Source organism: Chiloscyllium punctatum, chromosome 21 (assembly GCF_047496795.1).
Source record: "Chiloscyllium punctatum isolate Juve2018m chromosome 21, sChiPun1.3, whole genome shotgun sequence".
Classification (NCBI taxonomy): Eukaryota; Metazoa; Chordata; class Chondrichthyes; order Orectolobiformes; family Hemiscylliidae; genus Chiloscyllium; species Chiloscyllium punctatum.
Genome location: NC_092759.1, coordinates 2546123 through 2617874, shown reverse-complemented (window position 1 = coordinate 2617874; position 71752 = coordinate 2546123). Strand labels below are relative to the sequence as shown.

At 52.0% G+C, this 71752-nt stretch overlaps 3 protein-coding genes across 4 annotated transcripts in view; 1 reads left to right on the top strand and 2 right to left on the bottom strand.

Moving 5' to 3' along the window:
• The window catches only part of LOC140492424 (C-reactive protein-like), a 5461-nt gene extending 4833 nt beyond the window's left edge, over positions 1-628 (bottom strand). The window contains exon 1 of the mRNA XM_072591317.1: positions 541-628. Within this exon, the coding sequence (XP_072447418.1) occupies positions 541-628 (88 nt within the window). The remainder of the gene's footprint in view (positions 1-540) is intronic.
• An 11867-nt stretch (positions 629-12495) lies between these two features.
• Positions 12496-27959, top strand: LOC140492514 (2-acylglycerol O-acyltransferase 1-like). 2 transcript variants are annotated; one of them, XM_072591434.1, is made up of 6 exons: positions 12496-12711; positions 16883-17061; positions 19177-19381; positions 24993-25167; positions 25901-26100; positions 27702-27959. In XM_072591434.1, exons 1-6 carry the CDS (start codon positions 12525-12527, stop codon positions 27854-27856), a joined length of 1101 nt encoding a protein of 366 aa, XP_072447535.1. In that variant the 5' UTR covers positions 12496-12524; the 3' UTR covers positions 27857-27959. The 2 variants fall into 2 exon arrangements, with proteins under 2 accessions (XP_072447535.1, XP_072447534.1); XM_072591433.1 differs by lacking the exon at positions 12496-12711 and adding an exon at positions 13077-13403.
• A 481-nt stretch (positions 27960-28440) lies between these two features.
• Positions 28441-43157, bottom strand: LOC140492362 (diacylglycerol O-acyltransferase 2-like). Its single transcript, XM_072591282.1, has 7 exons — positions 43084-43157; positions 40222-40329; positions 39974-40044; positions 33880-34084; positions 32132-32306; positions 30371-30573; positions 28441-28817 (listed from the first exon to the last, which is right to left on the bottom strand). Exons 1-7 carry the CDS (start codon positions 43148-43150, stop codon positions 28663-28665), a joined length of 984 nt encoding a protein of 327 aa, XP_072447383.1. The 5' UTR covers positions 43151-43157; the 3' UTR covers positions 28441-28662.
• Positions 43158-71752: the final 28595 nt, after the last annotated feature.

The window sequence follows — 71752 nt, the reverse complement described above, 5'->3', positions numbered from 1 at the left end:
CACCCCCACCTTCTCAAGAGGGCAACTAGGGACAGGCCCAGCCAACGCCACCCACATCCCAGTGAAAGAAAGACGACATCTGGGAAGGGAATCAGGGATTGATGGGAAGAGGGGAGGGAAAAGGAATGGCAGTGGAGCAGGTGCAAGGGATAGGGAATGAGAGTGAGATGGGTACAGGGGCAGGCAACCAATGGGTAGCACCCAAATATTAATGGGTGTACGTACCCTCTGCCCATATTTTGCATGTTTGATGGGGACAGCCAGTGTCTTTGATAGATGTGGGAACAAACTGAGAGGGATGATACATTTCAAACAGCCCTTGACCCAACTATTAAAATTTTCCAGTGCGTCTCCATCTCTTCCTGACTTTGCAATCCCAGTCAGAGCAGGGAGTGGCATTAGAGAGGTGCCACCAGTGACTCAGAACTCCCTCTCCCGGTCTCTCGAAATTGAGACCCCGGTTCAGAGGAAGATTCCAGCCTCTCGCCCTCCACCCCACTCCCAACGTCGCACTCGAACCCAGACACAGACCCACCTAACCGGCCTCCAGTGCTGGAGGTAAGTACTCATTGCTCATCGCCGCAGGGACAGTCATTGTCAGCAGCGCTACAGTGATAACGGCCGCCATGTTTGTGTATCTACAATGGAGAGCACAATGCATTCAGGACGGCAGAAGAGAACCTACACTCGACAGACGGGTTGCTGGAACTTTCCGATCGACCCCAGCCACCCAACAGACCACACGTCCCACCCATCCATTGTTTCAGTGGGTAGACTGTATATACTGTCAAGTGTCATCGTGGCGGATGACACCAGGGGGGCTATCCCATTTCTCAGGAGCACAAGGGAGAGCAGCAGGCTGTTCGGCCCATTGTATGTCATGTATGTCAATGATTTAGATGAGAATATAGGAGGCATAGTTCATGAATTTGCAGATGGACACCAAAACTGGAGGTGCAATGGACAGTGAAGAAGGTTACCTCAGATGACAATGGGATCTTGATCGATTGGGTCAATGGGCTTAAGGAGTGACAGATGGGGTTTAATTTGGATAAGCGGGAGGTATTGCATTTTGGTAAAACAGACAAGAGCAGGACTTCTACAATTAAAAGTAAGGCCCTGGGTAGTGTTGTAGAACAGAGGGGCCGAAGGGTTCGGGTACATAATTCTTTGAAATTTGCGTCACATATACACAGGGGGGTTAAGAAGGCGTTTAGTAAGTTTGCTGTCATTGCTCAGACCTTTGAGTATAGATTTTTTTATTCATTTGTGGGACTGGCTGGGCCCAGCATTTGATGCCCACCCCTAGTTGCCTCCTTGAGAGGGTGGGGGTGAGCTGCCTTCTTGAATCACTGCAGTCCCCCAGCTGTGGACCCATAGTTCCCTTAGGGAGGGAATTCCATGATTTCCTGCATCTCCACAGTCCCATACCCCGCCTCCTCGCATCCACCCATCCCTGCCTCCCCCCTCACCCACTTCCCCCATTACCCCGCTTCTCCCCTCTCCCTTCTTCCCCGTGTCCCCCCATTCCTCCCCCTTCTCCCCCCACCTGCCCCTCCCCCTCACCTTCTCCGCACACCTCCCCCCTCCCTCCCCTCCTCTCCCCCTCCTCTCTCTTCCCGCCTCCCCCTCTCCCTCCCCTCCTCTCCCTCCTCTACCTCTCTCTCTCCCCACCTCCCCTCTCCCTCCCCCCTTTCCTCTCCCCCCTCCTCGCTCTCCCCTCTCCCTCCCCTCCTCTCCCCCTTCCTCTCTCTCCCCGCCTCCCTCTCTCCCTCTCTCTCCATGCCTCCCCCTCTCCCTCCCCTCCCTCTGTCTCCACACCTCCTCCTCTCCCTCCCCTCCTCTCCACCCTCTCCCTCTCTCTCCATACCTCCCCTCCCCTCCTCTGCCACCTCATCCTCTCTCTCCCTGCCTCCCACTCCCCCCAGCCTCTCTCCACACCTCCCCCTCTCCCTCCCCTCCTCTCCCCCTCCCTCTCCCTCTCTCTCTCCCTGCCTGCCCCTCCCCCTCCCTCTCTCTCCCTGCCTCCCCCCTCCCCTCCCTGCCTCCCCCCTCCCTCCCCTCCTCTCCCCCCTCTCCCTCTCTCTCTCCGCCTCCCCCTCTCTCTCCTTCTCTTCCTGCCTCCCCCTTTGTTCTCCCCACCTCTCCCTCTCTTCCCACCTCCCTCTCCTACGTCCCTCTCTCCCCACCTCCCCCTCGTCCTTCCTCCCCCTCTCCTTCCCTCCTCTCTCCCCACCCACCCCATCTCTTCCTGCCTCCCCCCCTCTCTCCTCACCTCCCCCCTCTCTTCCTGACTCCCCCTCCTCTCTCCTCACCTCCCCCCTCTCTTCCTGACTCCCCCCTCTCTTTTCCCTTCTCTCTCCCCACCTTCCCCCCTCTCCCCATCTCCGTCCCCTTCCTCTCCCCTCTTCTCCCGTCCCCTCTTCTCTCTCCCCACCTCTCGTTAGGGTGAGAGGGGAAAGGTTTAAAAGGGACCAAAGGGACAAACTTTTCACATGGAATGAGCTGCCAGAGGAAGTGGTGGAGGCTGGTACAACTACAGCATTTAAAAGGCATCTGGATGGGTATATGAAAAGGAAGGGTTTAGAGGGATATGGGCCAAGTGCTGGCAAATGGGACTCGATTAGGTTAGGATATCTGGGCAGCATGGACAATTTGGGCCGACCTGTCTGTTTCCGTGCTGTACATCTCTATGACTCTGTGATCTTTTGAGTATAGTGTTGCAGAACAGAGGGACCTAAGGGTTCAGGTACATAATTGTTTGAAATTGCATCACATATCAACAAGGTGGTTAAAAAGGCATTTAACACACTTGTCTTCATTACTTAGACCTTTGAGTATAGGAGTTGAGGCTGTACAGGACATTGGTGAGGCATCTTCTGGAATGCTATGTCCAGTTCTGGTCTCCCTGCTACAGGAAGGATGTTTTTAAACTGGAGAGGGTTCAGAAGTGATTTACGAGGATGTTGCCAAGTATGGACAGTTGGAGTTATAAGGAGAGGTTGGATAGGCTGGGACTTCTTTCCAGTGTCAGGGGCTGAGGGGTGACCCTTATAGAGGTTTATAAAATCCTGAGGGGCATGAAAGGCAGGTGTCTTTTCATTATGATGGGGGACTTCAAGACAAAGGGGGCATATTTTTAAGGTGAGGGGAGAAAGATTTTAAAAAGGGGCAACTTTGCTTTACACAGAGAGTGGCTCGTGTGTGGAAGGAACTTCCAGAGGAAGTGGGGGATGCTGGTACAGTTACAGCATTTAAAAGACACTTGGATAAGCACATGATTGGAAAGGTTTGGAGGGATATGGGCCAGGAGCAGGCTGGTTTAGTTTGGGATTACGGTCGGCACGGATTGGTTGGGCCGAAGGGTCTGACTCCGTGCTGTAGGACTCTATGATCCTGCTCCACCATTTTGTGCAATCATAGCAAGCCAAGTATTCACGGCAATCCCTGAGAGGGAATGGAGTCACGGAGGAAGCAGTTCAGGGAAGGTCCACTTGGGTTAACTCCAGAGGTGAGGGATTCTCCCCCTTGATGGGGAGAGATTGAGCAGTTTAGGGTGATACTCTCTGTGGATTTGTGAAGAATGAGATGGAGTCTATAAGATTAGATTCCCTACAGTAGGGAAACAGGCCCTTTAGCCCAAACCAACCCTCCAAAGGCAGACCCATTCCCTGACTAATGCACCTAACACTGTTGGCAATTTAGCACAGCCAATTCACCCGACCAGTACATCTTTAGACTGGGGGGAAGGAAACCCACCCAGACACAGGGAGAATGTGCAAATGCCACACAGATAGACACCCAAGGCAGGAATCGAACCCAGGTCACTGGCACTGTGAGGCAGCAGTGCTAACCACCGAGCCACCTCCATGAATGCTGATGGGCATTAACAAGGTAGACAGAGAGAGGGTATTTCCCCATGTTGGGCAATCTGGAACGAGAGATCACGGTTTTAGGACAGGGGCCCGGCAGCTTTAAAACAGAGATGGGGAGGAATGGTTCACTCGCCCAGAGGGTCGTGGGGACTGGGACACGACTGAAGGAGAAGACGTTGTCAATTCGTAACGGGTTTGGTGGAGGAAAGCGGAGTTGAATGCGAGATGGGAATCGGCCACGATAGCTTTGAACAGCAGGGAAATCTCAGGTGGCTGAATGGCCTCCAGCTGCTCCTGGCCCTTCAGTTCCTGAGCCCAAAACGAAAATCCAGCGATCCTCTGACGGGAAGGTTCACTACCTTTCCAAGTTGGGGGGGGGGGGGGGGGGGGAGCAGTTCTCAAAACCTCAATCCTTTATCCTGAAAACCAGCAATTCCCATCCTCTTTTTCAAGTCCCATTCCACTCCCTATCCCAATAGCGGGAACGACCCCTCAGCATCTACCCCATCCAACCCCTCGCCCATTTGACAGAAACCCGCGTCCCGTTCATTTCTGACGGGGTGTGGGGGTGGGGGGTCCTGAGAATCAATTCGGAAGGGTCAGTGGGATTTGGTGAGTCGATAAAGTTGCTACTCACCTGCCCTCCGTCTTGCTGTCAATGTGCCCTAATCGAAGCACAGCAGTTTCTTTTATTCACTGTACCCTCCTCCGCTGTACCCACATCTCAGAGGTGGGGCTGACCCCAAACAATCTTTACCTAGCTTTGTGCAATATTTGAGCACCAATGTTTTGCTGTTGTCCAGGATTAACAGAGTGGAACCGTGGATCCCCTGCTCCCCTATCTCCTGCACGTTGAGTCTTGCGAGTTACACTGGCACTGGGCAAGAGGACAGCACAGAGTGTTACACTCTCTCTCTCTCTCTCTCTCTCTCGAAAGGTTAAATATTTACGGTTCCACTCTCTCATTAAAGACAGCGAGAGAGAGAGAGAGAGAAAGAGAGAGTGTGTCTGGAGCCTGGGGATGCTGAGGAGGGCGGAGATAAACACATACACAAGGTGTGCCTCGGAGAAAGTGAGGACTGCAGATGCTGGAGATCAGAGTCGAGAGCGTGTGGGGCTGGAAAAGCACAGCCGGGTCAGGCAGCATCCGAGGAGCAGGAGAATCGACGTTTCGGGCAGGAGCCCTGTTACACCTTCTGCAATGGGAGGGGAAGGTGGCGGAGGGGGTGGGCGTGTGGAGGGGGTGGGCGTTGCTGGGAGTGGACCAAGGTGTCCCGGAAGGAACAGTCCCTTCGGAAGGCTGAGAAGGGAGGGGAGAGGGGTCGTGAGTCTCAGAGATGGAGGAAACGGTGGCCCATGATCCTTTGGAGATTGGGGGAGTGGGAGGAATTGACAAACCTACCAGTCTCCAGTTCTCTCTTGCGGATGGGAAGTTTTAGATTCTTCAACGTACTCTCCCACATGATTATTGTCCAACCTTAATCGATCTTTGAAGGCAGTTTAAGGGGCTTACCACAATGCTTTTGGGGCTGGAGGTCCATCCTAATGTAATCCATATTGCAACGTCAATGATAACCTGTCATGGGAATGTTGTCTCTCACTCTCACTGTCACATATAATTCATAGAATCCCTACAGTGTGGAAACAGGCCCTCCGGCCCAACAAGTCCACACCAATCCTCCAAAGTGTAACCCACCCAGACCCATTCCCCTACCTTATTACTCTACATTTACTCCTGACTAATGCACATAACCTACACATCTCTGGGCACTATGGGACAATTTATCACGGCCAATCCACCCTAACCTGCACATCCCTGGGCACTATGAGACAATTTAGCACGGCCAATCCACCCTAACCTGCACATCCCTGGGCACTTTGGGACAGTTTAACACGGCCAATCCACCCTAACCTGCACATCCCTGGGCACTACGGGACAATTTAGCACGGCCAATCCACCCTAACCTGCACATCCCTGGGCACTATAGGACAATTTAGCACGGCCAATCCACCCTAACCTGCACATCCCTGAGCACTACGGGACAATTTAGCACGGCCAATCCACCCTAACCTGCACATCCCTGGACTGTGGCAAGAAACCGGAGCACCCGGAGGAAACCCACGCAGACACGGGGAGAATGTGCAAACTCCACACAGACAGTCGCCTGAGGGTGGAATCGAAACCGGGTCCCTGGCACTGTGAGGCAGCAGTGCTAGCCACTGAGCCACCGTGCTGCCCATCCTACTCTTAACTCCATAAATCTGCCAGACTCACCACCACCTTCTCAAGGGGCAACTAGGGACGGACAACAAATACTGGCCCCAGCCAGCGATGCCCCAAAGTCCTACCCATGAATATCAGAAAAAAACACTCACTGAGTTTCTTCAGTGTTTCTATTGTTACTGAAGAGAGTTCAGGACCTGTGACACTGGATTGAAGCTTCTCTCATTAGAACTGTGTTTGTGCTTCCCAAGCATTGACTCCCGTAGCAACTCACCTTAGGCTGCCCCTTCATATCAGGGGTCATACCCTTCCACTATGGCCGACGGTTGGGTTTGCATGAGGTCTCAGTGTTTGGCCTGTGGGTTCCTGGATGTTCGATTTCTCTTTCTCTCTCTCTCTCTCCCCCAGTTTATATCGCAAGTAGACAGGGTGGTTAAGAAGGTGTTTAGCAAGCTTGCTTTCATTGCTCAGACCTTTGAGTAGAGAACAGCATGGTGGCTTAGTGGTTAGCATTGCTGTGTCACGACAGTAGTGTCCCCCAGGTTCGATTCCAGCCTTGGGTGACTGTCAGTGTGGAGTTTACACATTCTCTGTGTGGGTGTGCTCCAGTTTCCTCCCACAGTCCAAAGATGTGCAGGTTAGGTGAATTGGCCATGCTTAAATTGCCCATAGTGTTAGGTGCATCATTCAGAGGGAAATGGGTCTGGGTGGTTTACTCTTCGGAGAGTCGGTGTGGACTTGTTGGGAATCTAATAAGTCTTAAAAAAAGAATACGTTGGGACCTCACGTTGAGATTTTACGGGCCATCGGTGAGCACTCTTCTGGAACACTGCCTCCAGTTCTGGTCACACTGTTACAGGAAGGATATTATTAAGCTGGAGAGGGTTCAGAAAATGTTCATGCGGACTGCAAGATAATGGGGATTGAGTGGCATGCACTTCAGAAGGCCAGTGCAGACTCGATGGGCTGAATGGCCTCTGAGCTGCATTGGAGGGATTCTCTAAGCAGGTTTGTGGATGACTCAAAGATCTTCCAAGGGAGGAGGAAGGTATTAGGTTACAGGAGGATATAAATGGGTTGGTCAGATGGTCAGATTAGTGGGGGATGGAGTTGAACCCTGGTAAATGTGAGGAGGTGCACTTTGGAAGAAGGAACAAGACAAGGGAGTACTCAATGAATATCAGAACACAAGGAAGGTCGGAGGGAATCCTGCAGGGGGAGGGGGTGTGTCCACAGATCCCTGAAGGTGGCAGAGCAGGTGATGCTTAAGGAGGTGGACTGGTCACCAGCCTTTATTAGTCAGGACACAAATTGTAAGAGCCGGAAGGTCACGTTGGAGCTAGACAGGGCTTTTGTAAGACCACAGCCAGGGTACTGTGCACAGTTCTGTCCACCCCCACACTATGGGAAGGAGGCGATCACACTGTGGAGAGGGTGCAGAGGAGAGTCACCAGGATGTTGCCCTGGGATTGGGGCGTTTCAGTGACAGAGAGAGGCTGGATTAGACTCGAGTTGGTTTCCAAGGAGCAGGGGAGGTTGGCGGGGAGCCTGAACGAGGTGTATTAGATTCTGAGGGACATGGACAGGATGGATAGGAAGGAAATGTTCCCTTTCATCAAAGGGTCTCTAACCAGGGGGCAAAAGTGTAAGGCAGAAGGGGGGGGGTGTGGGATTTAAGAGAAAAACAATCAGGGTGGGGGGATAGGAATGTACTGTCTAAGAGGATAGTTAAAGCAAGTATTTGGGCAAGATTTGAGAAGTGTCAGAACTCTTCAGGGCTGTGGGCTGAGTGCGGGAAAGTGGGACTAGATTAGCAAATGGTATATTTTCTTTGTTCTGGCCTAGATGTGGATGTGCATGTGTTGGACTGGGGTGGACAAAGTTAAAAACCACACAGCTCCAGGTTATAGTACAACAGGTTTGTTTGGAAGCACTAGCTTTCAGAGCACTGCTCCTTCCTCAGGTGATTGTGGAGTGTAAGATCATAAGTCACAGAATTTATCGCAAAAGATTGCAGTATCATGTAACTGAAATGATACATGGAACAAACCTAGATTGCTGATCAGTCTTTCATCATCCAGAATGGGTTGCCGGTTTCAGTTCACTAATATGTAAATCCCAGAACTACTTTTAAGTCACTTTCTCGAGATAACTTAAGGCTTTCTAACAAAAGGTGACATCTCAGCTCAGACAATGCCTTAAAGGTGTAAGGTTAGAGTCTGTCTGTATTCCAGTCTTGAGTCAGACTGATTTGGAGATGCCAGTGTTAGACTGGGGTGAACAAAGTTAAAAATCACACAACACTAGGTTATAGTCCAACAGGTTTAATTGGAAGCACACTAGCTTTCGGAGCGCTGCTCCTTCATCAGGTGATGGGGCTGCTCACTATCTGTAGCACAGGCTAGACCAGCACCTCCAGCCCCATTTTCTGGACTGCTATACATCATGAGCAATCCTATCCTGCCTCTCTCATCAGAGAGAGCCCGAACCTTCCCCTTTGGTGCACAGCCAGAGCAGGGGGACAGACCGAGAGCTATCTCAGGGCAGACGGGTGGTGAACAGGATTTGCCACTCCCATACCTGGTGGCCTCGATGGCCTATATGTTTTAGCTCTGGAGAAGCATTTCCATCACCGTGGAGCTGCAAGAGGCTGGCAGCTGAGTTGGCAGATTCTGAAAACTCTCAGCCTGTACTCCAGGACGAGAGCCACAACATCAGAACCAATCTGACTCAAGGCTGGGATACAGACAGACTCTAACCTCACACCGTCAAGGCATTGTCTGAGCTGAGATGTCACCTTTTTTTAATAAAACCTTAATTTATCTCAAGAATGTGACTTAAAAGAAGTTCTGGGATTTACATATTAATGAACTGAAACCTGCAACCCACTCTGAACGATGAAAGACTTAACAGCAATCTAAGTTTGTTCAATATATCATTTCAGTTGCATGACACTGTAATCTTTTGCTATAAATTCTGTGACTTATGATCTTATACTCCACAACCACCTGATGAAGAAGCAGCGCTCTGAAAGCTAGTGCTTCCAAACAAACCTGTTAGACTATAACCTGGTGTTGTGTGATTTTTAAATTTGTCCACCCCAGTCCAACACCGGCCCCTCCACATCTAGGCCAGAACAAGGAAAGTATACCATTTCCTAATCTAGTCCCACTTTCCTGCATTCGGCCCACAGCCCTGAATGTTCTGACGCTCCTCAAATCTCATCCAAATACTTGGCAAAAGTTGTGAGGCATCCTGCTTTAACTACCCTCTCAGACAGTGTATTCATGTCCCACCCACCCTCACTCTCTGGGTGAGAAGCCTCTTTCTCAGACCTCTTGCCCACTCACTTGACCTGCCTTTGTGGTGTGCTCCCCACTTGCCTCCCCACCGAGGAAAGGTCCCAGTCTCTTCCTTTGGGTCACAGGGCAATCTGTATGCCTCAATGTTTTTGCAATTCAGTTCCGTGGTTCCATTTATCCATTTCCCCACCTTCCTATATCCAGGGAACTGAGGTGATCTTCCGGATTTTTAACACCACGAGTCAACTGATAACAACGGGGAATAACAGATGTTCTTGAATCTGTTGGTACAGGTGTTTAAGCTTTTAGATAGATAGATTGGTTGGTAGATAGATAGATCGATAGATAAATAGAATAGACAGATAGACAGACAGATAGATAGACAGATAAACAGACAGATAGATAGGTAGAAAAATAGACAGACAGATAGATAGATAGATAGACAGACAGACAAACAGACAGACAGACAGATAGATGGATAGACAGATAGATAGATACATAGATAGATAGATAGTCATATAACACAGAACCAGACCCTTCGATCCAACCAGTCCGTGCTGACCATAATCCCAAACTCACCTAGTCCCACCTGCCTGCTCCTGGCCCATATCCCTCCAAACCTTTCCTGTTCATGTATCTCTTCAAGCGTCTTTCAAAAGCTGTAACTGTAATCTCGTCCATCGCTTCCTCTGGAAGTTCATTCCACGCACGAACCACCCTCTCTGTAAAACATTTGCCTCTTACGTCGTTTTTAAATCTCTCCCCTCTCACCTGAAAAATGTGCCCTTCCATTCCGCCAAGTCTTGAAATTCCACACGTTCGGGAAAAGACAACGACCATCAACTCTATCTGTACCCCTCATTATTTTATAATCTTCTATCAGGTCATGTCTCAACCCCCTACAGTCCAGTGAAACAAATTCCAGCCTATCCAGCCTCTCTTTATAACTCAAACCTTCCATACCTGGCAACATCCTGGGAAATCTCTTCTGAACCCTCTTCAGTTTAATAATATCCTTCCAAAACAGGCTGACCAGAACTGGACACAATACTCCAGAAGAGGTCTCACCAATGTCCTGTACAACCTCAACATAACATCCCAACTCCCATTCTCAAAGGACTGAGCAATGAGGGTAAGTGTGCTAAATGCCTTTGTACTTTCAGTCAGATGGAAGCGGTTGGAAAAGATTATAATCGAGGTGGGAGGGGTCTTTGATGATGTTGGCTGCCTTCCTGAGGCAGTGGGAGGTGGAGATGGAGTCAGTGGATGGAAGGGGGACTGTATTTGTAACAAATACATAGAGTCATAGAGTTGAACAGCCTGGAAACAGACCCTTTAGTCCAAATCGCCGACCAGATATCCTCAATTAATCTAAACCCATTTGCCAGCACCCGGCCCATATCTCTCTAAACCCTTCCTATTCATATACCCATCCAGATGCCTTTTGAATGCTGTCATTGTATCAGCCTCCATCACTTCCTCTGGCAGCTCATTCCATAGACGTACCATCCTCTGCGTAAAAACGTTGCCCTTTAGGTCCCTTTTATACCTTTCCTTTCTCACCCTAAGTCTATGCCCTCTAGGTCTGGACTCCCCCACCCCAGAGAAAAGACACAGAACATAGAACATTATAGCACATTACAGGCCCTGTTGCCATTGATATTATGCTGACCAGTGAAACCAATCTGGACTATTTTATTTTCGTCCAAATGTTTGTCGACCTTGTCAAGATTTTATAGACCTCTATCAGGTCAACACTCCTGAAGAAGGGCTCATGCCTGAAACATCGATTCTCCTGCTCCTTGGATGCTGCCTGACCTGCTGCACTTTTCCAGCAACACATTTTCAGCTCTTCCACATTAAACACAGATACTCGTTTAGTATCTGCCCCATCTCTTGCAGCTCCACACATAGGCCAACTTGCTGATCTTTGAGGGGCCCTATTCTCTCCCTAGTTACCCTTTTGTCCTTAATGTATTTATAAAAAAACCTTGGATTCTCCTTAACACTATTTGCCAAAGGTATCTCATGCCCCCTTTTTGCCCTCCTGATTTCCCTCTTAAGTATACTCCTACTTCCTTTATACTCTTCTAAGGATTCACTCAATCTATCCTTAGTCTATACCTTACATATGCTTCCTTCTTTTTCTTCACCAAACCCTCAATTTCTCTAGTCATCCAGCATTCCCTACACCCACCAGCCTTCCCTTTAACCCTGAAAGGAATATACTTTCTCTGGATTCTCATTATCTCATTTCGGAAGGCTTCCCATTTTCCAGCTGTCCCTTTATCTGCGAACATCTGCCCCCCCAGTCAGCTTTTGAAAGTTCTTGCCTAATACCGTCAAAATTGGCCTTCATCCAATTTAGAACTTCAACTTTTACATCTGGTCTATCCTTTTCCATCACGATTTTAAAACGAATAGAATGATGGTCATGTGACAGTAACTCATTCAACCAATTTAAAAAAAATCTCTCCCACAAGTGAATTGAAAAAAAAAACAGGTGTAGCAACAGCAAAATTGGACCAGAGTTATTGCAGATTGGTGAGGAAAGGTGTTTTTTCAGACTAGAGAGAGCAGTGAGCAAGTTTTGGGGAGTCAAAAGATGAGTTACTTGCTGTAGGAATCCCAGACTCTGACCTGCTCCTGTAGCCACTGTGTTTATGTGGTGGGTCCAACTGAGTTTCTGGTCAATGGTAATCCTTCCCACAGGATGATGATAGTTATTTGGTGATGGTAACACCATTGGATGTCAAGTTGGTGATGGTTAGATTCTCTCTCGATGGCAACGGTCATTGTTTGGCATTTGGGGGGAACGAAGAATCTGTGGGTTGGGATCAAAATGGGATTTTGGGAAGTGGCGTGGAATGGAGCCACGGGGAGACTGGAATGAAAAATTGCTTCAGAATGGGATTCACATCAGAAATGGGATTGAATCCCAAAGTGGGATTGAGTCCAGAAACAGTGAGGGGAGGGTCGGGGGTGAAATTGGTGCCAGTGGTGGATTTGGGATCTGGAATGATACAGAAGTGGATTTGGGGCAGCAGCAGTATCCGAATCGGAGCCGTGAATGAGATTAGTCCAGTGGCGGATCTGGGAGTCAGATTGAATCTCGGAGCGGGAATGGTGTACATGCAGGGACGGAGTGGATTTGGAATTGGCACTCTGAACTGGCAACAGGGGGTGGCATTGGGATTCGAACCAAGAGCTGGATCAGACCAGGAGTGGATGTGGGATAGGAATAGGAATGGATCTGGGATCGGACCAGGAGTGGAGCTGGATCTGGTTCTGACAAGAATGTGGATTCAGAGTGAGTCCAGGAGAGTTGGGCTAAGGGATCAGGAGAGGATTTCCGGATCAGGACCAGGGTGTGGGATTGCTCCAGGATCGGGGTTTGGGTCCGGGATTGCCCCGAGATCAGGAGCAGGGTCGGGATTGTTCCAGGATCAGGAGCAGGATCCGGGATTGCTCCGGGATCGGGATTTGGGTCCGGGATTGCTCCGGGATCGGGAGCAGGGTTTACCCCGGGATCAGGAGCAGGATGTGGGGTTGCTCCAGGATCGGGATCTGGGTCCGGGATTGCTCCGGGATCGGGAGCAGGATGCGGGATTGCTCCCGGCATGGGATCTGGATCTGAGATTGCTCCGGGATTGGGATTGCCCCGGGATCGGGAGCAGGGTCCGGGCATGCCCCGGGATCGGGAGCAGGATCCGGGATTGCTCCGGGATCGGGATCCTGGCTTTCTAGCGGATCGGAAGGAGGGTCTGGGATCGGGGTGCGGGAATTGCTCCGGGATCTGGGATTGCTCCGGGTTTGCGCTGGGACCGGTGACTGGGTCGGGCTCCGGGGAAAGGGGCCGAACTGAGTCACTTTATAACCGGCCCCCAGAGCCGGGGTCGGGCAGCGCAATGACAATCCGTTTTGCCCCCCTCCGTATCCCCTTGGAGCGCAGGCTTCAGACCCTGGGGGTTCTCCAATGGATCTTCTCCTTCCTGGCTCTCGGTAAGGACCACCCGCCCCCTCCCGTCCCATTTACCCCAAATATCCCGCTGTCCCCTCTCCCCAAACACTGCCTGCTCCATCCACCTCAAACGCCCCCTGGCCCCCCTCTCCAAATACCCCTAAACACCCCCTGTCCCTCCCACCCTAATGTCCTTAAACACCCCCGTCCCACTCTCCCAAAATACCCCTAAACACCCCCATCCCTCCCAACCCAAATACCCCTAAACACCCCTTATCCCTCCCACCCCAAATACCCCTAAACACCCCCTGTCCCTCCCACCCCAAATATCCCTAAACACTCCCTGTCTCATCCAACCCAAATACCACCTGTGCCTCACCCCAAATGCTCCTGTCCCACTCCCCAAATGCCCTTAAACACCCCCTGTCTAACCCTTCCCAAATACCCCTGAATACCCCCTCTCCCAGCCTGCCCTCTCCCCAAAACCCTGCTTCCCTTCCCAAACAGCTCCTCTCCCAGCCTGCCCTCTCCCCACAATCTGCCTCCCCTCCCCTCAATCCTTCCCCCCCCAACCCCCAGCCCTTACCCCTCTCCTCTCGGTGCCTGGTTGGCCTGTGGGTCTGCAGCTTTTGCCCCCTCCCCACTCCCCAGCGCAGACTGCCCCTGGACTGGGGTAACTGAGGGAGGAGGGTATTGACCGGTAGGGTGGTGTCGAAATGGGACTGAACTTGTTCCTTGCAAAAGTGTGTTTGTGTCAACAACTATCTCTGTCAGTCTTTCACCTGTTGCACAACTGTGTGTGTCAGGGGGGTGGGGGGCGGAGGGAGGTCAGGGCCCTTCTGGGAATGGCTGAATATCCCCAGGCGGGGTGTCAGTGGGAGGAGGGCAGACAGGGCAAAGCAACATGAGTCACTGCCAACAGGGTGCACCGGAGCTGGAGGGTTGGAGGCAATAGCCCAGACCACTGGGGTGGCAGGCAATTTTATTTTCTTGCCCCCCCCCCCCCCTTCATCTCCCCCAATTCATACGTGGGACTTGGGCATCACTGGTCATGCTAAGCGTGTCCTAATTGCTCCCCCAAGGAAGGTGGGGGGGTTGAGCTGCTTTCTTGAACTGCTGCAGTCCACCCACGCAGCACCCATTAGGGAGGGAGCACCAGGATTCTGACCCAGCGACACTGAGGGAGCGGCCAATTATATTCCCAAGTTGGGATGGGGAAGGACTCGGAGGGGAACATGCGGGGGGGTGGTGTTCCCATGTATCTGCTGCCCCAGTCCTTCCAGATGGAAGTGGTCGGGGGTTTGGAAGGTGCTGCCTGAGGATCTTTGGTGAATTCCTGTAGGTGGTACACACTGCTGCTAGTGAGCGTCTGTGGGGGAGGGAGGGGATGTTTGTGGATATGGTGCAAATCAAGCGGGGGCTGCTTTGTCCCTCGATGGTGTCCAGCTTCTTGAGTGTTGTCGGAGTTGCCCCTATCCAGGGCAAGTGGAGAGTATTCCCTCACTCTCCTGAGTTGTGCCTTGTGGACAATGGGAGAGGCTTTGGGGAGTCAGGAGGGGAGTTACTCACTGTGGGATTTGGGGATCCACTTAGAGAAAATGGGGGAGAAGGCTTAGAGAAGGCAATAGTTACATACATTGTTAGGAAGATGTCTAGTGAAGGTGCAGTGCTTTGAAAGCTAGTGCTTCCAAATAAACCTGTTGGACTATAACCTGGTGTTGTGTAATTTTTAACTTTGTTCACCCCAGTACAACACCAGCTAGTCCACACCATTGTTTGGAAGAGTAGAGGTACAGACTATTTTCTAAATGATGAAAGTCTTTGGAAATCTGAAGCACAAATGGACTAGAGAGTCCTAGTTCAGGATTTTCTTCAGGTTAACGTAGATCGGCAGTTAGGAAGGCAAATGCAATGTTGGCTTTGATTTCAAAAATACAAGAGCAGAGATGTACTGCTTCCTCCCTCACCTCCATCCAAGACCCTAAAGGAGCCTTCCACATCTGTCAAAGTTTTACCTGCACATCCACCAATGTCATTTATTGTATCCGTTGCTCCCGATGCGGTCTCCTCTACATGGGGAGATTGGACGCCTCCTAGCAGAGCGCTTTAGGGAACATCTCTGGGACACCCGCACCAATCAACCACACCGCCCTGTGGCCCAACATTTCAACTCCCCTCCCACTTTGCCGAGGACATGCAGGTCCTGGGCCTCCTCCATCGCTCTTCCCCCCCCCCACCACCACCTGACGCCTGGAGGAAGAACGCCTCATCTTCCGATTCGGAGCACTCCAACCCCAGGGCATCAATGTGGACTTCACCAGTTTCCTAATTTCCCCTCCCCCCACCTTACCCAGTTCTAACCTTCCAGCTCAGCACTGTCCTCATGAGCTATCCTACCTGCCTATCTTCCCTTCCACCTATTCGCTCCATCCCCACCCCCATTCACCTATTGTACTCTTTGCTACCTTCTCTCCAGCCACTCCTCCCCCCAATTTGTCTCTCCACCCTGGAGGCTCCCTGCCTCTATTCTGGATGAAGGGCTTATGCCCGAAACGTCGATTTTCCTGCTCCTCGGATGCTTCCTGACCTGCTGTGCTTTTCCAGCACCACTCTAATCTAAAAACTGCTGAGGCTCTGGTCAGACCACATTTGGAATACCGTGAGCAGTTTTGGACCCCGTATCTAAAGGAGGATGTGCTGGCCTTGGAGGGGCTTCCAAAGGGAGTTTACAAAAATGATCCCAGGGATGAAAGGCTTGTCATGTGGGGAGCGGTCAAGGACTCTGGGTCTGTACCCAATGGGGTTTAGAAGGATGGGGGTGGGTGGGATTTGATTGAAACATATAGAATACCGAGAGGCCTGTATAGAGTGGACGTGGAGCAGGTCCATGGGAGCCCCGAACTAGAGGGCATAGGTTTAGGGTGCAAGGGGAAAGATATAAGATGGACATATGGGGCAACCTTTTCATGCAGAGAACGGTGTGTGTATGGAATGAGCTGCCAGAGGAAGTGGTGGAGGCTGGTACGATTACAACAGTTAAAAGGCATCTGGATTGGTATGTGAATAGGGAGGGTTTAGGGGCATATGGGCCAGTTGCTGGCAAATGGGACTAGATTGGGTTGGGATATCTGGTCAGCATGGACACGTTCGACTGATGGGTCTGTTTCCGTGCTGTACATCTCCATGACTCTCTGACTTTAAGCTGTTCCCGCCGGTAGGAGAGACTCGGGCCCGAGGGCACAGCCTCAGGGTGAAGGGATGGACTGAGATGGGGAGTAATTTCTTCACCCAGAGGGTGGTGACTCTGTGGATCTCACGGCCAAAGAGGGCTGTGGAGGTCAAGTCACTGAGTGTCTTTAAGACAGAGATGGGGAGGTTCGTGATTGGTAAGGGGGATGGAGGGTCACGGGGAGATGGGATTGAGAACCATGATGGCATGGCAGGGCAGAGCTGTTGGGCCGAATGGCCTCATTCTGCTCCTATCTCTCTGACTGGGAGTGAGATTGTGGTTTGTTTCCAGCGCAGTGCTGCCTGGTTATTTTTGTCCTGCTGTTCCTCACCGATTACTGGTACATCGCTGCGATTTACGCCGGATGGTTACATTTGGACCGGGAGACGCCAAGGAGCGGGGGTCGGAGGTCAGCCTGGGTCCGGAGCTGGGCGGTGTGGCGGTACTTTCGTGACTACTTCCCGATCACGGTAAGCGGCCTTCCCTGCACGGCCCACCAGCATTCCAGCCCAGCACCCTCCTCCTCCTCGTCCCACCCTCCTCCTCCTCCGTCCCATCACCCTCCTTCACCCCCCACTCTCTTCTTCCTCCCCCCCACTCTCCTCTTCCTCCCCCCAGTCTCCTCCTACCACACCACTCTCCTCCTTCTCTTCACCCCCCCCACTCTCCTCCTCACCCCCCCACTCTCCTCATTGTCTCTCTTCCCTCCCCCACTCTCCTCATCCCCTCTACTCCCCCCATCCTCACGCACCTGTTATTTTGTTGACAGAGCAAGATCCCATGAGCTGATGATGGACTAAAGAGGAGATGGGATAGTGGAGGGAAAGCTTTGAAGGTTTCTGACGAGAGAGGGACGGGGCTGGTGAGGTGTGGAAGGGGCTGTTTTCCCCCAGTGACTGCGAATGGCCCGCCCACCAGGAGGCGCTAGTAGTTAAGGCTGTGAGTGCTTTGGGGGAGGAAGTTCAGATGGGCATTCGAGGGGAAGGGAAGGTAAACTCTTGGGGCCAGAGCCTATGGTGGGATTGGGGTGAGGTTAACAAGGCTGCTCTGCGGGGTAGAAGATGGGCCAACTGAGCACCATTGGCTGGGCTAGCATTCAGTTGCTCCAGAGGGAACCCCAAGAGTTGATACCTGTCCCTGCAGGCATGGAGTCACGTGTAGGTCCAAGCAGGTCGATTCAATCTCTTCCAGGGGGATTAGCCAACCAGATGGGCTACAATTTCACAACAGTCTTCGTTAGATGCGTTAATTCCAGACTTTGGAGTCAAAAGTCAAGTCCGACCCCTCTCTCTGGGTGGTCTTCACCCATTGGTTTCCAACCAACCCTTCCTCTGCCCCCCTCCACACCCGCCAGGTTCAGCGTGCAGTCTGCCTCCTACCCCTGAGATCTGGCAGCGATTTAAGAGGGAACGGTGCGGGCATGGGTTGCTGGAATTGGGAGTGGGCGCGATTGGCGTGTTGCTCAGAGTTGGCCAAGACAGAACAGGAGGGGGTTACCAAGGACGACAAAGTTGAGGATAGTCCAGTCAGCCTGAATGGCTTACCTCTGCTCCCTTGCTGCATGCTCTTATAGTGAGGGCTCTTGTGGTGCAGTGGTAGTGTCCCCCTCAGAAGACCCCCATGTTCAAGGTTAAGGAATCGAGAAGCCTCGAGTCACAGCATATCCAGGCCTGTGATTGCAGCTTACCTTCGTCTGGCCTCAATACTCTGTTTTCTTTGCGTGGAGTCCACACCCAGACTCGAGCAATCAAGTCAATGAGCACAGATCAAAGAGACCTTAGAGTGCAGGTTCATAGCTCCTTGAAAGTGGAGTCGCAGGTCGATAGAATAGTGAAGGAAGTGTTTGGTATGCTTTCCTTTATTGGACAGAGCATTGAATACAGGAGTTGGGAGGTCATGTTGCGGCTGTACAAGTTTGGCCACTTTTGGAATATTGCGTGCAATTCTGGTCTCCTTCCTATCGGAAAGATGTTGTGAAACTTGAAAGGGTTCAGAAAAGATTTACAAGGATGTTGCCAGGGTTGGCGGATTTCAGCTATAGGGAGAGGCTGAACAGGCTGGGGCTGTTTTCCCTGGAGCGTCGGAGGCTGAGGGGTGACCTTACCGAGGTTTATAAAATCATGAGGGGCATGGATAGGGTAAATAAATTTTCCCTGGGTTGGGGGAGTCCAGAACTAGAGGGCATAGGTTTACGGTGAGAGGGGAAAGAAATATAAAGAAGAACAAAGGGGCAACTTTTTCACGCAGAGGGTGGTATCTGTATGGAATGAGCTGCCAGAGGAAGTGGTGGAGGCGGGTACAATTGCAACATTTGGATGGGTATATGAATAGGAAGGGTTTGGAGGGATATGGGCCGGGTGTTGGCAGGGACTAAATTGGGTTGGTCGAGTTGGAACGAAGAGTCTGTTTCCATGCCGTACACACCTATGACTCTGAGATCAGTCACCAGTCGAACAACAGAGCAAACACCATTCTGTGGTTGGTGATGTCCTTTTGATTTTGTTTTAAAAAGGATTTGTCTCCTTCCCCACCTCCCCGCCCTCCCACCCCGCCACCCCATCTCTTCTTTTTTTCCCCCTCCGAAGCTGGTAAAGACGGCAGAATTGGATCCAAAACACAACTATCTGTTTGGCTTCCACCCACACGGGGTCCTTGTGGCCGGAGCTTTTGGCAACTTCTGCACCGAAGCTACGGGCTTCTCTCGTCTCTTCCCCGGCCTCACCTCCTACCTCCTGATGTTGCCGTTCTGGTTTAAGATGCCATTTTACAGAGAGTATATCATGTGTGGAGGTAAGATCAGTGACTGCGTTTCCTTCTCTACGTCCTGCCAGCTGTGTCTATTTTCTCGCTCTTTCCTGCGGTGGCACTGCCCCTGGCAAAGCTAACATTTGTTACAGAGAGAGAGGAGGCAGTGTTACAGAGAGACAGAGAGAGAGAGAGGGCAGTGTTACAGAGAGAGAGAGAGAGAGGGCAGTGTTACAGAGAGAGAGAGAGAGAGAGAGAGAGAGGGCAGTGTTACAGAGAGAGAGAGAGAGAGAGAGAGGGCAGTGTTACAAAGAGAGAGGGCAGTGTTACAGAGAGAGAGAGAGAGAGAGGGCAGTGTTACAGAGAGAGAGAGAGAGGGCAGTGTTACAGAGAGAGAAAGAGAGGGCAGTGTTACAGAGAGAGAGAGAGGGCAATGTTGGGCAGCACGGTGGCACAGTGGTTAGCACTGCTGCCTCACAGTGCCAGAGACCCGGGTTCATTTCCCGCCTCAGGCGACTCTCTGTGTGGAGTTTGCACGTTCTCCCCGTGTCTGCGTGGGTTTCCTCCAGGTGCTCCGGTTTCCTCCCACAATCCAAAAATGTGCAGGTCAGGTGAATTGACCATGCTAAATTGCCTGTAGTGTTAGGTGAAGGGGTAAATGTAGGAGAATGGGTCTGGGTGGGTTACGCTTCAGCGGGTCGGTGTGGACTTGTTGGGCCGAAGGGCCTGTTTCCACACTGTAAGTAATCTAATCTAATCTAATTATTACCTGGCCCCTAGTTGCCTCCTTGAGAGGTTGGGGGTGAGCTGCCTTCTTGACCTGCTGCATCCCCGTATGGTGTAGGGACACCCACACACCGCTGTTCGGGAGGGAGTTCCTGGATTCAGACCCAGTGACACTGAAGGAACAGCTGATATATTTCCAAGTCGGGATGGCGAGGGGCTCAGAGGGGAACTTGCGGGGGTGGTGGTGTTCCCATGGATCTGCTGCCCCTAGTCCTTCCAGATGGAAGTGGCCATGGGTTTGGAAGGTGCTGTCTGAGAATCTTTCGCGAATTGATGCAGTGCATCTTTTAGGTGGTACACACTGCTGCCACTGAGCGTCGGTGGGGGAGGGAGGGGATGTTTGTGCCTGTGGTGCCAATCAAGCGGGTGTTGCTTTGTCCCTGGATGGTGTCGGGCTTCTCGAGTGTTGTTAGAGCTGTCCCCATCCACACTCGTGTGTGTGTGTGTGTGTGTGTGTGTGTGTGAGTGAGAGAGACACACACACACACTGTGTGTGTGTGTTTTGAAGATTATAGTTAATTGCAGACCTTAGCTGCTGAGTGACCCAGTTAACATTGCCTCTCCTGTTCCTGATTGAAAAAGAACCGTTTGCATTTATGTAGCACCTTTCCTGACCACGGGACATCCTAATTGCCTTACCAATATAATGTAGTCACTGCTTATAACATTGGGAATGACCTGGGGGAGTAATGTTTCATTGATAAATGCCACCTCAGACAATGTGGCGATTAACGCTTCAGTATCCACCTATTGGGGGTAATGTAACTTAACCTCTGCTTGAAAAGGCAGATTAGTTTTTCTCTGCTCTAGTCTTTGGAGTGGGATCTCGCAATCTCCCCAGCAACAAGGGAGTGGGCGACTGCCTGGATTGAGCGCTAACTTGGCCAAACAGCAAGGGTTGCTGGGTATTTGGCCAAGTGAAACAGTGAAATCACAAAACCCAAACACCAGACACTGTGCAAACACATCATCCAGGTGCTAATGACATTAGCAGAATGCAACAGTTATCCAGGACAGACATATCCCCACCACCAATGGAGAGCTGAGACCAAAAGTTATCAGTTCCTGCTACACAACAAAACTAACAGTAGCAGCATGGTAGTTCAGTGGTTAGCACGGCTGCCTCACTGCACCAGGGACTCAGGTTGGATCCCAGCCTTGGGTGACTGTCTGTGTGGAGTTTGCACGTTCTCCCCGTGTCTGCGTGGGTTTCCTCCAGGTGCTCCGGTTTCCTCCCACAATCCAACGATGTGCAGGTTAGGGTGGATTGGCCGTGCTAAATTGCCCATAGTGTCCAGGGATGTGCGGGTTAGGGTGGATTGGCCATGCTAAATTGTCCCACGGTGCCCAGGGATGTGCAGGTTAGGGTGAATTGGCCGTGCTAAATTGTCCCATAGTGTCCAGGGATGTGCAGGTTAGGGTGGATTGGCTGTGCTAAGTTGCCCATAGTATCCAGGGATGTACAGGTTAGAGTGGATTGGCCATGCTAAATTGCCCATAGTGTCCAGGGATGTGCGGGTTAGGGTGGATTGGCCGTGCTAAATTGTCCCATAGTGCCCAGGGATGTGCAGGTTAGGGTGGGCTAGCCATGGGAAATGCAGGGTTACAGTGATAGGGGAGGTGAGCCTGGGTGGGATGCTCTTTAGAGGGGTCGGTGCCGACTCGATGGGCTGAATGGCCTGCTTCCACACTGTAGGGATGAGCAGCAAGCCATCCAAAAGATTGACCAACTATGAAGCGAGGCTCCCCGATTGGCTGGAGAGTTGCAGAAAACCATCCAGAAAGATATAAAAACAGGATTTACTGTCAGACTGATCCTTGAGACCCACTGACCGCCCAGAGAGAAAGCAGCTACACAGTCCAACAGAGACCCACTGCCTCTGCAAATCTGCAAGGAAATTGAGATAAATGCGAGGTGCTGCATTTTGGAAAGACGAATCAGAGCAGGCCTTATGCACTTCGTGGTAAGGTTCTGCGGAGTGTTGCTGAACAAAGAGACCTTGGACTGCAGGTTCATTGCTCCTTGAAAGTGGAGTCACAGGTTAGACAGGATAGTGAAGAAGGCATTTTGTATGCTTTCCTTTATTGGTCAGAGCATTGAGTATAGGAGTTGGGAGGTCATGTTACGGCTGTACAGGACATTGGTGAGGCCATTTTTGGAATACTGCGTGCAATTCTCATCTCCTTCCTATTGGAAGGATGTTGTGAAACTTGAAAGGGTTCAGAAAATATTTACAAGGATGTTGCCAGGGTCAGATGATTTGAGCTACAGGGAGAGGCTGAACAGGCTGGAGCTGTTTTCCCTGGATTCTCGGAGGCTGAGGGGTGAACTTCTACAGGTTTATAAAATCATGAGAGACATGGATAGGGTAAATAGGCAAAATCTTTTCCCTGGGGTGGGGGAAGTCCAGAACTAGAGGGCATAGGTTTAGGGTGAGAGGGGAAAGATGGAAAAGGAGACCTAAGGGGCAACCTTTTCACAGAGAGGGTGGTGCGTGTATGGAATGAGCTGCCAGAGGAAGTGGTGGAGGCTGGTACAATGACAACATTTGAAAGGCATCTGGATGGGTACATGAATAGGAAGGGTTTAGAGGGATTTGGGCTAAGTGCTGGAAAATAGGACTAGGTTGGGTTGGGATATCTGGTTGTCATGGACATGTTGGACCGAAGGGTCTGTTTCTGTGCTGTACATCTCTACAACTCTCTGACTATAATTGGGAAAGACTGAAAGGTGAAGGAGCTGAATGGGATTAGAGATCGTATTGTTTTGCAGACAAAAGCCATTGTAATTTTGTTCCCCAGAAAGTTGGCACTGCCTTTCATTCGTAGCGGTTTGTAATTTGACCAGTTTGGTATCCTGGGAGATTCATTGATAACATTCTGGTCAAACCTGTCTGACTTACTTCAATGAGGAACTGTATCACATGAGGCTGCTGCTGTTCAGGGCACTGTGTTTGCTCCCTTGCTTGAGGAGAGATGTAGTTGTATTGCAAGCTGTTCTGAGGAGATTCACTCAGTTGAATACCAGAGATTGAGGGGTTTGTTTTACAAACAGAGATTGAGCCATCTAGGGCTGATGTTTGGAAGGAGGAGAGGAGTCTAACTGAAGGCTATAAGATGCTTGAAGGGCATTGACAAAGTAGATTTAGAGAGGAAAAGGGCAGCAGATTTAAAACAGTGGAATCAAAGAATCCCTACAGTGTGGAAACAGGCCCTTCGGCCCAACAAGTCCACACCGACCCTCTGAAGAGTAATCCACCCAGACCCCTGCCCTATATTTAATCCTGACTAATGCACCAAACCTATACATCCCTCAACACTCTGGGCAATTTAGCACGGCCAATCCAACCTAACCTGCATATCCCTGGACATTATGGGACAATTTAGCATGGCCAATCCACCCTAACCTGCACATCCCTGAACATTATGGGACAATTTAGCACGGCCAATCTGCCCTTTTGACAAAGGGTCAGTTAGACTTGAAATGTCAGCTCTTTTCTCTCCTTACAGCTGCTGCCAGAACCTGCTGAGATTTTCCAGCATTTTCTCTTTTGGTTTCAGATTCCAGCATTCGCAGTAATTTGCTTACATCCCTGGGCACTATGGGACAATTTAGCACGGCTAATCCACCCTAACCTGCACATCTTTGGACACCATGGGGCAATTTAGCATGGCCAATCCATCCTAACCTGCACATCTTTGGACACCATGGGGCAATTTAGCATGGCCAATACACCCTAACCTGCACATCTTTGGACTGTGGGAGGAAACCAGAGCACCCGGAGGAAACCCATGCAGACACTGGGAGAATGTGCAAACTTCACACACACATTCACCCGAGGGTGGAATCGAACCCGGGACCCTGGCGCTATGAGGTAGCAGTGCTAAATACAGTGCCACTCCGAATTAGATTGGTGCAGAGGGTACGTTTACCCTAATTTATATTATTGGGTTTGCTCCTCTTCAAGTCATACAGCAGAGAGGCCAGGAGGAATTACTTCTCTCAGAGTCGGGAATTTGTGAAATTCACTCCTGCAGAGTGCGGGGGAGGCTGGGATACAGAGTTTAAGGAGCAGAGAGGCAGATTTTTGGTTGGCAAACTGGCGATTTGTTGGGGAGGGATAAGATGATAAGAAGAGAGAAAGAGATTTGACTCTTATCATTTACCTCTGAAAAAGGTGAAGATAAAGTTGCTTCCACAGCAACAGGGCTGCTCTCTTGTTAGAGGGAGGACTGGTGGGGGGGGGGGGGGGGGGGGGGCGTTTAACCTGAGGCCTTTAGGCGAAGGGGAGAGGTTGAGAAGGAGGGTCATTGATGGGAATCAAACCCACGGTGTCACGCTGCATCGCAAACCAGCCAACTGAACACCACCCCCCCTCCCAAATCGCTGAGCGGATTTCCACAGGGAATACTGAATGAACACACATTGAAAAGGAGGCCTTCGATTTATTGTGAGATTCTGTGAGCTCTTTATCTTTGAGCAGCGCCAAAGGATGCCCTCTAGGAATATTGGGTGAACACGCAAGCCGGGCTGGCCTTAGTTTGACTGCAGGATTCTTTGAGTCCTTTATCCATGAGCAATGCCAAAGGAAGTCTGTGGGAATAATTAGTGTGCACATGTCCGATTTATGGAGAGATTCTTTGAGCCCTTTATCCGTGAGCAATGCCAAAGGATGTCCATATGAATAACTAGTGTGCATTTGTCAGAAATTGGTCTTCAATTTATGGCGAGATTCGTTGAGTCCTTTATCTGTGAGCCATGCCACGGGAGAATGTTAAATGTAATATGAAAGCTTCCCCTCTGATGTTTTGTCACCTCTTCTCATTTTTTTGTTGTTGTTGCTGCCTTTTTGTCACCCTGCGATCACAGGACTGGTCTCTTCAGAGAAGAAGAGTGCCAATTACATTCTGAGCCAAGAGGGTGGTGGTCACGTGGCAGTGTTGGCAGTGGGAGGTCCCCCGGAGTCGCTGGATGCCCGTCCAGGTGCCCTGAAGCTGCGGGTGCTGGAGAGGAAGGGGTTCATCAAATTGGCGCTGAAGACCGGGTAAGGGAAAGTCGAGTTGGTGATGGGTGGGGCACATCGGGAGGGCGGACATAGGCCAGTGGACGGGGCAGCTGAAGGAGGTTGGTACCTCTCCCGTGGCAATGGGCTTATCCTCTTTTGACGTGGCTACAGGAGTGTACAACATCATTACAGAAAGGGTATTTTTCACTGGTTATTGGGGTGTGTGTTTTCTGGGACTTAGAATAATTGTGAGGTTCATTCAATCCTTTATCCATGAGCAATGCCATAGTGGGCCCACCAAGAATAACCCGCACCCATCAGACAGGAAGCCATGCTGGTCTTCGCTTCCGTTGAGTCCTTTATCCGTGAGCAATGCCATGGGATGATGTCAAATCTAATTTGAAAAGTCAGGCAAGAGACGAGGAGGAAGTCCACCCCTGGAATTGTTGTGGAAATTTTGAATTGATTTCCCTCCCCCCAACCCCCAAACAGCTGTGAACTGTCACTCGTTGGTATCAGTTCACGGTTGATGTGGTTCTGTTCGGGGATAGGTTTGAGAGGCTCTGAAGTAGACAGGATGGGCAGAATGGCCTGCTGGTGCCCCATGTCCATTGGCAGCAGTGCCCCCCCCCCCCCCCCCCCCCCCGTCCATACCCTCTGTGTGTGGGGACAGAAACTGGGTTAGCGGGGAAAGCGAGGGGTCGGCGAAGGAGTCAGAAGATCAGTGATCCATCTTTCTCTCCTGGTGATACCCACCCCCCTCCCCCCGCAGTGCCCACCTTGTGCCCGTGTTTTCCTTTGGCGAGAACGAGCTCTTCAACCAAGTGGAGAACCCGCCTGGGTCCCGTCTGCGGGCGATACAGGACAAGCTGCAGAAGGTGATGGGGTTGGCTATGCCCCTCTTCCACGCCCGAGGGGTATTCCAGTACAACTTCGGACTCGTGCCCTTCCGTAACCCTGTCCACACCGTCGGTAAGGGGGCTCGGTGGGGCGAGGGAGAGGGGCAGGTGGCAGTCTCACTGTGCGGGAGGAGGAGGACAAATCTACCAGGGTGTAGATGGCTCCAACACCCCCTTCCAATATTTCAGGCCTCCGACCTCAATGGCAGCCTTTGATTGTGGGTGTGGTGTATTGTCTGGGGCAGGGACCTCCTGCTATCTCTCCCTCCCTCGCAAGGGGCCAAATGACCTTCTCCTGCACCCCCCCTCCCCCCACCATGGTCGCGTGCTCACAAAAGACAGCGCCACCTGCTGGCCGGAGGCCTGGAACTACATCGTGACAGTCAACTGTTTACATACAGGATTCCCCATTTGAAACCTCCGCGTCTCTGGGTGTGGGGTCAGGGGGTGTGGGGAGGGGGAGGTTTTGGAGGGGGACTGAAACAGGTCGGCCAAGGGAGATCCTAGGTCCATGCCGAGCTCCCGATACTGGGTGGTGTTCCCACCTCTGCTCCTCATGCTGTGATCCCAAATGAAGATTGTGATGCTTTGGTGGCTGAAGAGCTGCCTGGGACTTTTATTTAAGGCTTTTCCCACCACACCCCTCGCATGTGGCGATGCCCAGGGGTCAGGGAGCATGTGCTCAGGAGGGATGGAGAAGGGGAGACAGAACGAGGAGGGGAAAGGGATTCAGTGAGGCAGGCACAAGGGTCACTGAGAACCATTTTGGGATTGAGCTCATCTTGTGTTTTCTCTGTCTCTGTCTCTCTCTCTGTCATTGCACACGTTTACTGTGTCCCTTTCTATCTCCTTTTCCTCTCCCACCCTCGAATTTATTCATCTTTTTCCTGCTGTGTGTCACACTCATCCCTCTCTTTGTCCAACCTTGTCTCTCTCTCTCTCTCTCTCTCTCTGCTCTCTCTTTGCTTACCACTCACTCTCTCTCAAACTTCCTATTTTCTCCTGTCTTCCCCCATCCTTTCTGACTGAACTTCCTGTTTTGTCTCTGTCTGTGTTTTGCTGTATGTGTGTTTTCCCTCCGTCTCTCTCTCTCTCTCTCTCTCTCTCTGTTCTCCCTCCCTGTCTTGTCTCTCTCTCCTCCCTATCTCTCTCTGGTTTCCCTCCCCCTCTCTCTCTCTCTCTCTCTCTCTCTCTCACGCTCTCTCTCTCTCTCTCTCTGTTCTCCCTCCCTGTCTTGTCTCTCTCCTCCCTATCTCTCTCTGGTTTCCCTCCCTGTCTCTGTCTCTCTCGCTCTCTCTCTCTCTCGCTCTCTCTCTCCTCCCTGTCTCTCTCTCTGGTTTCCCTCTCTGTCTCTCTCTGGTTTCCCTCCCTGTCTCTCTCTCTCTCTCTCTCTCTCTCTGTTCTCCCTCCCTGTCTTGTCTCTCTCTCTCTCTCTCTCTCTCTCTCTCCCCTCCCTGTCTCTCTGGTTTCCCTCTCTGTCTCTCTCTCTCTGTTTTCCCTCCCTGTGTCTCTCTCTCTCTGTTCTCCCTCACTGTCTTGTCTCTCTCTTTCTCCTCCCTGTCTCTCTGTTTTCCCTCCCTCCCTCCCTCTCTCTCTCTTTCTCTCTCTCCCTCCCTCCCTCTCTGTAAGTGTGTGTGTGTCTCTCTCTGTGTCTGTCTCCCCTGCCCCCTCCAGTGGGAAAGTCGATCGCTGTGGAGCGGAATGTGAGTCCGTCACGGGAGGATATTGAGAAACTCCATGGGGAATACCTAGCTCAGCTTGTGGCTCTATTTGAAGAGAACAAGACTAAGTATGGCATTGCAGAGAGTAGTCACTTGGAGCTGGTGTAGAGAGACTGGCAGTGTGCCCGCACATGTACAGACACACTTTTGTAATGCCATTCAGACTGGCATCGTCCTGCTGTCAGTCCCCAATAAACACCGACTCACTGTCTCGTTTGTACACCTTTTCCTCCCGAGTGTCTGCTGAAGGTCCTGGATCCCGTCCGGGAGAAGTTTCTGCTGGAATTTCCATTTTCAGAGTTTTTAGTGACTGTGTGTTCAGCGACACTTCCTCGCCCTCAGCCACTCCCTCCAGATTTCCAGCTTCCAATTCCAGTCAAGCATCCCAGATTCCACAGGAAATTCCCCTGGACAGGACTTTTCCCCCCAGCGTTCAGTCAGCGATTGCACAGTGGTTAGAGAGAGCTTTACTCTGTATCTAACCCTGTGCAGTCCCTGTCCTGGGGAGTGTTTGATGGGGGGACAGTGTAGAGGGAGCTTTACTCTGTATCTAACCCTGTGCAGTCCCTGTCCTGGGGAGTGTTTGATGGGGGGACAGTGTAGAGGGAGCTTTACTCTGTATCTAACCCCGTGCAGTCCCTGTCCTGGGGAGTGTTTGATGGGGGGACAGTGTAGAGGAAGCTTTACTCTGTCTCTAACCCCATGCTATCCCTGATGGCCTGTGTTCCTGGTGAGCTGAAAGGGTTGGAGGAGACAGTGTGCTGACAGATTATTGAGATCAGGTGAGTGTCAGTTCCCTTGATGTTGCCCCTTCTGTGTTCCGAATCTGAGAGAATGGTCACACGGTGTTGATGGAGATGTGACTCCCTCCTGTTCCTGAGTACTGGTCTCCGAGGGCGCGGGGTGAAGTGGGCTCAGTAGATAGTGAGCTGTGTGGTTTCGGACAGTCCGTACTGCCCCTTGTATTTATTGAACAGCCTGACCAAGGCCTCCATGTACTGAGCGTGGTAGTGACTCACCTCCTCCTCTGATGGGTTTGAGCTCTGTCTAACCGTGATGGGTTCACCAACTGTGGGAAAGGGCAGAGTGCCAGTCCGTCAGACATGTGCCACATCCCTCAGACCTTCACCAACCCCTGCAGTTACCCCTCGCCTCCAAATCCCCCCTTGATACACCTCTCACCCGCCATCTACCCTCTCTCTCCCCTGCACTCTCTTTGCCCCCCCCAGCACACTCTCACCTCCCCAACGCCCTCTCCCTGCTCTGCCCTTCTCCCCCACACCCGCGTACTCTCTCCCCCTCCTCAACACTCCTCACCCTGTCCTTTCCCTTCTCCACACTTTCTCTACCCCTGCACTCACCCCGCGCGCTCGCTCTACCCCGCGCTCACTCGTCCCCGCATGCTCTCTCCCTGTGCGCACTCTCTCTCTCCCTGTGCGCACTCTCTCTCTCCCTGTGCGCACTCTCTCTCTCCCTGTGCGCACTCTCTCTCTCCCTGTGCGCTCTCTCTCTCTCTCCCTGTGCGCTCTCTCTCTCTCTCTCTCTCTCTCCCCCTGTGCGCCCTTTCTCTCTCTCCCCCTGCGCGCGCTCTCTCTCTCTCCCCCCCCACGCACCCCTCTTCCCCCCCCCCCTGCGCCCTCTCTTCCCCCCCCCCCGCGCCCTCTCTCCCTCCCCCACGCTCCCTCTCTCCCCCGCGCTCGCTTGCTCTCTCACTCTCTCTCTCCCCTTGCACGTGCTCTCTCTCTCCCCCGCGCTTGCACTCTCTCTCTCTCTCTCTCTCCCCTGCACGCTCTCTCTCTCTCTCCCACTGTGCGCTCTCTCTCTCTCCCCCACGCTCTCTCTCAGTCTCTCTCCCCCGCGCTCTCTCTCAATCTCTCTCCTCGCACGCTCTCTCTGTCCGCGTGATCGCTCTCTCCCCCCACAAGCTCTGTCTCTCTCTCTCTCCCCCCGTGCTCTGTCTCTCTCTCCCCACGCGATCTTTCTCTTTTTCTCTCTCTCCCCGCGCTCTTTCTCTCTCTCTCTCTCCCCGCGCTCTTTCTCTCTCTCTCTCTCTTTCCCCGCGCTCTTTCTCTCTCTCTCTCTCCCCGCGCTCTTTCTCTCTCTCCCCCTGCGCTCTTTCTCTCTCTCTCCCCCCCCGCGCTCTTTCTCTCTCTCTCCCCCCGTGCTCTTTCTCTCTCTCCTCCCCCCTCGTTCTCTCTCCCACTCATCCCTCCCTCAAGCTTTTTCTGTATCTCCCTGCCTCGTTCCACCTCTCCCTGACTTCCTTGCCTCCGCCTATCCCTCTTTCCTGCTTTCCTTCACTCCCTCACCCCTTCACACCACCTCTTCCTCGCCTCCGCCTCTCCCTCCCTCCTCCACTTCTTTGCCTCGCCTCCCACTCACCCCTTCAACTCCATCTCTCTTTTCCCTCACTCCCTCGCCTGTGTGTGTGTCTCTCCCTCTCTCACAATTGCTGACCCCTCCCTCACCCACAGTCCTTCACCCTCCCTCTTCCACACTCCCTCGTGCCCTCACCTCTACCTCGCTCCTCCTCTTGCCCCCCTCACTCTGCCCGTCTCTCGGTTTACTGTATGCCCTTCCCGGATATTCACGGTCAGTCCCGGGAGTGGGCATCATACCCACCTACAGTCATGACGGGCTTGGCAAAGGGCAGCAGCCCCCAGGAGTGGGCAGAGAACAGCCCCCGGCCACGGAACAAACATGGAGCAAATCCCATCCACTTCTGGAAGGTCACCTGGAGTGACTTAATCCAACTTCCCGACCGGAAAACCAACTGCTCAAAGACATCGTTCTCCCCAAAACTGTAAACGGGAACGAGGTCAGCCCTACGGAGGGAGAGAGGGAACACAGTCACCTCGAGGGGAGGGAGAGAGAGAGGGAGGGAACACAGTCACCTCGAGGGGAGGGAGAGAGAGGGAGGGAACACAGTCACCTCGAGGAGAGAGGAGAGGGAGGGAACACAGTCACCTCAAGGGGAGGGAGGGAGGGAGGGAGAGAGGGAGGGAACACAGTCACCTCGAGGGGAGGGAGAGAGAGAGGGAGGGAACACAGTCACCTCGAGGAGAGGGAGGGAACACAGTCACCTCGAGGGGAGGGAGGGAGGGAGAGAGGGAGGGAACACAGTCACCTCGAGGGGAGGGAGAGAGAGAGGGAGGGAACACAGTCACCTCGAGGGGAGGGAGAGAGAGAGAGAGGGAGGGAACACAGTCACCTCGAGGGGAGGGAGAGAGAGGGAGGGAACACAGTCACCTCGAGGAGAGGGAGGGAACACAGTCACCTCGAGGGGAGGGAGGGAGGGAGGGAGGGAACACAGTCACCTCGAGGAGAGGGAGGGAACACAGTCACCTCGAGGGGAGGGAGGGAGGGAGGGAGAGAGAGAGGGAGGGAACACAGTCACCTCGAGGGGAGGGAGAGAGAGAGGGAGGGAACACAGTCACCTCGAGGGGAGGGAGAGAGAGAGAGAGAGGGAGGGAACACAGTCACTTCGAGGGGAGGGAGAGAGAGAGGGAGGGAACACAGTTGCCTCGAGGGGGGAGAGAGAGAGGAAACTCAAAGTGATTGTGTTCCCTCTCCCTCCCCTCGAGGTGACTGTGTTCCCTCTCTCTCTCTCCCCCTCAGGTGACTGTGTTCCCTCCCTCTCTCTCTCCCTCCCCTCGAGGGGAGAGAGAGGGAACACAGTCGCCTCGAGGGGGGGGGAGAGAGAGAGAGGGAGGGAACACAGTCACCTCGGTGGGGGGGGGGGGGAGAGAGAGAGGAAGGAAATGCAGTCACCTCGGTGGGGGGGGGGGAGAGAGAGAGGGAACACAGTCACCGCGAGGGGGGAGAGAGGGAACACAGTCACCTCGAGGGGGGAGTGGAGAGAGAGGGAGAACACAGTCACTGTGGGAGGAGAGAGTGTCCTACTTGGGTGTGTGGTGTGGTAGAGGTAAGACACATTTACATATGTGTAGCCCCTGTCGTTACCTCTGGGCATGACAGATCCCAGGACGTTGGCCAGTGTGGAAGTGGAGCCATAAAATTGCGCACAGCAAGATCCTGTGCCATGATGAGGGGAAATTTCTCTGATTGGGGCAGTGCGGGGTGGTGGGTGTACCACCCTCAAGATGGGGGGTCATCCTGCCCTTAGAGGAGTATGCAGAATGACCCATCCTGTTGTTTGGGGGTGAGGTGTGGTGGGTGTTCTACTGAGTGAGCTGGTGGGACTTCCCGCTGTTGGTCCCAGTACCACCTGTGGGGGAGGGGGTGTGGCAAAACCCACTCCTTCCTCCTTGAGGACGATCAAGGTCAAGTGAGGGGTGTGACACACCCTGTAGTAGAGCAGCCTGGGCGAGACCTTGTGGGGAGACTGGGGGTGGGGATTAGGTGGTGGGGTGGTTGACCTACCCGTGGCTCAGTGCCAGTCGGATAAAGCCCATCCTGTCCTTCAGTAAGACGGAGTGATCTCCTGGTGTGCCTGCCATCGATTCTGCCGCCCCTCCCACCACAATGATCACGGCGTTGCCCGTGCCGCGTTCCGACAGGATGTGGCCGAGGCTCGACCTGCTGACAGAGCACCCTCCTGTGGAACGGGAGGGCAGAGAGAGAAAGGGTGGGGGTGGAGATCAGTAAAATCCACTTTGAACCAATGACCAGGCTCCAAATCTGACCCCTGACCTTCGACATTGACCGCCAAACCCACCCAGGACCTTGACATTGCCCATCTCTGGTTAGATTAGATTATTTACAGTGTGGAAACAGGCCCTTTGACCAACTCCCATCCAACCGTCCATCCCAGCCTCCCATTCTGACCCATATGTGACTCCAAGCTCACAACCGTCTGTGTCTTACATCGGCTAGCACTGCTGCCTCACGGCGCTAGGGACCCGGGTTCGATTCCAGCCTCGGGTGACTGTCTGTGTGGAGTTTACACGTTCTCCTTGTGTCTGCGTGGTTTCTTCCCACAATTGGTTAGGGTGGATTGGCCATGCTAAATTGTCCCAGAGTGCCCAGGGATGTATAAGTTAGGGTGGATTAGCCTAGGTAGGGTTACTTGGATAGTGTCGGGGTGTGGGATGCTCTTCAGATCTTCAGTATGGACTCAACGAGATGAATAACCTCTAATACATCTTCTGCATTCATCCATTGACTGTCCCCTATCCTAACCCAGTCCCATTGCCCACTGTCCTTGGTTCCTGCTCTGTCCATGGCGGCAGTTAAGAGTCACCCAGCTGAGTCTGGAGTTACGTGTAGGCCAGACCAGGTCAGGAAAGTAGATCTCCTTCCCTGAAGGACTTTAGTGACCCAGAGGGAGGGTTTCCCTGATAATCCGTGTGTTTGCTTAATATGCCCAAATTTTGACCGTTTTATCAATGCGGTCAAGTTGGATTTTCCAAAATGAGTAATTCCCCTCTTGACTCCCCAATGCCTATCCCACCATCAGCAAGGCACAAGTCAGGAGTGTGAGGGAATACTCCCCACTTGCCCTGGATGGTGGGCAGTTCCAACAGTTCTCAAGAAGCTCAACATCATCCAGGGGCAAAGCTGGATTGGCACCCAAAAAATGTCCATTCCGTGCCGTGTCTAATTGAGAAGGTGGGGGTGAGCTGCCTTCTTGACCCACTGCAGTCCCGTGTGGTGTAGGGACACCCACACAGCGCCGTGTGGGAGGAAGTTCCGGGATTCTGACCCAGCGCCACTGAGGGAACGGCCGATATATTTCCAAGTTGGGATGGGGAGAGGGGAACGTGCAGGGGAGGCTGGTATTCCCATGTATCTGCTGCCCTCGTCCTTCTAGGTGGTCGTGGATTTGGAAGGTGCTGTCTGAGGATCTTGGGTGAATTTCTACAGTGTATCCTGTAGATGGTACACACTGCTGCGATTGAACATTGGTGGGGGAGGGAGGGAGGGGATGTGGTGCCAATCGAGTGGGGGCTGCTTTGTTCCTGGATGCTTCTTGAGTATTTCTGAAGCTGCTCCCACCCAGGGGCAAGTGGGGAGTATTCCCTCACATTCCTGACTCGGGCCTTGTATTCCTGGAGCTGCACCCACCCGGATATGGTGCCAATCGGTTGGCGGTTTTGTGGGTGGGAGGCGCAGCGTAGGGAGGCGACAGCTTGAAGTGGGTGAGGTGGCGATGGGACTGGCACCCTTACCCCCGCTGAGCAGGTAGTCTCTGAAGATGGGCAGGCGGAAAAGTCCGTTCAGGGTGGCCAGGTGAGGGGTAATGCCAGGGAACATTCTGGAGAAGCTGGTTGCCTCTGTGCAGAAGTTACAGAAGGTGCCGAAGCACATTATCCCATGGGGGTGTGAGCCAAAGACATAGTTCCTCTTGGGGTCCAGGTCGGCCATTTTCACCATCTGCAAAAAAAAAAGGTTCAGTGGATTGGACAGGGAAGTCCGCCCCTTGGAGACATCCTGAGCTCTCTCTCTCAGCAATGTCCGCACGTGCATGTCATTACGATTCGCTCGCTCAGCCACGTTCGTTCGAATATATGCAGACTCCTCCACAATCTCTGCTCTCCTCTGATTCTGACCTGCCATCGAGTCATCCAGCAGGGAAAAAAGGCCCTTTGCTCCAACTCGCCCATGCCGACCAGATATCCCAACCCAGCCTAGTCCCACTTGCCAGCACTTGGCCAATATCTCTCGAAAGCCTTCCAATTCATGAACCCGAGTCAAAGAGTGTGACACTAGATAAGCCCAGCAGGACGTGCAGCATCCGAGGAGAATTGACGTTTCAGGCATAAGACCTTCCTCCTATTCCTGATGAAGAACTTATGCTTGAAATGTCGATTCTCCAGCACCTCAGATGCTGCCTGACAGGTTGTGCTGTTCCAGCAACACACTCTTGACTCTGATCTCCGGCATCTGCAGTCCTCACTGTCTCCTCTATTCATATTCCTATCTGGATGCCTTTTAAATGCTGTCATTGTACCAGCCTCCACCACTTCCTCTGGCAGCTCATTCCATACACGCACCACCCTCTGTGTGAAAAAGGTGCCCCTCAGGTCCCTTTCAAATATTTCCCTGCTCACCTTAAACCTCTGCCCTCTAGTTTTAGACTTCCCCACCCTGGGGAAAAGACCTTGTCTATTTATCCTATCCGTGCCCCTCATGATTTTATAAACCTCTATAAGGTCACCCCTCAGCCTCCGACGCTCCAGGGAAAACAGCCCCAGCCTGTTCAGCCTCTCCCTATAGCTCAAACCCTCCATCCCTGGCAACATCCTTTTCTGAACCCTTTCGTGTTTGATCACATGGGAGACCAGAATGGAATGCAGAATTCCAAGGATTTTTCTGAGCCTGGAGGGTTTGAGCTATAGAGAAAAGCTGAATAGGCTGGGGCTGCTTTCTCTGGAGTGTCGGAGGCTGAGGGGTTTATAAAATCATGAGGGGCATGGATAGGATAAATAGACAAGGTCTTTTCCGTGGGGCGGGGGGAGTCCAGAACTAGAGGGGCATAGGTTGAAGGTGAGAGGGGAAAGATTGAAAAGGGACCCTTTTTCACACAGAGGGTGGTGTGTGCTGCCAATCTCATTCCTGATGAAGGGCTTCTGCCCAAAATGTCGATTTTCCTGCTCCTCGGATGCTGCCTGACTTGCTGTGCTTTTCCAGCACCACTCTAATCTTGCCAGAGGAAGTGGTGGAGGCTGGTACAATGACAACAGTTAAAAGGCATCTGGTTGGGTTTATGAATCGGAAGGGTTTAGAGGGAACAGAAGCAAAAATTGCTGGAAAAGCTCAGCAGGTCTGGCAGCATCCGAGGAGCAGGATGTGGAGAGAAATCAGAGTTAATGTTTACGGGCCCAGTGCCCCTCCTTCAGAACGAAGGTTTGGAGGGATAGGGGCCTAACCCAGGCAGGTGGGAGTAGTTCAGTTTGGGATTATTGCTGCCATAGACTGGTTGGGTCCAAAGGTCTGTTTGCAAACCATGTGACTCCTGCCGAGAGGTAGAATGAATCGGTTTTTTTTCTCCCATCGAGTAGTTAGGGTGTGGAGTGCAGTCTGCTGGTGATAAGCTCAGATCAAACCTTCAGGAGGGACTTTGGGGGATGTGGGTGGATGGTGGTAAGGGGGGTAAATGGCAGGAGATTAATACTGAGTTCCAAACGCTCAGAGAGCGATTCCAGGAACAGACTTAATGGGCTGGATGGTTTTGGCACCATGATGCCTAAAATTCTGTTTTGATTCCGTTCACCGGCTCCAAAGTTTCCTACCAATCTGGTTTGACCTGGGAACTGTGGAAATGCAGATCTGTCTCTCGCTGGAAACAGTCACTAGATGCCAAGAATCAAAGATCATTAAGCTCTTATTGAGCTGAACAAAGGCCACTATTCATTAACCCTATTCTAAACTGCACACTCTGCAATTTCACAATCTTCTGATCGATAACTTGCTTTATCTTGGTTTTATCTGCGTCTCGCTGTATGGGTCCAGCATTTATTGCCCGTCCCTAACTGCCCCCTTCAGAAGGTGGGGGTGAGCTGCCTTCTTGACCCGCTGCAGTCCCCGTGTGGTGTAGGGACACCCACACAGCGCCCACTAGGGAGGGAGCTCCAGGATTCTTTCCCAGTGACACTGAAGAAACGGCCGATATGTTTCCAAGTTGAGATGGTGAGGGGCTCGGAGGGGAATTGCAGGGGTGGTGTTCCCATGTATCTGCTTGCCCTTGCCCTTCCAGATGGAAGTGCTCATGGGTTTGGAAGGTGCTGTCTGAGGAGCTTGGTGTGTTGCTGCAGTTCGTCTTGTAGATGGTACACACTGCTGCTACTGAGCGTCGGTGGGGGAAGGGAGGGGATGTTTGTGGATGTGGTGTCAATCAGGTGGGGGCTGTTTTGCCCCTGGATGGTGTTGAGCTTCTTGAGTGTTTTCGGAGCTACCCCCATCCAGGGGCAAGTGGGCATTATTCCCCCACACTCCTACACTTGTGCCTGGTAGATGGTGGACAGGCTTTGGGGAGTCAGGGGGAGTGTTACATGCTGCAGGATTCCCAGCCTCTGACCTGTTGTTGGAGTCATAGAGATATACAGCACGGAAACAGACTCTTCGATTCAAGTCGTCCATGCCGACCAGATATCCCAACCTAATCTAGTCCCATTTGCCAGCATTTGGTCCTTGTCCCTCTAAAGCCTTTCTATTTAAATACCCATCCAGATGCCTTTTAAATGCTGTAATCGTACCAGCCTCCACCACTTCCTCTGGCAGCTCATTCCATACACGTACCACCCTCTGTGTGAAAAGTTGCCCCTTAGGTCTCTCTTAGATCTTTCCCCTCTCACCCTACACCTTTGCCCCCTCTAATTCTGGACTCCCTCACCCCATGGAAAAAACATTGTCTACTTATCCTATCCATGCCCCTCATGATTTTATAAACCTCTATAAGGTCACCCCTTAGTCTTCGACACTCCAGGAAAACAGAGTAGGATCGAGGAAAATCCTAATGATTCCACAGGTATGTCAGGAATAAAAAAAAGACTACAGTAAGATTAGTGCCATCAATGACAGTAGTGGGAAGTTGATAAGGTTAGATGGGCTTCAGCTTGGTTTCACAGGTCGGTGCAACATTGAGGCCGAAGGGCCTGTACTGCGCTGGAATGTTCGACGTTTGATATAAGTACTGGTCTATGTTCAGGCTCTGGGAAGTGTTGCTGAACAAAGAGACCTTGGAGTGCAGGTTCATAGCTCCTTGAAAGTAGAGATTCAGGTAGATAGGATAATGAAGAAGACGTTTGGTATGCTTCCCTTTATTGGTCAGAGCATTGACTACAGGAGTTGGGAGGTCATGTTGCGGCTGTACAGGACATTGGTTTGGCCACTGTTGGAATATTGAGTGCAATTCTGGTCTCCTTGCAATTGGGAGGATGTTGTGAAACTTGAAGGGGTTCAGAAAATATTGAAGAGTTTGAGCAAAAGGGAGAGGCTGAACAGGCTGGGGCTGTTTTCCCTGGAGCATCGGAGGCTGAGGGGTGACCTGATAGAGGTTTATAAAATCATGAGGGGCATGGGTAGGGTAAATAGATAAGGTCTTTTTTCCCCAGGGTCGGGGAAACTAGAGGGCATAGGTTTAAGGTGAGAGGGGAAAGATATAAAAGGGAACTAAGGCACAACTTTTTCATGCAGAGGGTGGTACGTGCATGGAATGAGCTGCCAGAAGAAGTGGTGGAAGCTGGTACAATTACAGCATCTGGATGGGTATATGAATAGAAAGGGTTTAGAGGGATATGGGCCAAGTGCTGGCAAGTGGGACTAGATTAGGTTAGGATATCTGGTCGGGATGGATGAGTTGGACCGAAGAGTCTGTCTCCATGCTGTACATCTCTATGACATCTGGACAGGTAAATGAATAGGAAAGGTTTTGAAGGATATGGGCCAAGTGCTGGCAAATGGGACTGGATTAATTCCGGATATCTGGTCGGCATGGACAGGTTGGATCAAATGGGCCAAAGGCCTTCAACACCACCGTGTGCACTCCGTACCCCTGTTCCTGCTCTTACCCCTGTTCACTGCAGTTCGCACTTTAATCGATTAGATACCCCACAGGCCATTTGGCCCAACAATTCCTCAATGACCCTCCGAAGTGAGCCACCCAGATCCATTTCCCTCTGACTAATGCACCTAACACTATGGGGCAATTTAGCACGGCCAATCCACCCTAACCTACACATCCCTGGGCACTATGTGACAATTTAGCATGGCCAATCCACCCTAACCTACACATCCCTGGGCACTATGGGACAATTTAGCACGGCCAATCCACCCTAACCTACACATCCCTGGGCACTATGGGACAATTTAGCACGGCCAATCCACCCTAACCTGCACATCCCTGGGCACTATGGGACAATTTAGCACAGCCAATCCACCCTAACCTGCACATCCCTGGGCACTATGGGACAATTTAGCACAGCCAATCCACCCTAACCTACACATCCCTGGACACTATGGGGCAATTTAGCACGGCCAATCCACCCTAACCTACACATCCCTGGGCACTATGGGGCAATTTAGCACGGCCAATCCACCCTAACCTACACATCCCTGGGCACTATGGGACAATTTAGCACGGCCAATCCACCCTAACCTACACATCCCTGGGCACTATGGGACAATTTAGCACAGCCAATCCACCCTAACCTACACATCCCTGGGCACTATGGGACAATTTAGCACAGCCAATCCACCCTAACCTACACATCCCTGGACACTATGGGGCAATTTAGCACGGCCAATCCACCCTAACCTACACATCCCTGGGCACTATGGGGCAATTTAGCACGGCCAATCCACCCTAACCTACACATCCCTGGACACTATGTGACAATTTAGCACGGCCAATCCACCCTAATCTACACATCCCTGGGCACTATGGGACAATTTAGCACAGCCAATCCACCCTAACCTACACATCCCTGGACACTATGGGGCAATTTAGCACGGCCAATCCACCCTAACCTACACATCCCTGGGCACTATGTGACAATTTAGCACGGCCAATCCACCCTAACCTGCCTATCCCTGGACATTATGGGACAATTTAGCACGGCCAATCCACCCTAACCTACACATCCCTGGACACTATGGGACAATTTAGCATGGCCAATCCACCTTAACCTACACATCCCTGGGCACTATGCGACAATTTAACACGGCCAATCCACCCTAACCTGCACATCCCTGGGCACTATGGGACAATTTAGCATAGCCAATCCACCCTAACCTGCACATCCCTGAACACTATGGGACAATTTAGCACGGCCAATCCACCCTAACCTGCACATCCCTGGACACTATGGGACAATTTAGCACGGCCAATACACCCTAACCTGCACATCTTTGGACTGTGGGAGGAAACCGGAGCACCCGGAGGAAACCCTCGCAGACACGGGGAAGAATGTGCAAACTTCACACCTACAATCGCCCGAGGCTGGAATCGAACCTGGGTCCCTGGTGCGGTGAGGCAGCTGTGCTAACCACTGAGCCACCATGCCACCAAGTAGATCCAGACAGGGGAGATATGGAGTTGTGGACGATCTAGAAGATCCTGCCCCCGGTCTTTGAGACTTGAGCAAGTATAGCCTGAACAGATTGGAATTCTCTTCCTTCAACCTGACCACCCCAGGCACTGCCAAACCTGGCTAAATTTCTCCAGCAGGCTCTGCCCCTGTCAATCTGAGCTAAACCCCTGCCGCAGATCTGTTGAATTCCGGGATGGGAGGGAGATGGTAAACCTGGAAGTGGAAAACGCACCGAGATGGGGAAGTAGTCACGCATGTATCTCCACACCGTCCAGTTCCTGACCCACTGTGACCTCCGACCTCCTGGGGGGGGAAGAAGAGAGCGAAACGAAGATTGACTGGCGATCGGGAAAAACGTTCCAACGGGACCGGCTCTGTGGGAATCCGCGTGGGAGTGTGGATATCGGGTTTGGTGGTGATGCCTGCTGCAGTGGGATAGCCCCAGCTGCTCATTCGCGTGGTAAAGCAGGATGGTTTTACCTCTTTCCGGGGTATGATGGTCAATGGTTAGCCAAGCCAGGTACAGGGCTGCAAGAGGCCAGAAGCGAGTCAAGAGGAGGTACCCAGTTAGGAGGCTGCAGAATACACCTGGACAGAGATCAGAGACCGTCAAACCACAAGCTCTAGTAGCAGCAGGCCATTCAGCCCATCAACTCTGCTTCTCCTGTTCAAGGGCCGGTCATCCCTGAGTGCCACTGTCCTGCCTTTTCCCCTTGATTCCCTCCCCGGTTCAGAATCTGTCTCTGCTTCGAATGCACTTATGTTCCCACAGATTCCCTCCCCTCGGAGAGAAGGAATTCCTCCGGCACTCTGTCATTAATGGGTGAGCCCTTACTCTGAGATGCTGGCCCTCTCTGGTCCTAGACTCTCCCACACAAAGGGGAACAACCTTCCCACATCCCCCCCACCCACCGTCTATTTCCACATCCCCCCGTGTATTTCCACATTCCCCCCCGTCTATTTCCACATACCCCTGTCTATTTCCACACCCCTCCCCCTCTATTTCCATATCCCCCCCGTCTACTTCCACATCCCCCCCATCTACTTCCACATACTTGCCTCGTCTACTTCCACATCCCCCCCAGTCTATTTCCACACACACCCGTCTATTTCCACATGCCCCCTGTCTATTTCCACATCCCCCCGTCTATTTCCACATCCCCCTTGTCTATTTCCACACTCCCCCCCCGTCTATTTCCACATCCTCCCCCGTCTATTTCCACATCTCCCTTGTTTATTTCCACATCCCCCCCGTCTATTTCCACATCTCCCTGTCTATTTCCACATCCCCCCGTCTATTTCCACATCCCCCCGTCTTTTTCCACATCTCCCTGTCTATTTCCACATCCCCCCGTCTATTTCCACATCCCCCCGTCTTTTTCCACATCTCCCTGTCTATTTCCACATTCTCCCTGTCTATTTCCACATCCCCCTTGTCTATTTCCACATCCCCCTTGTCTATTTCCACACCCCCCTTGTCTATTTCCACATCCCCCTTGTCTATTTCCACATCCCCCCGTCTATTTCCACATCTCCCTGTCTATTTCCACATCCCCCTTGTCTATTTCCACATCCCCCTTGTCTATTTCCACACCCCCCTTGTCTATTTCCACATCCCCCCGTCTTTTTCCACATCTCCCTGTCTATTTCCACATTCTCCCTGTCTATTTCCACATCCCCCTTGTCTATTTCCACATCCCCCTTGTCTATTTCCACACCCCCCTTGTCTATTTCCACATCCCCCTTGTCTATTTCCACATCCCCCCGTCTTTTTCCACATCTCCCTGTCTATTTCCACATCCCCCTTGTCTATTTCCACATCCCCCTTGTCTATTTCCACACCCCCCTTGTCTATTTCCACATCCCCCCGTCTTTTTCCACATCTCCCTGTCTATTTCCACATCCCCCTTGTCTATTTCCACATCCCCCTTGTCTATTTCCACATCCCCCTTGTCTATTTCCACATGGCCTGTTCACCATCTCCCTTCCTCTTTCTATCCCTTTCTCCCTCCCCTCCCTCTCTCTCGCTTCCCACTCTCCCTCCCTCTCTATCCCTCTCTCCTCGAATCTCTTGTCTCTCTCTATCCCTCTCTCCACTCACTCACTCTTTCCCTCTCTCTCTATCCCTCTCTCCCTTCCTCTCTCTATCCGTCTCTCCATTCCCGCTCTCACTCCCTCTATGCCTTTCTCCCTCCCCTCCCTCCCTCCCTCTTTCTATGTCTCTGTCTCCCTCCCCTCCCTCTTTCTATATTTCTCTCTCCCTCCCCTCCCTCTCTCTATCCCTCTCTTCCTCCTCTCTCTCTATTTCTCTCTCTATCCCATCCTCCTTTTCTCGATCCCTCCTTCCCTTTCCCTATTCCTCTCTCTATCCCCTCACTCTATCCCCTCTCTCTTCCCCTCTTTCCCTCCCTCTCTCCGCACTCCCCAACCCCCTTAGAGCTGACCGTTACTGATTGGCCTTTGATTGGTCCCTTAACCGATTATCTCTTTCTGGCGGGGCTCCAAGTATTACTTGAAAGCGCCCACAAAGCAAGGTGCTAGTTAAATGCAGCTTGGCCACGAGCAGTGGTTGCTTGCGGCTAGTGTGATGGTGGGGAGAGGGGTGATGAGTGACAGTGGGGGGAGGGGAAGGATGGGGAAGGGGCGATGTGTGATGGTGGGGGGAGGGGGTTTGATTTGTCACCCCTCTGCCCAAAATTGCTCTGTCGCTGAGCTCCTAGCATGCCCTGGGCTCTCCTCCTCTCTCCCCAGCCCACCCTGCCCCCAATGGGGGAATTACGACTGGGACCCGGGGATGTCGGTGTTGGCTAATGGAGGCAGCTGTGGCTGAGAGGCTGGGGAGGGGCAAGGGGGTAATAGATGGGTAGCAGAGGGGTGTAGGAGCATGGATTAGGTTGATGAGGGCTGAGGGGACATTGCATTTGAGGGGGTGTCAGTGCTGAGGGGGTGTTGTTGCTGAGGGCCTGCAGGGATTGAGGGTCTGAGGGAGTTGACTGTCCAAGGGAATTGAGGGGATTATGGGTCTGAGGGAGTTGAGGGTCTGAGAGGGTTGAGGGTCAGAGGAAGTTGAGGGAATTGAGGGTCTGAAGGAAATAAGAGTCTGAGGGAGTTGAAGGGATTGAGGGGCTGAGGAGTTGAAGGAATTGAGGGCCTGAGTGGATTGAGGAACTGAGGGAGTTGAGAATCTGAGGGGATTGAGGTCTGAGGGTGTTGGTGGATTGAGGTTCTGAGGCAGTTGAAGGGATTTGAGGTCTGAGTGTATTGAGGATCTGTGTGTATTGAGGGTTTAACGTAGTTGAGGATCTGAGGGCGTTGAGGGTCAGAGTGTATGTGGACACTCACCCATCAATAAGAAGGTTAAAACCCATTGAAACACACTGAGGGTCTCCAACAACCTTCGCAACATCATCCCACAGTCAACACCAGAACGTCATCGACAGGCCTGGGGAGGAGACACAACACAGTCAGGCCTGGGGAGGAGGTACAACACAGACGGGCCTGGGGAGAAGGGACAACACAGTCAGGCCTGGGGAGAAGGGACAACACAGTCAGGCCTGGGGAGAAGGTAAAACACAATCAGGCCTGGGGAGGAGGGACAACACAGTCAGGCCTAGGGAGAAGGTACAGCACAGACAGGCCTGGGGAGAAGGTACAGCACAGACAGGCCTGGGGATAAGGTATATCACAGTCAGGCCTGGGGAGAAGGTACAGCACAGACAGGCCTGGGGAGAAAGTACAGCACAGTCAGGCCTGGGGAGAAGGTACAGCACAGACAGGCCTGGGGATAAGGTATATCACAGTCAGGCCTGGGGAGAAGGTACAGCACAGACAGGCCTGGGGAGAAAGTACAGCACAGACAGGCCTGGGGAGAAGGTACAGCACAGACAGGCCTGGGGAGAAGGTACAGCACAGACAGGCCTGGGGATAAGGTATATCACAGTCAGGCCTGGGGAGAAGGTACAGCACAGACAGGCCTGGGGAGAAAGTACAGCACAGTCAGGCCTGGGGAGAAGGGACAACACAGACAGGCCTGGGGAGAAAGTACAGCACAGTCAGGCCTGGGGAGAAGGGACAACACAGTCAGGCCCGGGGAGAAGGTATATCACAGTCAGGCCTGGGGAGAAGGGACAACACAGTCAGGCCTGTGGAGAAGGTACAACACAGACAGGCCTGGGGAGGAGGTACAACACAGTCAGGCCTGGGGAGGAGGTACAACACAGTCAGGCCTGGGGAGGAGGGACAACACAGTCAGGCCTGGGGAGAAGGTACAACACAGACAGGCCTGGGGAGGAGGTACAACACAGTCAGGCCTGGGGAGAAGGTACAACACAGTCAGGCCTGGGGAGAAGGTACAACACAGACAGGCCTGGGGAGGAGGTACAACACAGTCAGGCCTGGGGAGGAGGGACAACACAGACAGGCCTGGGGAGAAGGTACAGCACAGACAGGCATGAGGAGAAAGTACAGCACAGTCAGGCCTGGGGAGAAGGGACAACACAGACAGGCCTGGGGAGAAAGTACAGCACAGTCAGGCCTGGGGAGAAGGCACAACACAGTCAGGCCCGGGAAGAAGGTATATCACAGTCAGGCCTGGGGAGAAGGGACAACACAGTCAGGCCTGGGGAGAAGGTACAACACAGTCAGGCCCGGGGAGAAGGTATATCACAGTCAGGCCTGGGGAGAAGGGACAACACAGTCAGGCCTGGGGAGGAGGTATATCACAGTCAGGCCTGGGGAGGAGGTACAACACAGTCAGGCCTGGGGAGAAGGTACAACACAGACAGGCCTGGGGAGGAGGTACAACACAGTCAGGCCTGGGGAGGAGGTACAACACAGACAGGCCTGGGGAGGAGGTACAACACAGTCAGGCCTGGGGAGGAGGTACAACACAGTCAGGCCTGGGGAGAAGGTATAACACAGACAGGCCTGGGGAGGAGGTACAACACAGTCAGGCCTGGGGAGGAGGTACAACACAGACAGGCCTGAGGAGAAGGTATATCACAGTCAGGCCTGGGGAGAAGGGACAACACAGACAGGCCTGGGGAGAAGGGACAACACAGTCAGGCCTGGGGAGAAGGTACATCACAGATAGTGAGTGTTTGCACTGGGAGACCATGATTGTGAGTGCAGGGAGACAGTGAGTGTGAGCACTGGGAGAAATTGTGTGTGAACACAGAGTGTAAGCCTGGGAGAGGTGAGTGTGAACACATGGAGAGTTCAGAGCATAGGGAGAGAATGAGTGGGAACACAGAGTGTGAGTGTGAGCACAAGGGGAGAGTGAGTGTGAGTCCAGGGAGTGTGTGAGTGGAGGTAGAGAATGAATGGGGTTACAGGGAGTGTGTGAGCAAAGGGAAGGAGTGTGTGCAAACACGGGTAGTGAGTGTGAGCACAGGGAGACAGTGAGTGTGACCATGTGGAGAGAGTGAATGTGTGCACAGGGAGAGAGTTAGTGCGAGCACAGAGAGTAAGTGGGGACACAGGGGAGTGTGAGTGTGAGCACATGGAGAGAGTGAGTGTGAGCACAGGGAGAGAGTGAGTGTGAGCATGTGGAGAGACTGAATGTGTGCACAGGGAGAGAGTGAGTGTGAGCACGTGGAGAGAGTGAGTGTGTGCACAGGGAGAGAGTTAGTGCGAGCACAGAGAATAAGTGGGGATATGGGGGAGTGTGAGTGTGAGCACATGGAGAGAGTGAGTGTGAGCACAGGGAGAGAGTGAGTGTGAGCATGTGGAGAGACTGAATGTGTGCACAGGGAGAGAGTGAGTGTGAGCACGTGGAGAGAGTGTGTGCGCGCACAGGGAGAGAGTGAGCACACTGACTCTGACAATTACCCCACACTGCTACCCCACACCAACTGTTACCCCCTGAGACTGACTGTTACCCCACATTGACTGTTACCTCCGAGACTGACAGTTACTCCCTGAGATGTTGTCCGAGAGACCAACTGTTACCCACTTTGACTGACTGTTACCCCACACTGACTGTTACCCCACACTGACTGTCTGTTACCCCACACTGACCGTTACCCTACACCGACTGTTACCCCAAGACTGACTGTTGCCCCACACTGACTGTTACCCCGAGACTGACTGTTACCCCGAGACTGACTGTTACTCCGAGACTGACTGTTGCCCCACACTGACTGTTACCCCGAGACTGACTGTTACCCCACACTGACTGTTGCCCCACACTGACTGTTACCGCGATACTGACTGTTACCCCACACTGACTGTTACCCCACACTGACTGTCTGTTACCCCACACTGACCGTTACCCTACACCAACTGTTACCCCGAGACTGACTGTTACCCCGAGACTGACTGTTACCCCGAGACTGACTGTTACCCCGAGACTGACTGTTGCCCCACACTGACTGTTACCCCGAGACTGACTGTTACCCCACACTGACTGTTACCCCACACTGACTGTTGCCCCACACTGACTGTTACCGCGATACTGACTGTTACCCCACACTGACTGTTACCCCACACTGACTGTTACTCCGAGAGTGACTGTTACCCCACACTGACTGTTACCCCGAGACTGACTGTTACCCCGAGACTGACTGTTACCCTGAGACTGACTGTTACCCCACACTGACTGTTACCCTACACTGACTGTTACCCCGAGACTGACTGTTACCCCGAGACTGACTGTTACCCCGAGACTGACTGTTACCCCGAGACTGACTGTTGCCCCACACTGACTGTTACCCCGAGACTGACTGTTACCCCGAGACTGACTGTTACCCCGAGACTGACTGTTGCCCCACACTGACTGTTACCCCACACTGACTGTTACTCCGAGAGTGACTGTTACCTCACACTGACTGTTACCCTGAGACTGACTGTTACCCTGAGACTGACTGTTACCCTGAGACTGACTGATACCCCGAGACTGACTGTTACCCCGAGACTGACTGTTGCCCCACACTGACTGTTACCCCGAGACTGACTGTTACCCCGAGACTGACTGTTACCCCACACTGACTGTTACCCCGAGACTGAATGTTGCCCCACACTGACTGTTGCCCCCACTGACTGTTACCCCACACTGACTGTTACTCCGAGAGTGACTGTTACCCCACACTGACTGTTACCCCACACTGACTGTTACCGCGATACTGACTGTTACCCCACACTGACTGTTACCCCACACTGACTGTTACCCCGAGACTGACTATTACCCCACACTGACTGTTACCCTGAGACTGACTGTTACCCCACACTGACTGTTACCCTGAGACTGACTGTTACCCCACGCTGACTGTTACCCTGAGACTGACTGTTACCCCGAGACTGAGTGTTACCCCACACTGACTGTACCCTACACTGACTGTTACCCCGAGACTGACTGTTACCCCGAGACTGACTGTTACCCCGAGACTGACTGTTGCCCCACACTGACTGTTGCCCCACACTGACTGTTACCCCGAGACTGACTGTTGCCCCACACTGACTGTTGCCCCACACTGACTGTTGCCCCCACTGACTGTTACCCCACACTGACTGTTACCCCGAGACTGACTGTTGCCCCACACTGACTGTTGCCCCACACTGACTGTTACCCCACACTAACTGACTGTTACCCTGAGACTGACTGTTACCACACACTGACTGTTACCCCACACTGACTGTTGCCCCACACTGACTGTTACCCCACACTAACTGTTACCCCACACTAACTGACTGTTACCCCGAGACTGACTGTTACCCCGAGACTGACTGTTACCCCGAGACTGACTGTTACCCCACACTGACTGTTACCCCGAGACTGACTGTTACCCCGAGACTGACTGTTACCCCACACTGACTGTTACTCCGAGAGTGACTGTTACCCCACACTGACTGTTACCCCGAGACTGATTGTTACCCCGAGACTGACTGTTACCCCGAGACTGACTGTTGCCCCACACTGACTGTTACCCCGAGACTGACTGTTGCCCCACACTGACTGTTACCCCGAGACTGAATGTTGCCCCACACTGACTGTTGCCCCCACTGACTGTTACCCCACACTGACTGTTACTCCGAGAGTGACTGTTACCCCACACTGACTGTTACCCCGAGACTGACTGTTACCCCACACTGACTGTTACTCCGAGAGTGACTGTTACCCCACACTGACTGTTACCCTGAGACTGACTGTTACCCCACACTGACTGTTACCCTGAGACTGACTGTTACCCCACGCTGACTGTTACCCTGAGACTGACTGTTACCCCGAGACTGAGTGTTACCCCACACTGACTGTACCCTACACTGACTGTTACCCCGAGACTGACTGTTACCCCGAGACTGACTGTTACCCCGAGACTGACTGTTGCCCCACACTGACTGTTGCCCCACACTGACTGTTGCCCCACACTGACTGTTGCCCCCACTGACTGTTACCCCACACTGACTGTTACACCGAGACTGACTGTTGCCCCACACTGACTGTTGCCCCACACTGACTGTTACCCCACACTAACTGACTGTTACCCTGAGACTGACTGTTACCCCACACTGACTGTTACCCCACACTGACTGTTGCCCCACACTGACTGTTAGCCACACTAACTGTTACCCCACACTAACTGACTGTTACCCCGAGACTGACTGTTACCCCGAGACTGACTGTTACCCCACACTGACTGTTACCCCACACTGACTGTTACCCCACACTGACTGTTACCCCGAGACTGACTGTTACCCCGAGACTGACTGTTACCCCACACTGACTGTTACCCCGAGACTGACTGTTACCCCGAGACTGACTGTTGCCCCACACTGACTGTTGCCCCACACTGACTGTTGCCCCACACTGACTGTTACCCCGAGACTGACTGTTGCCCCACACTGACTGTTACCCCACACTGACTGTTACTCCGAGAGTGACTGTTACCCCACACTGACTGTTACCCCGAGACTGACTGTTACCCCGAGACTGACTGTTACCCCGAGACTGACTGTTGCCCCACACTGACTGTTACCCCGAGACTGACTGTTGCCCCACACTGACTGTTACCCCGAGACTGAATGTTGCCCCACACTGACTGTTGCCCCCACTGACTGTTACCCCACACTGACTGTTACTCCGAGAGTGACTGTTACCCCACACTGACTGTTACCCCGAGACTGACTGTTACCCCACACTGACTGTTACTCCGAGAGTGACTGTTACCCCACACTGACTGTTACCCCGAGACTGACTGTTACCCCACACTGACTGTTACCCCGAGACTGACTATTACCCTACACTGACTGTTACCCTGAGACTGACTGTTACCCCACACTGACTGTTACCCCGAGACTGACTGTTGCCCCACACTGACTGTTGCCCCACACTGACTGTTACCCCACACTGACTGTTACCCCGAGACTGACTGTTGCCCCACACTGACTGTTGCCCCACACTGACTGTTGCCCCACACTGACTGTTACCCCACACTGACTGTTACCCCGAGACTGAATGTTGCCCCACACTGACTGTTGCCCCACACTGACTGTTGCCCCACACTAACTGACTGTTACCCTGAGACTGACTGTTACCCCACAATGACTGTTACCCCACAATGACTGTTACCCCACACTGACTGTTACCCCGAGACTGACTGTTACCCCGAGACTGACTGTTGCCCCACACTGACTGTTACCCCGAGACTGACTGTTACCCCGAGACTGACTGTTACCCCGAGACTGACTGTTACCCTGACACTGACTGTTACCCTACACTGACTGTTACCCTGAGACTGACTGTTACCCTGAGACTGACTGTTACCCTGAGACTGACTGTTACCCTACACTGACTGTTACCCCACACTAACTGACTGTTACCCTGAGACTGACTGTTACCCAACAATGACTGTTACCCCACAATGACTGTTACCCTACACTGACTGTTACCCTTAGACTGACTGTTACACCGAGGCTGACTGTTACCCCACACTGACTGTTACCCCGAGACTGACTGTTGCCCCACACTGACTGTTGCCCCACACTGACTGTTACCCCACACTGACTGTTACCCCGAGACTGAATGTTGCCCCACACTGACTGTTGCCCCACACTGACTGTTACCCCACACTAACTGACTGTTACCCTGAGACTGACTGTTACCCCACAATGACTGTTACCCCACACTGACTGTTACCCCGAGACTGACTGTTACCCCGAGACTGACTGTTGCCCCACACTGACTGTTACCCCACACTGACTGTTACTCCGAGAGTGACTGTTACCTCACACTGACTGTTACCCTGAGACTGACTGTTACCCTGAGACTGACTGTTACCCCGAGACTGACTGTTGCCCCACACTGACTGTTACCCCGAGACTGACTGTTACCCCGAGACTGACTGTTACCCCACACTGACTGTTACCCCGAGACTGAATGTTGCCCCACACTGACTGTTGCCCCCACTGACTGTTACCCCACACTGACTGTTACTCCGAGAGTGACTGTTACCCCACACTGACTGTTACCCCACACTGACTGTTACCCCACACTGACTGTTACCGCGATACTGACTGTTACCGCGATACTGACTGTTACCCCACACTGACTGTTACCCCACACTGACTGTTACCCCGAGACTGACTATTACCCCACACTGACTGTTACCCTGAGACTGACTGTTACCCCACACTGACTGTTACCCTGAGACTGACTGTTACCCCACGCTGACTGTTACCCTGAGACTGACTGTTACCCCGAGACTGAGTGTTACCCCACACTGACTGTTACCCCACACTGACTGTTACCCTACACTGACTGTTACCCCGAGACTGACTGTTACCCCGAGACTGACTGTTACCCCGAGACTGACTGTTGCCCCACACTGACTGTTGCCCCACACTGACCGTTACCCCGAGACTGACTGTTGCCCCACACTGACTGTTGCCCCACACTGACTGTTGCCCCCACTGACTGTTACCCCACACTGACTGTTACCCCGAGACTGACTGTTGCCCCACACTGACTGTTGCCCCACACTGACTGTTACCCCACACTAACTGACTGTTACCCTGAGACTGACTGTTACCACACACTGACTGTTACCCCACACTGACTGTTGCCCCACACTGACTGTTACCCCACACTAACTGTTACCCCACACTAACTGACTGTTACCCCGAGACTGACTGTTACCCCGAGACTGACTGTTACCCCACACTGACTGTTACCCCACACTGACTGTTACCCCACACTGACTGTTACCCCACACTGACTGTTACCCCGAGACTGACTGTTACCCCACACTGACTGTACCCTACACTGACTGTTACCCCGAGACTGACTGTTACCCCGAGACTGACTGTTACCCCGAGACTGACTGTTACCCCGAGACTGACTGTTACCCCGAGACTGACTGTTGCCCCACACTGACTGTTGCCCCACACTGACTGTTACCCCGAGACTGACTGTTGCCCCACACTGACTGTTGCCCCACACTGACTGTTGCCCCCACTGACTGTTACCCCACACTGACTGTTACCCCGAGACTGACTGTTGCCCCACACTGACTGTTGCCCCACACTGACTGTTACCCCACACTAACTGACTGTTACCCTGAGACTGACTGTTACCACACACTGACTGTTACCCCACACTGACTGTTGCCCCACACTGACTGTTACCCCACACTAACTGTTACCCCACACTAACTGACTGTTACCCCGAGACTGACTGTTACCCCGAGACTGACTGTTACCCCGAGACTGACTGTTACCCCACACTGACTGTTACCCCACACTGACTGTTACCCCGAGACTGACTGTTACCCCGAGACTGACTGTTACCCCACACTGACTGTTACCCCGAGACTGACTGTTACCCCGAGACTGACTGTTGCCCCACACTGACTGTTGCCCCACACTGACTGTTACCCCGAGACTGACTGTTGCCCCACACTGACTGTTACCCCACACTGACTGTTACTCCGAGAGTGACTGTTACCCCACACTGACTGTTACCCCGAGACTGATTGTTACCCCGAGACTGACTGTTACCCCGAGACTGACTGTTGCCCCACACTGACTGTTACCCCGAGACTGACTGTTGCCCCACACTGACTGTTACCCCACACTGACTGTTACTCCGAGAGTGACTGTTACCCCACACTGACTGTTACCCCGAGACTGATTGTTACCCCGAGACTGACTGTTACCCCGAGACTGACTGTTGCCCCACACTGACTGTTACCCCGAGACTGACTGTTGCCCCACACTGACTGTTACCCCGAGACTGAATGTTGCCCCACACTGACTGTTGCCCCCACTGACTGTTACCCCACACTGACTGTTACTCCGAGAGTGACTGTTACCCCACACTGACTGTTACCCCGAGACTGACTGTTACCCCACACTGACTGTTACTCCGAGAGTGACTGTTACCCCACACTGACTGTTACCCTGAGACTGACTGTTACCCCACACTGACTGTTACCCTGAGACTGACTGTTACCCCACGCTGACTGTTACCCTGAGACTGACTGTTACCCCGAGACTGAGTGTTACCCCACACTGACTGTACCCTACACTGACTGTTACCCCGAGACTGACTGTTACCCCGAGACTGACTGTTACCCCGAGACTGACTGTTGCCCCACACTGACTGTTGCCCCACACTGACTGTTGCCCCACACTGACTGTTGCCCCCACTGACTGTTACCCCACACTGACTGTTACACCGAGACTGACTGTTGCCCCACACTGACTGTTGCCCCACACTGACTGTTACCCCACACTAACTGACTGTTACCCTGAGACTGACTGTTACCCCACACTGACTGTTACCCCACACTGACTGTTGCCCCACACTGACTGTTACCCCACACTAACTGTTACCCCACACTAACTGACTGTTACCCCGAGACTGACTGTTACCCCGAGACTGACTGTTACCCCACACTGACTGTTACCCCACACTGACTGTTACCCCACACTGACTGTTACCCCGAGACTGACTGTTACCCCGAGACTGACTGTTACCCCACACTGACTGTTACCCCGAGACTGACTGTTACCCCGAGACTGACTGTTGCCCCACACTGACTGTTGCCCCACACTGACTGTTGCCCCACACTGACTGTTACCCAGAGACTGACTGTTGCCCCACACTGACTGTTACCCCACACTGACTGTTACTCCGAGAGTGACTGTTACCCCACACTGACTGTTACCCCGAGACTGACTGTTACCCCGAGACTGACTGTTACCCCGAGACTGACTGTTGCCCCACACTGACTGTTACCCCGAGACTGACTGTTGCCCCACACTGACTGTTACCCCGAGACTGAATGTTGCCCCACACTGACTGTTGCCCCCACTGACTGTTACCCCACACTGACTGTTACTCCGAGAGTGACTGTTACCCCACACTGACTGTTACCCCGAGACTGACTGTTACCCCACACTGACTGTTACTCCGAGAGTGACTGTTACCCCACACTGACTGTTACCCCGAGACTGACTGTTACCCCACACTGACTGTTACCCCGAGACTGACTATTACCCTACACTGACTGTTACCCTGAGACTGACTGTTACCCCACACTGACTGTTACCCCGAGACTGACTGTTGCCCCACACTGACTGTTGCCCCACACTGACTGTTACCCCACACTGACTGTTACCCCGAGACTGACTGTTGCCCCACACTGACTGTTGCCCCACACTGACTGTTGCCCCACACTGACTGTTACCCCACACTGACTGTTACCCCGAGACTGAATGTTGCCCCACACTGACTGTTGCCCCACACTGACTGTTGCCCCACACTAACTGACTGTTACCCTGAGACTGACTGTTACCCCACAATGACTGTTACCCCACAATGACTGTTACCCCACACTGACTGTTACCCTGAGACTGACTGTTACCCCGAGACTGACTGTTACCCCACACTGACTGTTACCCCGAGACTGACTGTTACCCCGAGACTGACTGTTACCCCGAGACTGACTGTTACCCCGAGACTGACTGTTACCCTACACTGACTGTTACCCTGAGACTGACTGTTACCCTGAGACTGACTGTTACCCTGAGACTGACTGTTACCCTACACTGACTGTTACCCCACACTAACTGACTGTTACCCTGAGACTGACTGTTACCCCACAATGACTGTTACCCCACAATGACTGTTACCCTACACTGACTGTTACCCTTAGACTGACTGTTACACCGAGGCTGACTGTTACCCCACACTGACTGTTACCCCGAGACTGACTGTTGCCCCACACTGACTGTTGCCCCACACTGACTGTTACCCCACACTGACTGTTACCCCGAGACTGAATGTTGCCCCACACTGACTGTTGCCCCACACTGACTGTTACCCCACACTAACTGACTGTTACCCTGAGACTGACTGTTACCCCACAATGACTGTTACCCCACACTGACTGTTACCCCGAGACTGACTGTTACCCCGAGACTGACTGTTGCCCCACACTGACTGTTACCCCACACTGACTGTTACTCCGAGAGTGACTGTTACCTCACACTGACTGTTACCCTGAGACTGACTGTTACCCTGAGACTGACTGATACCCCGAGACTGACTGTTACCCCGAGACTGACTGTTGCCCCACACTGACTGTTACCCCGAGACTGACTGTTACCCCGAGACTGACTGTTACCCCACACTGACTGTTACCCCGAGACTGAATGTTGCCCCACACTGACTGTTGCCCCCACTGACTGTTACCCCACACTGACTGTTACTCCGAGAGTGACTGTTACCCCACACTGACTGTTACCCCACACTGACTGTTACCCCACACTGACTGTTACCGCGATACTGACTGTTACCGCGATACTGACTGTTACCCCACACTGACTGTTACCCCACACTGACTGTTACCCCGAGACTGACTGTTACCCTACACTGACTGTTACCCCGAGACTGACTGTTACCCCGAGACTGACTGTTACCCCGAGACTGACTGTTGCCCCACACTGACTGTTGCCCCACACTGACCGTTACCCCGAGACTGACTGTTGCCCCACACTGACTGTTGCCCCACACTGACTGTTGCCCCCACTGACTGTTACCCCACACTGACTGTTACCCCGAGACTGACTGTTGCCCCACACTGACTGTTGCCCCACACTGACTGTTACCCCACACTAACTGACTGTTACCCTGAGACTGACTGTTACCACACACTGACTGTTACCCCACACTGACTGTTGCCCCACACTGACTGTTACCCCACACTAACTGTTACCCCACACTAACTGACTGTTACCCCGAGACTGACTGTTACCCCGAGACTGACTGTTACCCCACACTGACTGTTACCCCACACTGACTGTTACCCCACACTGACTGTTACCCCGAGACTGACTGTTACCCCGAGACTGACTGTTACCCCACACTGACTGTTACCCCACACTGACTGTTACCCCACACTGACTGTTACCCCGAGACTGACTGTTACCCCACACTGACTGTTACCCCACACTGACTGTTACCCCGAGACTGACTGTTACCCCGAGACTGACTGTTACCCCGAGACTGACTGTTGCCCCACACTGACTGTTGCCCCACACTGACTGTTGCCCCACACTGACTGTTACCCCGAGACTGACTGTTGCCCCACACTGACTGTTACCCCACACTGACTGTTACTCCGAGAGTGACTGTTACCCCACACTGACTGTTACCCCACACTGACTGTTACCCCGAGACTGACTGTTACCCCGAGACTGACTGTTACCCCGAGACTGACTGTTGCCCCACACTGACTGTTACCCCGAGACTGACTGTTGCCCCACACTGACTGTTACCCCGAGACTGAATGTTGCCCCACACTGACTGTTGCCCCCACTGACTGTTACCCCACACTGACTGTTACTCCGAGAGTGACTGTTACCCCACACTGACTGTTACCCCGAGACTGACTGTTACCCTGAGACTGACTGTTACTCCGAGAGTGACTGTTACCCCACACTGACTGTTACCCCGAGACTGACTGTTACCCCACACTGACTGTTACCCCGAGACTGACTATTACCCTACACTGACTGTTACCCTGAGACTGACTGTTACCCCACACTGACTGTTACCCCGAGACTGACTGTTGCCCCACACTGACTGTTGCCCCACACTGACTGTTACCCCGAGACTGACTGTTGCCCCACACTGACTGTTGCCCCACACTGACTGTTGCCCCACACTGACTGTTACCCCACACTGACTGTTACCCCGAGACTGAATGTTGCCCCACACTGACTGTTGCCCCACACTGACTGTTACCCCACACTAACTGACTGTTACCCTGAGACTGACTGTTACCCCACAATGACTGTTACCCCACAATGACTGTTACCCCACAATGACTGTTACCCCGAGACTGACTGTTACCCCGAGACTGACTGTTGCCCCACACTGACTGTTACCCCGAGACTGACTGTTACCCTAAGACTGACTGTTACCCTGACACTGACTGTTACCCTACACTGACTGTTACCCTGAGACTGACTGTTACCCTGAGACTGACTGTTACCCTGAGACTGACTGTTACCCTACACTGACTGTTACCCCACACTAACTGACTGTTACCCTGAGACTGACTGTTACCCAACAATGACTGTTACCCTACACTGACTGTTACCCTGAGACTGACTGTTACCCCGAGACTGACTGTTACCCCACACTGACTGTTACCCCGAGACTGACTGTTACCCTAAGACTGACTGTTACCCTGACACTGACTGTTACCCTACACTGACTGTTACCCTGAGACTGACTGTTACCCTGAGACTGACTGTTACCCTGAGACTGACTGTTACCCTACACTGACTGTTACCCTACACTGACTGTTACCCCGAGACTGACTGTTGCCCCACACTGACTGTTGCCCCACACTGACTGTTGCCCCACACTGACTGTTGCCCCACACTGACTGTTACCCCACACTGACTGTTACCCCGAGACTGAATGTTGCCCCACACTGACTGTTGCCCCACACTGACTGTTACCCCACACTAACTGACTGTTACCCTGAGACTGACTGTTACCCCACAATGACTGTTACCCCACACTGACTGTTACCCCGAGACTGACTGTTACCCCGAGACTGACTGTTGCCCCACACTGACTGTTACCCCGAGACTGACTGTTGCCCCACACTGACTGTTACCCCACACTGACTGTTACTCCGAGAGTGACTGTTACCCCACACTGACTGTTACCCTGAGACTGACTGTTACTCCGAGACTGACTGTTACCCCGAGACTGACTGTTGCCCCACACTGACTGTTACCCCGAGACTGACTGTTGCCCCACACTGACTGTTACCCCACACTGACTGTTACCCTGAGACTGACTGTTGCCCCACGCTGACTGTTACCCTGAGACTGACTGTTGCCCCACACTGACTGTTACCCTGAGACTGACTGTTACCCCACACTGACTGTTACCCCGAGACTGACTGTTACCCCGAGACTGACTGTTACCCCACACTGACTGTTACCCCGAGACTGACTGTTACCCTACACTGACTGTTACCCTGAGACTGACTGTTACCCCGAGACTGACTGTTACCCCACACTGACTGTTACCCCGAGACTGACTGTTACCCTAAGACTGACTGTTACCCTGACACTGACTGTTACCCTACACTGACTGTTACCCTGAGACTGACTGTTACCCTGAGACTGACTGTTACCCTGAGACTGACTGTTACCCTACACTGACTGTTACCCCGAGACTGACTGTTGCCCCACACTGACTGTTGCCCCACACTGACTGTTGCCCCACACTGACTGTTGCCCCGAGACTGAATGTTGCCCCACACTGCCTGTTGCCCCACACTGACTGTTACCCCACACTAACTGACTGTTACCCTGAGACTGACTGTTACCCCACAATGACTGTTACCCCACACTGACTGTTACCCCGAGACTGACTGTTACCCCGAGACTGACTGTTACCCCGAGACTGACTGTTGCCCCACACTGACTGTTACCCCGAGACTGACTGTTGCCCCACACTGACTGTTACCCCACACTGACTGTTACTCCGAGAGTGACTGTTACCCCACACTGACTGTTACCCTGAGACTGACTGTTACTCCGAGACTGACTGTTACCCCGAGACTGACTGTTGCCCCACACTGACTGTTACCCCGAGACTGACTGTTGCCCCACACTGACTGTTACCCCACACTGACTGTTACCCTGAGACTGACTGTTGCCCCACGCTGACTGTTACCCTGAGACTGACTGTTACCCCACACTGACTGTTACCCCGAGACTGACTGTTACCCCGAGACTGACTGTTACCCCACACTGACTGTTACCCTGAGACTGACTGTTACCCCGAGACTGACTGTTACCCCACACTGACTGTTACCCCGAGACTGACTGTTACCCTAAGACTGACTGTTACCCTGACACTGACTGTTACCCTACACTGACTGTTACCCTGAGACTGACTGTTACCCTGAGACTGACTGTTACCCTGAGACTGACTGTTACCCTACACTGACTGTTACCCCGAGACTGACTGTTGCCCCACACTGACTGTTACCCCACACTGACTGTTACCCCGAGACTGAATGTTGCCCCACACTGACTGTTGCCCCACACTGACTGTTACCCCACACTAACTGACTGTTACCCTGAGACTGACTGTTACCCCACACTGACTGTTACCCCACACTGACTGTTACCCCACACTGACTGTTACCCCGAGACTGACTGTTACCCCGAGACTGACTGTTGCCCCACACTGACTGTTACCCCGAGACTGACTGTTGCCCCACACTGACTGTTACCCCACACTGACTGTTACTCCGAGAGTGACTGTTACCCCACACTGACTGTTACCCTGAGACTGACTGTTACTCCGAGACTGACTGTTACCCCGAGACTGACTGTTGCCCCACACTGACTGTTACCCTGAGACTGACTGTTACCCCGAGACTGACTGTTACCCCGAGACTGACTGTTACCCTAAGACTGACTGTTACCCTGACACTGACTGTTACCCTACACTGACTGTTACCCTGAGACTGACTGTTACCCTGAGACTGACTGTTACCCTGAGACTGACTGTTACCCTACACTGACTGTTACCCTACACTGACTGTTACCCCCACACTGACTGTTGCCCCACACTGACTGTTGCCCCACACTGACTGTTGCCCCACACTGACTGTTGCCCCACACTGACTGTTACCCCGAGACTGAATGTTGCCCCACACTGACTGTTGCCCCACACTGACTGTTACCCCACACTAACTGACTGTTACCCTGAGACTGACTGTTACCCCACAATGACTGTTACCCCACAATGACTGTTACCCCACACTGACTGTTACCCCGAGACTGACTGTTACCCCGAGACTGACTGTTGCCCCACACTGACTGTTACCCCACACTGACTGTTACTCCGAGAGTGACTGTTACCCCACACTGACTGTTACCCTGAGACTGACTGTTACTCCGAGACTGACTGTTACCCCGAGACTGACTGTTGCCCCACACTGACTGTTACCCCGAGACTGACTGTTGCCCCACACTGACTGTTACCCCACACTGACTGTTACTCCGAGAGTGACTGTTACCCCACACTGACTGTTACCCTGAGACTGACTGTTACTCCGAGACTGACTGTTACCCCGAGACTGACTGTTGCCCCACACTGACTGTTACCCCGAGACTGACTGTTGCCCCACACTGACTGTTACCCCACACTGACTGTTACCCTGAGACTGACTGTTGCCCCACGCTGACTGTTACCCTGAGACTGACTGTTGCCCCACACTGACTGTTACCCCGAGACTGACTGTTACCCTGAGACTGACTGTTACCCCACACTGACTGTTACCCCGAGACTGACTGTTACCCTACACTGACTGTTACCCTGAGACTGACTGTTACCCCGAGACTGACTGTTACCCCACACTGACTGTTACCCCGAGACTGACTGTTACCCTAAGACTGACTGTTACCCTGACACTGACTGTTACCCTACACTGACTGTTACCCTGAGACTGACTGTTACCCTGAGACTGACTGTTACCCTACACTGACTGTTACCCTACACTGACTGTTACCCCGAGACTGACTGTTACCCCACACTGACTGTTACCCCACACTGACTGTTACCCTGAGACTGTCTGTTACCCTGAGACTGACTGTTACCCCCCCACTGACTGTTACCCCACACTGACTGTTACCCTGAGACTGTCTGTTACCCTGAGACTGTCTGTTACCCTGAGACTGACTGTTACCCCCCCACTGACTGTTACCCCACACTGACTGTTACCCTGAGACTGTCTGTTACCCTGAGACTGACTGTTACCCCCCCACTGACTGTTACCCCACACTGACTGTTACCCTGAGACTGACTGTTATCCCACACTGACTGACTGTTATCCCACACTGACTGACTGTTATCCCACACTGACTGACTGTTACCCCACACTGACTGACTGTTACCCCACACTGACTGTTACCCTGAGACTGACTGTTACCCCACACTGACTGTTACCCCACACTGACTGTTAACCCCTGAGACTGACTGTGCCCCTGACACAGCTATCCCCTGAGACTGACCATTACTCCGAGACTGACTACCCTCCCAGCACTGGCCCCTGAGACTGACTATTGCCCCCATCTCTGTGACCCTCCTCACTCACCCTTTACTGGATCGGGTTTAACTCTGCTCCTGGCTGCTTTGTCGTAAGATTAACAATCTACAGAGAGAGAAAGAGTGAAAGAGAAAGACAGTGAACGTGAGAGGGGGAGATAAAGGGGAAGAAATGGAGAGAAAGCAAAACAGAGGGAAGAAGAGAAAGAATGATTTGGAAAGAAACACAGTGAATGAGGGGGAGAGAGGGAGAAAGAGAGGGAACGGGGAGAAGATAAAAGAGGAGAAAGGAAAAGCAGAGAGAAGGAGAAAGATGGAGAGAAAAGAGAGAGAGAGTGGGAAAAATGAGAAAGAGAGTGAGGCAGGATGGGATAAGGAAAGAGAGAAAGTGAAAGAAAGCCAGAAGGAGAGAAAGAGACAAAACTGAGAGAGTGAGTGAGAGAGAGCAAGAGAGAACAACAGACAGTGCAATGGTGATGTAGCTTTCTCTGTCTCTGTCTGTCTCTCTCACTGTGTTTCTGTCTCTCTCTCTCTCTGTCTGTGTGTGTGTGTGTCTCTGTCTCTCTCTGTCTGTGTGTGTGTCTCTGTCTCTCTCTCTCTCTGTCTCTCTATCTCTTCTGTGTGTGTGTCTCTGTCTCTCTCTCTATCTCTCTATCTGTGTGTCTCTCTCTGTCTCTGTCTGTGTTTCTCTGTCTCTCTCTCTCTGTGTCTATCTCTTTGTCTGTGTCTCTCTCTTTCTGTGTCTGTCTCTCTTTGTCTGTCTGTCTGTGTGCGTCTCTCTCTCTCTCTCTCGTTCTCTCCCTCTCTCAGGAGGATTGTTCAGACACGAACCTGTTGAAAGTGATGGGGAATGGAGAATCCCAGGTTCCTGTTGCTCGTGTTAGAATTGTGTGATGATGATCACACACCGAGCCGTCCGCAGTCCATCCCAGCAGCCAGCGCTGAACCTTACACTTTATCCTGGGCTCCCAGAGATAACTATCACAAAGTCTGTGTCAAAGTAAGATTGCGGGTGATGTGGGCCAGACTAAGGAAATAGTGTTACAACACCTCAGCCTTTGTACAGAAAAGGTTTTACCAGCATAGAAGGAAGCCATTCGGGCCGTCCGCAAAATGATAGCATTTCTCTTTCCTGATTCGATCCTGGCTCACTGCCTGGGCCAGTATTTCCTACCGGTTCCTAATTGTCCCTTGGAAAGGTGGGGAGAGTGCAGCCTCTGAGCCGGGTGGTATATGGATTTCAAAAGAGGGAGAATGGGGGAGAGAGAGAGATAGAGAAAGATTGGGAGAGAGAGAAAACAACAGAGAGGGAGAGAATGTGAATGATAGGGGAAAGAGACGCGAGAGGGAGAAAGAGAGAGAGGGAGATCGGGAGAGAGTGAGAAAGGTAGAGGAAAAGGTGAAAGAGAGCTGAGGGAGAAAAAGCAAAAGAGAGGTAGAAAGGGAGAGAAAGACAGGGAAAAAGTGAGAGAGAGGAGAGAGTGAGAAAGAGAGAAAACGAAGGAGTGAGAAAGCGAGAAATAGCAAAAGAAAGGTAGAAAGAGAGAATATAAAGGAGAATAAAGGGAGGTGGCAGAGAGAGAAAATGAAAGAGAGAATGAGAGAGAGATTTAAAACGATAGAGAGGAGAAAGTGAGAGAAAACGAAAGAGGGAGAATGGAGAGAGAGAGAGAGACTGAAGGAACAGCCAATGTATTTCTAATCTGGGATGGTGAGGGGCTCTGAAGGGAACTTGCAGGAGGTGGTGTTCCCATGTATCTAGATTTAGATTACTTACAGTGTGGAAACAGGCCCTTTGGCCCAACAAGTCCACACTGACCCTCCGAAGAGCAACCCACCCAGACCCATTCCCCTAACACTACAGGCAATTTAGCATGGCCAATTCACCTGACCTGCACATCTTTTGGACTGTGGGAGGAAACCGGAGCACCCAGAGGAAAACCCACACAGACACGGGGAGAATGTACAAACTCTGCGTGGATTTTTTCTGGGTGCTCTGGTTTCCTCTCACAGTCCAAACACTCCCCAGGACAGGGACAGCACGGGGTTAGATACAGAGTGAAGTTCCTTCTACACTGTCCCCCATCAAACACTCCCAGGACAGGGACAGCACGGGGTTAGATACAGAGTGAAGCTTCCCCTACATTGTCCCCCATCAAACACTCCCAAAAAAGGGACAGCACGGGGCCAGATACAGAATAAAATTCCCTTTACACTGTTCCCCCATCAAACACACCCAAGGCAGGGCCAGCACAGGGTTAGATATAGAGTGAAGCTTCCTCTACACTGTCTCCCATCAAACAATCCCAGTTCTGGGGCAGGAGGGGGGTTGGCGGGAGGCGGGGAGGCAGGGAGATGGTAAGGCAGGGAAGCGGGAGGTGGGGAGAGCACACATTTTGGTCACTGACTCCTCCCCCCCCACCCCCCTTGAATTCCCTCCAGGCCCCAATTACTCCCCCCTCCCACAAACAGGACAACAATCCCCCAGGGGTTGAGAAAGTTCAATCCCTTCATGATTAAACATAAATCTAGAGGAGATTGGAATGGGTAGAAATTGCATCAAATTATTTCAGTGAGAGTTTGATAATTATTCAACAATAAAGTAAGGAAATTATTTACTATAAGACACAGGGTGAGGAGTGGGTAAGGATAACATGCATTTTACTAAGTTAAAAATCACACAACACCAGGTTATAGTCCAACAGGTTTAATTAAATCTGTTGGACTATAACCTGGTGTTGTGTGATTTTCAACTTTGTACACCCCCAGTCCAACACCGGCATCTCCGAATCATGTATTTTACTGGCTGCACTATATCTTATCAACAGTAGGTGGCAGAGTGGTTCTATTGGAGGGCGCTTTACTCTGTATCTAACCCCGTGCTGTCCCTGTCCTGGGAGTGTTTGATGGGGGACAGTGTCGAGGGAGCGTTACTCTGTACCTAACCCCCTGCTGTCCCTGTCCTGGGAGTGTTTAATGGGGGACAGTGTAGAAGGAGTTTTACTCTGTATCTAACCCCGTACTGACCTGGTCTTGGGAAGTTTTGGTAGGGGAGGGGGAGAGATATAGAGGGAGCTTTACTCTGTATCATGCTGTCCCAGTCCTGAGAGTATTTGATGGGGGGACAGTGTAGAGGAAGCTTTATTCTGTGTCTAACTCCGTGCTGTTCCAGTCCTGGGAGTATTTTGTGGGGGGGTGGTCAGTATGGATCCACCAAATCCCAATCCTGGATGGACACCTCAGTGCTGGGATTGGGAATGTCCAGACAATGAGGGTCTCCTCCCAAAATCTTCATAATGACTTGTGCCCAGCTCAGGGTGAGAAGGATAATAGAGGATTGTGGGTGAGATGTAGGCCGGAGGAGACCCCTGAATCAGACACCTAACTGCCCCCTCCCCAATTCCTCACCCCCTTCCATTCCTTGGATACAATTCTACACCCATTCACCCAAAGAAGTGCTTCTGAACCCTTGATGGCCCTTCCAACAACAACTGACCACTACGTAGCGCCCCCAACATTGGGAAGGTCCCCTCCCCTGCTCCCCCAAGACTCCTGACGGCCCGCACCAATCAAAACATTCTGTCACTGTGGGAACGCAAAAGGGGCTCTTCATTGGACAGGGCAAAGCAAAGATGGGAGGTTCCGAAAAGGGACATCAAGGACACCAACATCGCCCTCCGCCCGTCCCCCAAACCTGTCCAGCACCACCCCCTGCCCCCAGCCGCCCCGCCCGCCTGCCCGTGCGTCCTCACCCCATCAGCCCCCCTCCCCCTCCTGGGTCAGCCGGAGTGGACACCAGCAGTAAGACAGCTACTGCCTTTGTTGGGGGGGGAGGGGGGAATCTCCAAATAGCGCATGCACACTGACACACACAGACACACACACAGTGACATACATAGACACGCACACATGCACACAGACACACACGCACAGAGACAAACAAACACACACTGACACACATAGACACACAGACAAACAACCACATACACACCGACACACGTACACACACACACCGACACACGTACACACACACACCGACACACTGACACAGTGACATACATAGACACACACACAGACATGCACACAGACACGCACACGCACATACAGTCACACACAGTGACATACATAGACACACACAGACACGCACATGCACACACACAGACACAAACAAACACATACTGACACACACAGACACACACACACAAACAACCACACACACACCGATACACGTGTACACACACACACACACACACAACATTTTATTGCAACTTTATGACAGGTTCCAATTCTGCCCTGTCCAGGACAATGTTGAAGAGAATTTCTGGGGAAGGGGAGGTTTCAGGTACAGCCCTGTGTAGAACTCCAGGGAAATTGTGGGGAGAGGAGGAGGAGGTCAGTCATTTGGAGACAGTACCTGGGCTCGATGTTCAGGACTGTTCTCAGCTGAAATCGTTTTTAATCAGTGTAAACACAGGACGCGCTCAGGGTTGAAACAGCTCTTTAATGTAACGTTCCTATCAGGACCTCGAGATCTCCTTCGGATAATTGAGATTCGGATAATCGAGGTCCCTCTGTATTTGGAACAGCATAATTAAGTCCTGATGAAGGGCTTTTGCCCAAAATGTCGATTTTACTGCTCCTCGGATGCTGCCTGTAACTGCTGTGCTCTTCCAGCGCCACTAATCCAGAATCTGGTTTCCAGCATCTGCAGTCATTGTTTTTACCTATTACATAATTAAGTCTAGTTGAGTTCTGTGGGGGTTCTTTATTCTGTTCTTTGTGTTTCATTGTGTAACTTTGTGTATAAAATTTTGTCTGTTCCAAATTCTAGTAATCAACCTAACTAACTTACCCTGGATAATGTTCACTGTACACTTACTGAAATAAATTGATTTGGAGACGCCGGTGTTGGACTGGGGTGTACAAAGTTAAAAATCACACATCACCAGGTTATAGTCCAACAGGTTTACTTGGAAGCACACTAGCTTTCGGAGCGACGCTCCTTCATCAGGTGATCACCGAAAGCTAGTGTGCTTCCAAATAAACCTGTTGGACTATAACCTGGTGTTGTGTGATTTTTAACTTTGAAATAAATTGCAAAGTTATGGTCTGAACTGCCTGCATAAGAATGTTTTGAGTGGTCTGGCCTAGTCTATAACATACACACACTCAGAGTTTTATCTCCTGGACTGGAGAATTGCCTGTGAGACAATCTATTTTGCTGAATTTGCCTTTGCCCTGGGTGTGTTCATGGGGTGTTACTATATTGGAACAGTTACTGTTCAGCCAGTTAGATTGATAGATTATTTATTCAGTTTTCCAATAGTGTTGTTATTCCAATTTCTACTTTCTTTTGTTTGCGTTTTAACCACTACATAAAGACCTGGAAAAATGGTGCACTGAGAACAACCTAGCTCTCAATGCCGGCAAAACCAAGGAACTCGTTATTGACTTTCGGCGGGATGTTATTCATGCCCCCCCCTACACATTAACAGCACAGAGGTGGAACGAGTGGAGAGTGTCAACCTCCTGGGAGTGGTCATCCACAACAAGCTTTCTTGGACTCTTCATGTAGATGCACTGGTTACAAAGGCTCAGTGGTTAGCACTACTGCCTCACAGCACCAGGGTCATAGGTTCAATTCCAGCCTTGGGCGACTGTTTGTTTGGAGTTTGCACATTCTCCCTGTGTCTGTGTGGGTTTCCTCTGAGTGCTCCAGTTTCCTCCCACAGTCCAAAGATGTGGAGGTCAGGTGAATTGGCCATGCTAAATTGCCTCTAGTGTTAGGTACATTAGTCAGAGGAGGGGGGGGGTGCGGGTTACTCTTCAGAGGGTAGGTGTGGACGTGTTGGGCTGAGGGCCTGTTTCCACACTGTAGGGAATCTTAAAAAAAACTCTTCTTCTTCAGGCAGCTGAGGAAATTTGACATGACGGGGGACCTGGGAGATGGATTCTATAGGCGAATACCCTTGCCAACTTTTATAGGTGTGCCATTGAGAGCATTCTGGCTGGATGTATCACTACCTGGTATGGCAACTGTACCATTCAGATCGGAGATGGTTACAGAGAGCGGTGAACTCAGCCTGGACAATCACAAAGGCCAACCTCCCATCTATAGAATCCATCTCCCAGGCCCGCTGTCAAGGAAAGGCCACCAGCATTCTCAAAGATCCATCCCACCCTGGCAATGGTTTTCTACAACCTCTACCATCGGGGAGAAGGTACAGAAGCCTGAACACATACACCAGCCGGTTTTGGAACAGTTTCTACCCTACTGTTGTTAGAATACTGAATGGACTCACAAACTCTTAACATTCGCCTGTACCTGTGTTTTGTTTTTGCCACTGTTTACCTATTATTTACTTATCTATGTTACTTAACTCTGTGATCTGCCTGGATTGCTCGCAATACAGACCTTTTCACTGTGCCTCGGTACACATGACATTAAATTCAATTTAATTCAATTGTTGGGAGGTCATGCTGCTGCTGTACAAGACATTGGTGAGACCACTTCGAGAATGCTGCTTGCAGTTCTGATCTCCCTGCTACAGGAAGGATATTGTGAAACTCGAAAGGGTCCAGAGAAAAAAATTCAAGGATGTTGGAGGGTCTGAGCTACAGGGAGAGGCTGAATAGCCTGGGGCTGTTTTCACCGGAGCGTCAGAGGCTGAGGGGTGACCTTATAGAGGTTTACAAAATTATGAGGGGCATGGGTAGGGTAAATAGACAAGGTCTTTTCCCCAGGGTGGGGGAATCAAGAACTAGAGGGCATAGGTTTAGGGTGAGAGGGGAAAGATATAAAAAGGAGCTATGGGGCAACTTTTTCACACAGAGGGTGGTGCGTTTATGGAATGAGCTGCCAAAGGGTATATGAATAGGAAAGGTTTAGAGGGATATGGGCCAAGTGCTGGCAAACGGGACTAGATGAATTCAGGATATCTGCATGACATGGACTAGTTGGACCAAAGGGTCTTTTTTTCGTACAGTGTAAGAATAAAGCAAGTTTTGCTTCAGGACTGGTAGTTTGACCAATCAAATTGTATCTTGAACACAACACCTTACACTTACCTTTAGAATAAGAAAGATTTACGGTCTAGGCTATCTTCTTAATCTATTTCGAGGGGGTTCAGTCTGGTCCATATGAAGATGAAAGGGGTTCTTGGATGTACAGAGACAAAGTGGGGTGCAGAGGAGGGAGTTGAGGGTAGAGTTGAAGGGGCCAGAGAGTTGGAAGAGCAGAAAGGGCTGTGTTTTCATTTGCCTCCAACCAACATCCCAGGTCCTCCACTCCCCTTTGTGGGTTTGGCAGAGATGGCGGCCATCTTGATCTCCCGTTCCTTGCTCGAACGGCCCCCCAATTTGGAGCAGACGTTGAACACCCTGACACAGGGGGCTCTCAGAAGAGCTTACTATCCCAGTCCCCACCTGCCCTGCACACAGATACCTCTTGCCCCCACCTCACACCACCTTTATGTCATTCTAAATTTCGCTCAGGTCTCCTTACCCAGAGTCCCCTTGACTATGTCAATGGTGATGTGGAGGAGCCGCTGTTGGACTGGGGTGGGGTGGACAAAGTTAAAAATCACACAACACCAGGTTATAGTCCAACAGATTTATTTGGAAGCGCTAGCTTTCGGAGCGACGCTCCTTCATCAGGAAGCTGTGGAATGGGATCATAAAACGCAGAATTTATAACAAAAGATGTATAAGTTTTGCGATATTTATAGAGGCGAAAGCTAGTGCTTTCAAACGAACCTGCTGGACTATAACCTGGTGTTGTGTGATTTTTAACTGTGTCCTTGATGTTCTCCTTAACCAATCACCATGGGAGCTCGGCTGTCTCTGGGTAAATATTTTTCTCGTGAGCGATGTTCCAGTGGGACTATTAGTGACGGTCTTATTTACTATCCCTGGTTCCATCAAAACCCAAAACACCTTCTCCGCGTCGAAGTCACGTTCATTACCGGAGAGACGTCAGTCACGGTGCCTCCCGTTTCCCCCTTCTCGGAACACACAGTGTTCCAGGAAGGGCAATTGGACTTTCACAGCGTCCCCTTTGCTGTTCCATCTCTCCTGAAAAATGGGGCCCTGTGTTTGTTCACATTGTCCCAAACATGGACCTCATTCAGAAACATGTTGAAACACTGGCGCACTCACCCCTGGGGAGCATCCTGTAAATATTGACACATTCCCCTGCCCCCGGGGACCCCATGGAAGTACTGACACACTCAATGAATCATATATCGCTTGACGGTGTATTTCCAACTCAGGATGGTGAGGCGTTCGGAGGGGGAACTTTCAAGGGGCTGGTGTTCCCATGTTTCTGCTGCCCCTTGTCCTTCCAGATGGAAATGGTCCTGGGTGACCGAAGGATCTTTGGTGAATTTCTGCAGTGCATCTTGTAGATGGTACACCCTGCTGTGACTGAGCGTCGGTGGTGGAAGGAGTGAATGTTTGTGGATGTGGTGCCAATCAAGCAGGGGCTGCTTTGTCCTTGGATGGTGTCGAGCTGCTTAAGTGTTGTTGGAGCTGCCCCCATTTAGGGGCAAGTGGGGAGTATTCCCTCACACTCCTGACTTGGGCCTTGTGGACAGGCTTTGGGGAGTCAGCAGGGGAGTTGCTTGCCACAGTATTCCTAGCCTCTGACCTGCTTTTGTAGCCACTGCCTTCATGTAGCGAGCCTCATCTTACGCCTCAGGACCCTCCAACCTCCGGGCATCAATGTAGATTTCACCAGTTTCCTCATTTCCCCTCCCCCCACCTTACCCCAGTTCCAACCTTTCAGCTCAGCACTGCCCCCATGACCTGTCCCACCTGCCAATGTCCCTTCCTACCTACCAACCCACCCTCCTCTCTGACCTATCACCTTCACCCCCACCTCCATCCACCTATTGCACTCTCAGCTACCTGCCCCCCAGCCCCACACCTCCCCCCCACCACCCCACCCCCATTTATCTCTCCACCCCCGAGGCTCCCAACCTCATTCCTGATGAAGGGCTTTTGCTTTTGCCTGAAATGCCGATTTTCCTGCTCCTCGGATGTTGCCTGACCTGCTGTGCTTTTCCAACACCACTCTCTTGACTCTAATCTCCAGCATCTGCAGTCCTCACTCTCGCCTAGTTGAGTTTCTCGTCAATGGTAATCCCCAGAATGTTGATAGAAGGGGATTCAGTGATGGTAACACCATTGAATGTCAAGGGGTGGTGGACAAAGCTAAAAATCACACAACACCAGGTAATAGGCCAACAGGTTTATTTGGAAACACTAGCTTTCGGAGTGCCACTCCTTCATTAGCTGGTTGTAAAACAGGATCATAATACACAGAATTTATAGCAAAAGATTATAGTATCAAGCAACTGAAATGATACATTGAACAAACCAAGATTGATGTGTGTTCAATAGATTGCATGACACTGTAATCTTTTAAGACCATAAGACCATAAGACATAGGAGTGGAAGTAAGGCCTTTCGGCCCATCGAGTCCACTCCGCCATTCAATCATGGCTGATGCGCATTTCAGCTCCACTTGCCAGCGTTCTCCCCGTAGCCCTTAATTCCTCTAGACAACAAGAACCTATCAATCTCGGCCTTGAAGACATTTAGCGTCCCGGCTTCCACTGCACTCCGTGGCAATGAATTCCACAGGCCCACCACTCTCTGGCTGAAGAAATGTCTCCGCATTTCCGTTCTGAAATGACCCCCTCTAATTCTAAGGCTGTGTCCACGGGTCCTAGTCTCCTCGCCTAACGGAAACAATTTTCTAGCATCCACCTTTTCAAAGCCATGTATTATTTTGTACGTCTCTATTAGATCTCCCCTTAATCTTCTAAACTCCAACGAATACAATCCCAGTATCCTCAGCCGTTCCTCATATGCTAGACCTGTCATTCCAGGGATCATCCGTGTGAATCTCCGCTGGACACGTTCCAGTGCCAGTATGTCCTTCCTGAGGTGTGGGGACCAAAACTGGACACAGTACTCCAAATGGGGCCTAACCAGAGCTTTATAAAGTCTTAGTAGTACATCTCTGCTTTTATATTCCAACCCTCTTGAGATAAGAGACAACATTGCATTCGCTTTTGCTATTAAATTCTGTGTCTTAAGATCCTGCTCCACAGCTACCAGATGAAGGAGGCGCTCCAGAAGCTAGTGCTTCCAAATAAACCTGTTGGACTATAACCTGGTGCTGTGTGATTTTTAACTTTGTCCACCCCAGTCCAATACCAGCACCTCCACACCATGGGGGGGGGGGGGGGGGGGGGGGGGGGGGGGAACGGTTAGATTCTCTCTTATCAGAGATGGCCATAGCCTGGCATTTGTGTGGCACACACGTTACTTGCCACTTGTCAGCCCAAGCCTGGGTACTGTTGCATCTGGACACAGACTGCTTCAATATCTGGGGAGTGGTGAATGGTGCTGAACATCGTGCAATTATCGGTGAACATCCCCACTTCTGACCTTATGATGGAGGGAAGGTCATTGATGAAGCAGCTGAAGATGGTTGGGCCTAGGACATTACCCTGAGGAACTCCTGCAGAGATGTCCTGGAGCTGAGATGACTAACCTCCAACAACCACAACCATCTTCCTACGTGTCAGGTACGACTCCAACCTTAAGGCCAGGAGACATTGGAGAAGAATTGAGAGCATTCAGCCCATTGAGTCTGCCTTGCCTCTCAATCATGGCTGATAAGTTTCCCAACCCCATTCTCCCGCTTTTGCCCCATAACCCTCAATCCCCTTGATACTCAAGAACCTATCCACCTCAGTCTGTAATATACTCAATGACCTGGTCTCCATAGCCTTCTGTGCCAGTGAATTCCATTAATTCCCCACTCTCTGGCTGAAGAAGTTTCTCCTTGCCTCTGTTCAAAAAGGTCTTCCCTTTACTATAAGGCTGTGCCCTTGGGTCCTAGTCTCCTTGACCAATGGAAACATCTTCCCACCCTCCACTCTGTCCAGGCCATTCAGTATTCTACAAGTTTCAATTAAAACCCCCTTCATCCTTCTAAACTCCACTGAGTATAGACCCAGAATCCTCAGACATTCCTCACATAGAGTCATAGAGATGTACAGCATGGAAACAGACCCTTTGGTCCAACTTGTCCATGCTGACCAGCTATCCCAATCCAATCTCGTCCCACCTGTCAGCACCTGGCTCATATCCCTCCAAACCCTTCCTATTCATATACCCATCCAAATGCCTTTTAAATGTTACAATTGTACCAGCCTCCACCACTTCCTCTGGCAGCACATTCCATACACATAACACCCTCTGTGTGAAAGAGTTGCCCCTTCAGTCTCTTTCATATCTTTCCCCTCTCACTCTAAGCCTATGCCCTCTAGTTCTGGACTCCCCGACACCAGAAAAAGGACTTTGTCTATTTACCCTATCCATGTCCGTCATGATTTTATAAACCTC

Coding starts and splice junctions, on each gene's coding strand:
- LOC140492514 (XM_072591433.1), top strand. CDS start 13,088: ATGCCCCGGGATCGGGAGCAGGATCCGGGATTGCTCCGGGATCGGGAT. Junction 13,404..16,882: donor CTTCTCCTTCCTGGCTCTCG/GTAAGGACCACC, acceptor GTTTGTTTCCAG/CGCAGTGCTGCCTGGTTATT. Junction 25,168..25,900: donor AAATTGGCGCTGAAGACCGG/GTAAGGGAAAGT, acceptor CTCCCCCCGCAG/TGCCCACCTTGTGCCCGTGT.
- LOC140492362 (XM_072591282.1), bottom strand. CDS start 43,150: ATGATGTTGCGAAGGTTGTTGGAGACCCTCAGTGTGTTTCAATGGGTT. Junction 34,085..39,973: donor GTGACTACTTCCCCATCTCG/GTGCGTTTTCCA, acceptor TTTTTTTTGCAG/ATGGTGAAAATGGCCGACCT. Junction 32,307..33,879: donor AGACTACCTGCTCAGCGGGG/GTAAGGGTGCCA, acceptor CCCGTTCCACAG/GAGGGTGCTCTGTCAGCAGG.